The sequence below is a fragment of the Harpia harpyja genome, chromosome Z (genome assembly GCF_026419915.1).
Source record: "Harpia harpyja isolate bHarHar1 chromosome Z, bHarHar1 primary haplotype, whole genome shotgun sequence".
Taxonomy (NCBI): domain Eukaryota; kingdom Metazoa; phylum Chordata; class Aves; order Accipitriformes; family Accipitridae; genus Harpia; species Harpia harpyja.
Window position 1 is genome coordinate 90,667,457 of NC_068969.1, and position 72,089 is coordinate 90,739,545.

At 38.9% G+C, this 72,089-nt stretch overlaps 2 protein-coding genes across 3 annotated transcripts in view; one reads left to right on the forward strand and one right to left on the reverse strand.

Moving 5' to 3' along the window:
- The first annotated feature begins 10,537 nt into the window (after positions 1-10,537).
- Positions 10,538-58,989, forward strand: LOC128137834 (secretory carrier-associated membrane protein 1). Its single transcript, XM_052779044.1, has 9 exons — positions 10,538-10,699; positions 25,653-25,730; positions 39,619-39,717; positions 39,990-40,101; positions 43,756-43,884; positions 50,304-50,463; positions 52,173-52,274; positions 54,086-54,203; positions 56,006-58,989. Exons 1-9 carry the CDS (start codon positions 10,643-10,645, stop codon positions 56,168-56,170), a joined length of 1,020 nt encoding a protein of 339 aa, XP_052635004.1. The 5' UTR covers positions 10,538-10,642; the 3' UTR covers positions 56,171-58,989.
- A 3,397-nt stretch (positions 58,990-62,386) lies between these two features.
- Positions 62,387-72,089, reverse strand: part of LOC128137835 (LHFPL tetraspan subfamily member 2 protein-like) — an 18,578-nt gene continuing 8,875 nt past the window's right edge. The window contains exon 2 of one of the 2 annotated variants that reach the window (XM_052779046.1): positions 62,387-66,704. In XM_052779046.1, coding sequence (XP_052635006.1) covers positions 66,487-66,704 — 218 coding nt within the window. In that variant the 3' untranslated portion in view covers positions 62,387-66,486. Of the gene's footprint in view, positions 66,744-72,089 lie in introns of both variants that reach the window. The other variant, XM_052779045.1, reaches the window with a different exon arrangement.

The following is a 72,089-nucleotide window of genomic DNA, read 5'->3' on the forward strand; positions in this document are numbered from 1 at the left end:
ATTCAGCTCTCACCAGCTATTTTTTTAAGTGTTTCCTCTCAGGCATTTGATGAACCCCAGCAGGGTTTGCTGCTTACATATTTAGCTCTTAATTCCATCATTTTTCCCAGCAGTACTTTCTGACTGATGACTAATATCTCTCTTCTTTCTCGGATCTCTACAGAATTATTGTACCATCAAAACCAGAAAAATGAGAGACTTTTTGAGAGAAAAAAACCCAACACACACCTGCTTGAGGGAACCAAGGAAATTTAATAGAGATTACAATTATTAAACATTGTGAAAAACAGGTGTCAAGGTTGTCTGTCTGCCACCAGGCTTCCTTTCCTAAAACCTCCCTGAGACCGAGATAGCTCAAAACATACTGCTACAACTGAGACTGAGATGTCTCTCCTGGGTCCTGTTTTCTCCTTCTTTGGAAGGTATTTTAACAATTTTAAGCATGCCTCAAATGGCCCAGCAAGATCTAGCTGTGCTGACAGCATGACACCAATAGCTTATGCTTCAAGCAAAGATGCCAGGCCATCCAGGATACTGCTGGCAGCCTGGGCTAGGTGATGGGGTCTCTGGACTGATGAACTGCTGACCTGCCCCCAAGTTTTGTCAGTGGGGCTGGGGACAGGGGTAGCTAGTTGTTCCACTCCAGAGGGGATCCTGGTGCTCAGGCACCATGTAGGGCCCTGGCTGGGGTGGAAAAAGGATGACCCGAAGCAACAGTAATAGGTGCTCCCATTGTCACTTAAGTATCAAAGCCAGAACATCCATCATTAAAATAACAAGCTCATCAATGCTTAGCAAGCACTATGCAGTAATATAACCATCCTGTTTGTTTAACAGGGTGTTACCATGTTTCAGTGTGAGCTGCTTTACACCAATCAGATCATATACCTTCTGGTGACTTTTTTTTTATTAAGCTTACTGTGTCATCTCATCTATCAACCCAGACACACCTATCAAATGCTAACATAAAAAAATGGAAAAGAGGTTAGGGTTTTCAAGGCAAATGTGCTTTGAGAACTAAAATAATAGTTTATTATCCCATCTTTTGCCAGCCACTTAGAATACTAAAACTATGCTGGTAGTCTGCAGATATTGATAGTCTAGGACATCAATAGTACACTACTAGATGAAAAATTAATTCTTTATTTTTGCTAAAAAGGCCCATGAGACTTATTGAAGGGTAATATCTAGCACTTTGTAATACCTGTAATGAACTGTAATACCTCTGTTATGAGCTGCTCTCCAGCACTTTCAGTGGCCGGAGAGGTTTCCATTTATTTCAGGGTTCTATCACAGATTCGTAAATTAGTCTTTACTAAAGGACAGATCAAATTTTCTAAGGCAAAAAACTTGATTTGCATTGATTTGCAGTATTCTAATGATACACACATACCTCTAAATTTTTTTCTTTTGATGAGCACACAATATTTGGCTGGAGCAGAGCACTCTGCATACACTACAGCTCTACCACACAGTAATAATGATACCATACAATATTTGAAACTGTTTGGCAACGCATTTTAATAGATCTGCACTAAGTACATACTCTATCTATCGCTCTTTATTCCACATAAATGTTAACAGTATTCTCTGCTTCACCTGCAATGCTGTTGGAAAGACTGAAACAAGAATACCCTTGGCAAAACATTAACCTTGTTATGGCCTTGTTAGTGGCCTTGTTAGTGGCCAATCTCTTTCAACAAGGACCTGCATGTTTTCTCCCCAACACTTCAGATCTCCGTTTACTGAAATGATGATTTGACATTTACAACCTCTAGGTTATTCTGAGCTTTGAATTTTCAAATACCACATAGAGCTTGCTGCACGACTGTACTCAGGTATTTCAAAGGGAATATTGATTTGACTTTAGCATGCTTACCATTAGCAGTTCAGTGTTGGCATCACTGTCTTTAAAGCCAAGCATTTTTATGAAGTCCTGGATTTCCTTAGCTATTCATTTTCAGATAATGTTAAAGTTTATCAGTATGTAAAACTATTTTGTGATGTAATTTTTAATTATCTTGTCATCCACATAAAAAGGCTACATGGTCAAGAAAGGCAATGGGTTGGAATGGAGATTAATGGACATTCTTGGCTAATTCTGCAATTTAATTTGAAGAGCTACTTTTGAAACTATAGAAAAAGCAGTTACCTTTTTTAAATGGGGGACAAGTGGATGTGACCCTAATAAGAAATTTCTTGCTTATGAATTGCAGACTTTCTTAGCATATAAGCTCCTCAAAAACTTTAAACTTTTGATCTAATAATGCAGTTTTGCTTCCCTTTTATGCAACATTTCAGATATCCAGAATTTTTTTCAAAGGCAGCAAGATAAGTGTATTTTACACCACTTTTGATATGTTTCCAGTAAGGCTTGCTTCAACTATTGAATGAACTAACCTTTGGTAACTGTTAACATTTTAAAGATTATAATTACAACACTTTTGTAAACAACAGATCAGGGTCACAATAAAATAACTAATCAGGTTCCCTTGTTGTATTTCTTTCCAGCAGTTAGATTTAGTGATATGCCTGCTTTCTTTTCTTTTTTTCCCCCTTTTTAAAAACAAATCTACCCTAATAAGGAATCAGTACAAAATGGAATCAGTGTTGAAATCCTCTCTTTCAGACCTCTATAGTTCTTTAAAGAAACAATACTTTTTGTCTTGAAAGTACACACTGAGCTACTGTTATTAGAAAAGAGAGAGCAATTACTGCATTTTTAAGATGAAATATCCTTCTTTTCCAATTGACTTTAAATCTGAAGAGGCACAAGTTTAACAAACATTTCATTTATGCTTCTTATTCTTCAGAGGAAGCCTAATCTGCATGCTAAAATTGTCATTTTTCATATCCATAATCTGCCCCTTCTGAAAATAAGCCTCTCAAAATAATTAGTGGCTGGTTTTTTTTAGTTCTGCCAAGATGTTTTTCCTTTTAAGGATCTGATTAATAACCTGTTAGGAATGTCAAAGGGCATATTCAAAGGAAAGAGTTATTTATTAAAAAAATGAAAAGTATTTTATGTGAACCATTGTGCAATAAATGTCTCTCATCTCAAACTATGCTGTCTCTACAGCTGTGTACAGGAGTAGCTATCAGAAACTTTCAGAGCTCTTTTGTGTGTCCATCCCCACTGATTGTTCAGTTCCCTCCACTTTCCTGCACACATTTTTAAGTATGCAAGATGCAAAAGATTTTTCAAAAGTCAGACCTTAAATGGATGTGCTTTCCTAAACTCTACGTACAGCTCCCATGAGAACATAAACTCCTGAAAAGGTGAACACAAACTCCACATTATATATGCTGTCAGCAACAGACCATCATCTGATTTTTTGTTGTTTTACTCACAAAAGGAAGCTTTGCAGAGATTACTGAAAGCTGTTGTTCCTATGGATTATTTTATAAAGGGATGCCATATAATAGAACATATACCCTCTGCTTTAGGTCATGTGCCTACTACATGGGATAGGCCACTGTTTCTGGTTCTGTTATTCCTAAAAAAATTCTCAGGAATAAAGTTTGAGCAGAGAAAAGCAGGAAAAACGCTGCATGCCATTAAAAAGAGATAGTCCTACCCAAACTGGGATATCTGTTTATCTAACTTACAGTTTACTGTCATCTCTGCTTCTTCCAGTTCCTGGCATTTCTGGGAATCACTCCTTTTTCTTCTTTATATAAAAAGCAGACATCAACACTTAAGAATCACGCCTATACAAATTAAACCAAAGTCTGTCTTACGTTCCTTCAACACTGTATCCTTTCTATTTAATGTTTAAATCATATAGGTATGAATACTTCCATCAGCTTCACTTCATGTCTGCTATTGCAGCCTTCAGAACATCTCCACCACACCATATCTCTGTAGCACTGTGGTAATCTGTGGTAATTTCACCAGATGATCTTTAGATTTAATCTTGGAATTATCTTTTTTTTATATCCAAGACTTAGCTTCAGACTGCAGGTGATTGCCTGAAATTTCCTCGTTGTCTAAAGCTGTGGTTCCATGTTTGTGGTTGTACGTGGTCATATTACCTTGGAGTACAGGTTTGAGTCAGTTCAGACACAAGGGCACTTTTCCAACACTGCTGTTCACTTAGCAAGAGCTAATGGTAGAGGTTTTTGGATGGCAAGAAGCCTGATGCTCTGACTGCTCCATGTGCAGCCATTCACTTGTCCATCCTCTTTTCCTATGGGGCTCCCTATGGACTGGCCTCTTTGGAAGAGCTGGCCTTCTGTTTATAATATCAGACTTCCCCTACGTTGCTGGCCAGAAACAACTGTCCTTAAAGCACTGCTTCGCTGCGAAGACACCATTCAGCAGTGCAAAAGCAATACATAATTTTTGCTGGATTCTTGCCTGATGACAGCTGTATTGAGACCCTCTGTGCCAGGCAGGAGCCTTCCTGTCCACTAACGGTCACATACAGGGAGAATAGGTACACAGAGATGGAATGACACCAGGCCAGGCTGCCCCAAGCCTAAAAATTCTCAATATATTGTTGGGCTTTGTGTGAAGATTAGTAACTACTTGCACCTGTGCAACAGAATCAGGAGAGTTAAACTGTGAAGGATGGCCTCCGAGCGATTTTATGCAAAACTCCACATTTGTTCTGCAAAACTGTGTATAGTTGAATTGAAATCAAGAAACCATTATTACACACACCTTTTGTTCTCAATCTTCTTTCCTTATTTGTTGCAGAACAGAACTCCTGATGTGACAACCACAGTTTTGAATCACTCACTCCTTATATGTATACAGATTACTCCCTGAATTGTTTTTCAGATCCTAGAATTGCAATTCAATTGCTTTCTAATTGGAATTTAGTTTCTTAATAATTACAACTTAATAATCACTCAATGAAGAAAATATGAGTGATTAAAAAGCAATGCAAAACATAAAATAATCAAAATGCAGACAAATATTTATGTTAAACTATTTATGTACAGTTTTAAATTGGAAAGGATGAGAGACGCACTGAAAATTTATTTGCCAGAATCATTTGGCTGGAAGGGTGAACAGCACAAGTCCTGCTACTGTCTAGACAATTCCCACTGAAGTCCACCAGTGCACCTCTTCTTGAGGGATATAGATATGGGAAGAGGTTGGGGAGGTGTAGGAAAAGGGCTGCAGAAGCCAGGCATCTGCAGTATAATACAGCAAGAGATAATACAGTGGGAGGACGAGACGGGTGAGACTGCAGTCTGCTCACTGCCTGAACTAGCTCTTTTATCACCTGCCTTAGCTTCTGCTCTTCCTCCCATTCTTTAGTTGGTATAGGAACATATGCAAGCAGCACAGACTGCTAGTGCTGCCTGGCTTCACTCCACAGCTGCCTGGAATGCTCTCTCCATTCCCAAATAGCATGTGTTCACTTTGCCGTATCTTCCCTCATGACTGTAGCTTACTATTCATTGCTCCCACGCACTGGCTTCCATGGTAGGTTAGCCATCCTCTTAAAGGCAGCGTTTGTGGCAGTGTGTGGCTTCATCCACATGTGTCATGACTCTTTAGACGAGAGGGAAAATTGCTAGTGTTCTGCTGCCAGCTAGATGGATACATAAGTCTTCTTCCAGCAGGAATAACTTTTCTTACATGATTACATCCTGCTGTCTTGGACAATGCTGATGATTGCTGGGCTCTATAAGTGTGTTTATGTTTACCTTTGCTGCCTGTGGGATGGGAAACAGGCAGACAAATTCAGTCTGGGAGAAAAATGAAGACATCTTGCTGGTGATAGCTATGCTGTGCCTGCACATTCCTAAAATACAGGCATCCCCTGCCATGAGAGAAGGGCTCTACTGTTTGGACAAAGACGAGCAACTGGTCCACAGGGAAAAGAAACAGAGGGAAGGATGGTTTGCTGACGATCTACTCTTTGTAGAGTCCCAGAACAGATGGAGCAGAATAGGACTAAGGGGAATATGAAGAGCAGCAGAGACTAATGGCTCCACTGGAGACAGCTTTTACTTTTCATATCTAATGCTCATTTCAAATGACATGACATTGAGCAATGTCATTCCAGGTCAGCAGAAATGATTCTTTGCTCAAGAAGAATGACCCAATTTTGTTATTACCCAGCATGCCCTTAGAGCACCTGGACATTAGTGAAATCAGTTGCTCCAAGTAGCAAATATGAGATGTTGGTTCTCTGCAGTGAACTAAAGTTCAGTTCTGATTCCCCTGAGGGGCATGAGGAACAGTGGCTGGACGCACATGTCCTTACATCAGTGCAGGTCTGGGGTAGAGCATACAGGGCAGGGTCAGTCACAGCAAGAGAGTGGGGTACAGCATGGGCATACAGGGCACGAGATCACTGGCAGTACTACACCATCCTTTGGCAAAATGACCACAACCTGGCTATGCATCAGTTACCCATTCCCTGCTGCAATTCAGCTATTGCCTGGGGAATCCTCCTCCTACCTCTGAAGAGGTGAGCTGTCCACAGAGAAGAATTCCAAATATCCTGCTACAGTTCTGGAACACAACAGGAAAATGGAAGTGTGGGTCTTCAGAAAGTAGTCAGGGTTCTCATAAAAAGGGGAAGATGCTCACTAGCCTGTGCGTATTCATTGTTCCACTTGTCAGGTGACCCCAGAGGTTTGGCTTGGTTACACACCATCTCCTGTAAACTGGCTAAGCTGGTTCTACTCAGAAAAGGGTGCAAGTGTATCTTCTGACAGTAGAACTGGCAAAGCTGCCTCACTCCCAGAAAAAGACCAAAGCTACCTCTTCAGGCTATTTAAAACAAGTTTGTATTAGCTCAACACTTTGCATGATGGAAATGCAGAGATTTTGATTCAGCAATCAGCACACTAAAACTGCATTTATTATCTTGTGGAATCAGGCCTTCATTGAATTGTAAGAAAGAGAAAGAGAAAGAGAGGTTAAATGGGAGTCTGCATGTAGCAGATCTTTGGAGTTCTGAATGCTGCTATGATATCTGCCCTTTCTCCTATTTTCTCCACATGTTTTCCTTTTAAATTGAGGTAGAAGATTTTGGGGAATATTGCAGCTCATGACCTTCAAGTATTATATTGAAATGCCTGTTTATCACACTTCCCTCTCCTCTCTCCTAAGTTAAAATCTTTCCAACATTTTGCAAGTAAATCTCTCTGCTGTAAAACCTAGAAAAATGTTCTTGCTATTTTAAATTGTTCCAAGAGCTGTTATTGAATAACTCTTCAGGTGAAGTTTTACCTAACAGACTAGGTGCCTTCCGTCTAACCTTTCAGCAAGCACTTTAAAATTGGTATCTGCACAAGATCTAATTTGAAGCTGTAACTTGCACTTACACTACCATGGAGTTCTCTTGCTTGTTTCTACTACATGAGTTTCTAGCAGTCGTTCAGTCTTTGTGCCAGTCATTTTGCCCAACTCTTGTAGCAGAGCCTTAGCTATGTGCTCATGTGGCACGTTGACATTCTCCATCCCTGCTTTCTTCTAACATTTATGCTTGCATTTCATGCTGCATTGACTGCTCCATTTTATGAAAGGAAACACTTCTTCACAAGGTTTACTAGGGCTTATTTGTTACAGCTTGGTTTTATTTTTTGAAGATCCATTCTCTGTAAAACTGTGATCTACTTTATTGGTACAGAGAGCTGACCAAGACAGATCACTTGGTTGTGTACTCAGCATTTGAACATTTTGGATTGAAAAAAACCTGATGGATTTTCCTCTCAGCTGATCTGAGCACTTCTCACCACCATCTGAGGTTGGCATAAACATTGGAAATTCCGCAAGTGATAGAAAATTGAGAAAGCCAGGACTTGAAGGAATAATATCAAGTCAGTTCCTTACACAAGATTTCTTAAACACAGTATACAAGTACAGTACTCACACAAGCAGTTCAAATCTGTTCGTTGAAGTTTAAACTACTTCTTTGTGAGAAAATGGCTAATTCAGATTGAGATAATTTTGTTTGCTAAGAAGGCAACTATTTCAGAATTATTGAAAACCACTGAATGAAACCAAATCCGGGAGGCAGGGGAATTTTTAATTGAGAGAGATATTTTTATCTAAATAATGTCACCCATTCTCTATCAGAACTTATTTTTCAATGAACTTACTAGCATATTAAAAATCAGATTGACGTATTTATGAGCTATATCTTGTATCAGAATCATAAACAGCTAATTGCAAGTAGGTAATTCTTACAAAAAAATTCAACTCTACTATTTGGTAAGCACGGTGTAGAGAGGATTTGTTCAGGGGGGACATCCTTGGCTAATCATGTCTCTTTTCTAATTCTGAAACTCCTTTGTTAGATAAGGAAAATAATTGACAATGTCAACTCTCAGCATCAGATGATGACCTTTTATATTGCCCATGTTTTTTATGTATAGTACAAACTACTCAGTTAGTTGGAAGCATAATTTAATTCTCATTTTCTATTAGCTGGCAGTCAGTTGGTATCTTCCAAAGTTAAGACTGCTAGTAGCAGCAAAGACGTTCTATCAAAGTTCTATCATTTAATTGTAAAATGCTTATTATCCTTTCCAAAAACACCCTAATGCAGTTTCATTTCTGCCTTGAAACTCATATGAGATGACAGATTATTCCCCTCTAACTGCGCACAAATTATTGTCAGAGAAACATCACATTGTCCATGATTTGAAGCACCAGCAACCACACAGGAAAAGATGTTCTTTTCAGTCAAACCTTCATTCATTCATGCATGCGTTCATTCATTCATGTTCAGCTTAAAGAGGAGCAAATATACAGTTGCCAATGCACAGAGCTTTTGAATTATCAACACTTATCATTGAGCTATGATATATTGAGCCATGGGCAAATATTGGAAAACAACATGATTTAATTTGCTGTCACCATAAGTGAGCTATATAAATGATTGTGACTAATACTGTAATGTACTTTTGTTGAACGTACAACAGCTGCCTTTGTGTTTTTTAAAGTATGAAGTATTTTACACTTCATAACAAGAAAAAAGTTGAAAGTTTTGTTGTTTAGAAGCTATGCTTTTATGATTTGTCCCATTTGCATACCATCTTATATCTGACAGTCCTTCACAAATAATTGAGAAACTTCTGCATAAATTAGAGCAAGCCTTGAAGCAATTATTGCTTTCTTTACTGATCCATGCAAAATCAATTCTTGTGTACACGTAGGATTTTTCCTGACTTGCTGACAGAACACCACCATTGTAATGACTGCCAGTGTCAGGATCAGAGTACTGATATATGTAGAACCATTAAAATACATAAAAGTGTTAACATTCTGAGTCAGCCTTCAAAAAACCCTGGATCGTGTGCCCCCCAGTTAGTCTATGATTATTACATGGGAAACAACCACATCTGAATAGCAAAAAGTTAAAAGGCCAGTTTTACTCTCAGAGCAATTTATTTCTAACTTGTCCCAAACCTCTCCTTTTTTTGCATTTAAATGGAAGTTTCAATCATTTCTTTAGAAAGCATGTAAAGAAATTCAGGATTCACTGGTTTTAAAAGTGTTGCATCAATGTAGACTGTTTAAGTATATGGGATTTCAGATTTCAACCATGGCTCTGAACCAAAGGTTCTTCAGTGCTTCAAACAGCTGCTCCCATTTATTTACATCATTCAGACCAGGTTCTTCGAACTGCAGTGTCAGTAGTTCTGAGGAAGTATTTGAAGCCTTTCAAACAGTTCGAAATGGTTTAACACTTCCAAGAAGCCCTTTTAACGTGTCCACCCATGGAAGCCAGATTTTGTGACCGTGGTTCAAAGCCATACCCTACCGACAGCCCTGGTCGAACCTCTGTGCAAGACATCTGAGAAGCCATACGCTTGGCAAGCTATTTATCATGCGAACAGGAGAAGGGTACAAGAGAGTAAATTTGTGTTTCACCACATAAGCCCCAAATTTGAAGGCTTTCTTGTTACCTTCGCATCTGCATTTCACTTTCCAGGCGAGACGGGCTGCCCTGACCCCCTCTGAGGGGGGCAAGGGCGGAGGAAAGGACAGGCCACGCACCTCCTCCCGTCGGGCACCGTCCGCACGGTACCGAGAGCCCCGAGGCGCGGTTACCAAATGGCGGCGACCCTTGCCGAGCCGGCGCCTCGGAGCTGCCCGGCCGGTCGCCGCTTTCTGAGAGAAGGCACTCCGCTCCCGCCATGGCCGCCGGCACCGTCCGCACGCCCCTTCCAGCTGCCGCGCGGAGCCTGCCACAGGCGGGAAGCCCCGGGCCTCCCTCTTCCACGGCTCCCGGCTGACGCTGACAAGCGAGGGCGGCGGGACAGAGTCCCCCATCGCCCCCCATCAGCCCAGGTGGAGCGACGAGGCCGACGGGCGCCCAACACACCACACCAACCCCTGGAATGGGCTCTTCTAGCCCCCCCCGCCCTCCCGAAATGGGCGCTCCCAAGCCCTGCTCCCGCCCTGCCTCCTGCCCGTGCCGGGAATAGGCGCTCCCCCTCTCCTCCAAGGCCATCCCGCCCCGTAACCTCACTTCCGGGGCGGCCATTTTGGGAGGTCGGCGCTCCGTGGCTGGTCGGTGAGGAGGGGGCGGGCCCGGGCGCGGGCCGCAGCGGCTGGTGACAGCGGCAGGGGCGGGCGGGGGGCGGGGAGCCGGCGAGTGTCGGGGGCGTCGCGAGGGGAAGAGCCGCCACCCGGTGAGCGCAGGGCCCGGCTGCCCCCGCCATGTCGGACTTCGACAGCAACCCTTTCGCCGACCCGGACCTCAACAACCCCTTCAAGGTGAGGCTGGGGGCGGGGAAGGGGCGGCCGTGAGCCTTCCTCGGTGTGGCGGCGGGGGGGGGGGGGCGGAGAGCGGGCTGTGCCGAGCCGCGGGCATCCCGGGGGCGGGGCCCCGGCCCTTTCTCCCGCTGCGTGCGGAGGGGCCGTTCCCTGCCGCGGGAGGTGGGGACGGGCCGGCACTGCGGGGTAGCGCTGGCCTCGGGGCGGGGGGGCGCTGGCCGGCGGCGAGCCTTGGGGCACGACGGCTCTAGGGGGGCCCGTAGGGTAAGCAGGGGTTTTTTGGAAGCCGTGGGAGCGGGCATAGCCGTTTCACAAGTTCAGGTTTCCCTCTTTCCCTCTCTTGCTAAAATAACACAAATAGCTTTTCGGGTGGATTGTTTGAAGGGGGAAAAAAAAAAAGGTTTCTTGATTTACGTGGTAACTTTGTGTGCGTATAATACTACTACGGTCTGTTTTCTTCCGTTTGACTGACCCAGATAGTTAAGCTCAGTGAATTTACTCCCTTTTTCCTCTCTAGCCTCCTCCCAGCCTCCATCAAGCTTACTTGCTTTTTGACGTTAGTTCTAAAGCATGCAGGGTACTGATGGCTGGGCATAGGGTCTACCCTGCATCCCAAAATGCTGCGTTGTAATGTGTTCTAAAGCTTTTAGTTTTCGCACTATTGACTTGTCATACAGCTGAGAATTGTTTCTTCACCCGCTGTTCTGGCTTCAGCTGTCAAAATGAGCTGACCTCCTTAGATGCTTCCCCTCCTTATCATTTCTTCCTTTGCTATTTGAATCCAGTTCAACTAGTTTATTGAGCTACTTACTTTAATAATCTTACTAAACTTTTTTTTGCTGCATTTTATTTCATGCTGATGCTTGTGGAATGATTGCTGGAGGTGACTTATTGATATGTGTGTCCGTCCGTCGTCCCCCCCCCTTAAGGGAAGGTGAACCTCCAGGGTGGAATGCAGTGGATATGCAAGAAATCTGTTCCATAATAATTCCCTAAGCAACATAACCTGCAACCTTAGATGTTAGCAACACCAGGGGAGCTTTGTGAGCTGACTCTAAGAGAAACAACGCAGAGGGTGGAGTGGAAACACTGGCCACGCTCTCTGATACCACTGCAGGGATGGGGAGCTGGAACTACTGGAACAAGAATGGAAGGTCCCTGCATTGAATCCACTGAAGCAAGGAGGTGAAATAAGGGGAGTTCTGTCAACGCTATTGCCTTACTTCTGAATTGTATCCTAAGTACCCAGTTCTGGTACCGACAGTCCTGTACTGACACGCTAAATCATGTTCCCTGGGTGAACTTTGCTCATTCTAATCTCATTATAATACCAAAACACACCCCCATCCCAAAAACTACCCGCCTCCAAGGTGTGACCGCCCCTCACTGAGCATGCGCTCTGAATGTTTTTGGGCACGTACCTTTAAATGCAAAGCGAGAGAACTTTATACCAATCAAAGTAAAGGTATGTATGACTAGAGTCACTCAAGCTCCACCTAAAAAATAAGAAAATATGAAAGGGCTTAAGAGAGGAAGACTGTTAGGGAAGACACCATGATAGACAAGTTGGGAGGACATCGCTGACTTCTGGGATCAGTCGAAGGGCTGAATCTCTCTTCCCCCCCGCCCCCCCCCCTCCCAAAGGGACACCTATTGGGTGAGATTCAAACCTTCGGTTATACCGAGTGCCTCCCTGGGAAACTTAGAAATCTCTATAGAGGTTTTCCATAATTTATTGTGCTTGTAGTCGACTGTATTATTATTTGTGTGTGCTTTGCAGACAGTGTATTTATCACTGGCAATCCAAAAGGACCTGTACTGTTGCTTTAATAAACTGCTCTGCTCATTAATCTAGTTGTAATAGTTCATTAACGCAACCAAACTCCCTAAGTCTGGTAATTCTAGTGCATTGAACGTGGCTAAGCCGACAGCACAGTAGACTGTTAAGTGCATCTGTCATCATGATAGTTCAACATATTGAACGCAACCAGAATTACAGCACTGAATTGGACATTAGTCAGAAATTAAACCTAGCTGCCCCCAGCCCCTCTGACATCTGAGGATAAGCTGGAACTCAAGGGGGTTTATTTTCTGCCAAACTTCTTTACCCTTTAATGCAACAGATGCTTTAAAGCGCACTCACATAGTATATGGCAGTGAGTTTAGAATGTCAGCTGGAATAATTAAGCCTTTTAAAAATTGAACTGTCACATTTCAAGCATACTTCTGTGCAGGTAGCTACTGGAAGCATAGAGTTACTGACATTTTTTCGTTGGAGTCTGTCCGAATCATTAGTTTCATTTTTACGGTCATAAAATTTAGTTTATAGTATTCCTTAGGCTAGATGCTGTGTTTTTACTTGATGCTGTACACAGTGCAATGACCTTCCAGATGAACAGCAGCCCTGGCATTGAGGGAGTTGCCAAAAATAGTTTGGACTGGCAGCAATGGCAGTGAGCTTTGTTCTTTTAAATACCTTTTGGCACAAAGCACTGAAAAGGTGTCATTTTTCTAGAATGTGTCTTCAGCAACAAAAATATGTTATGCTTTTCCTCACTTTTTGTAATAGTTATGAAAATAACATCCAGCAAAATTTTTTGTGTCTAGATACCAAGAGTGGTCAGGGTATTGGAAGCAGTACTGTTGCCCCTGCATCACTTACCAGCTGAGGTAGCTTGTCCTATGTAGTTTCTGAGACCTAAGCTTGGGACCTACCTCAAACATACTTGCAGTTTGAAGGCGATGCTTAAAGTGCAATAGTTTATTCCAGTTTCTCTTCAGGGAAAGACTTCTGTTGTAGCTGTCAGGGAGAATCCATGCTCTACTCATCTGCAATGCATCACGATAAAAGGACTCTATAACAACTTCTCTGTAACTTGAAGCTCACTGTTAAGCACAGTTCTGCATTTCTTTCATTTCCAGAAGTTGGTTTAGGAAAAACTGTATGCTTTTCCTTTTTCAGAGGCTTTTTTCACTTCCTTCAATCTTTCCATCACATTCCACTGCCCACAAAAGGTAATCTTGCGTACCTTTACTCGTCCACACATTTAACTTGAAGGGGCAGAAGGCCTCATATATAAGCCAAACCTTGTTTGTCATCTCGTTGGCATAACAGCTTTGAAATTAGTGGGTATTCATGCATGTCTGCATTTAAGTTTTTTCTCACCATGTGCTTTAAAATACTTTACCCGTAGAACTAGTATTTCCAGATGGACCCTGAAACCTAAGTCATGTTGTCTAAACACCTTATCCAAATGTACTCATATTTTTATTTTTCTTTGCTTGATAATTTAATGTATGATGTGATTAGTTGTTTTCCTTACTTTTGAAACCACTTCCTGTGCTAATGTAATAGCACAAAGTATTATGGCAGAGAAGGGGGGGGAGAGCGCATCACGTGGAAGAGTTGTTGCCAAGGTCTAAAGATAGATCCTTCTTTTTCTTAAATATTTTGGTTTTACTAATTGTCTGTGATCTACTTGAGGTTTCCTGTGACTGTTCTCATGCCTTTTAATAAAAAGATTTCAGCAGAGATTCTTGCTTGATGTTGAATCAAATAAATATGTTCTCTGGGAAGATAAAGGTAAAGCAGAAACATCTAGTTTGCTCAGTATTTTGGGTAGTTAATTCTTTTGGAAACCTGAAATTAAATTAAATTTCTGCTTTAGTGTCTACTGGAAGTAATTAAATTTAGCTTGTAAAATAGAATTTCTTCTTTCAAGTATTAGCTTACTTGGATGGATCATAAAACGTTGATTTTGAGACAGTGGCTACTTAACCTCTGCTTTTTCTTTTTTTATTCTTTAAAAAAACCAAACCAAACTTGAACTGAACCCAAAGGCTGATAGGCTTTAGAAGTTATAGTATTCCTCTGTAAATAGCCGTCGCCTGGATGCTGTACCAACAAACCAAGACATGTTTTGGTTTGAAAGACAGGAGGTAATGAAACAAACAGATAAGTAACAGCAGAAAATGCATCCGTGTACCATACAAATGAAGACATGATAATCCTGCTGTAATTTGATGTAGCAGCATTGTGAAGAAGTACACATTTGGTGTGACCTCAAGTATCATAAATGAAAGCAGACTAATAATGAAAGCTGTTTCATTTCTTTCACTGAGAAGCACTTGTGATAACTTGTGAGTATGAATTCACATTTGGTAAAGTTCTCACTGACAAATGTTGCAGTCCCACAACACCCAAACAGGGTGAGCAGAGCAGATCCAGCGATGGTAACTGTGTTCAGCCAAGAGTCTAGAGTGCTAGACAAATCCATAGACAGGAGGCAGATCTGAGCCCAAGTTAGAAAGTCAAGTCAGGGGCAGGATCAGGTCCTGTGCAAGTAATCAGGGTCAGCCAACAGTCTGGTGATTACCAAGGAAGTCCTTAGTGATGAAGTGGGTCTGACCACCTGGGAGGTGATATGGATACAAAGGTTCTGAAACAGCAGTCTCTCAAAATCCAGTGTAAGTTTCACTTAATCTGAAGCAATTCAGCAATTCGCATACAATAAAAATGTGTTGTTTCTGTAGTTGTGTTTCTTTTTTTTTTCTTTTATAAGTGAATGATACTACTACAAAGAGAAGAAATTCTTTTTTTTAAGTAGAGCTATGAATTTCACAGGCCATTGTGGCTTGGCTGACAGACTGTAAAAGGTTTGTGGGCTGGCTGTTACAGTCATCCAAACATATGAAACGGTTACTTATGAGTGACTGTGGAATCGGGACTTTAAAAACTGTGTTCTGTGATTAATTGGGTCGGTTCATCTGAGGTATTTAGAGCTCTGAACAGGTGCGGGTATTTGATACTATAGAAATTATGGTAGGACTGAAAACTGAGACGTATTTCTGTTTAAATGTGAATGGTGACCTTTAGGTAAAAGCCAAACCACCATGTGATATGGATGAAGTTTTAAACAGAATGGCCTGTGTCTTGTTCAGTTTTAGTGTGGAAGGACACAATCATGGAAACTCTCAAATGTATGTAATGTTAATTACGCGAGTAGTTTCTTTGGGTGGGATTAGGTATCCAAACTGTGGTTAGGTTTGAGTTGTTGCTCCAAAAAGACACAGATCTTATGTAGTTCTGTCATGACTGCCATTCTTGTGTGGATGTCCGAGATGCTCTGAGATACCTAAAAATGGCATTAGGCACCTGAATTGCTCCCGCTGAGGTCGCAAGATTACTTGAGTCACTAGAGCTAAGTATATGTTAGAGCTTAAATTTACTGCAGAGGTAATTCCAGTTTTAAGTTGGATATTACACTTAATCTGGCTCACATGAGCACAAATTAATCTTCCATCTGGTTAGGCAGGAAGTACAAGCTGGATGTTTGATGCTGAAGCTAATAGTGCAAATGACTGCTACCTTGTGTGGCAGCAGAATCTATAATGTTTACACCTTGATTGCTCAAGTGAAGCTAAAGTGATAGAAACTTACAGGAAGAAAGAGAAGTCTTAATTATTTTTGAGGGATCAGGACCCTGATTTCTTGATGTGTTTCTGCAGTATTTGTGCTTTAGAATTCAAAAGTTGTGTTGTGTGCCTATATGCATAACTGAGTTTTCATTCTTTTATATGACTAAAATATACCCAATTAAGTTGTCTGGCTTTAAATTAGTAAAGGACATAAAATACAAATATTTTTCTGACTTTAATACTTGGTTTCCCTTCATGACCTCAAAACTTACAAATTCCCCTAAATCTTGCATAATTTAATGCTGAACATCATGGTATTGGAAGTGTCCTTTAGCTGCCCTACATGGTAGTTAGCTTTCAAGAGTACACTTCATCAGTGCTGTAACTGTACTCTAATCTATTAAAACTATGAAGTGTTCTAACAGGTATTCAGTAACAGTTATACCTGCATTTTTTCCAGATTTTCAGTAAAGTCTTAGCACATATTGCATTACTATTATTATTGCACTATGTATTGAGATTTAATATTACAAAGAGGAACGTAACACACGTTTCAGAGCTGACGAAAAAGATTTGAGAATAGGTATGAGATGGAGATGACGCTTTGTCAGGCATCTAGTACTCCACTGCAAGATGGGACTGGTGCAAGTTGTAGGACAGATTTGGCCTTGTGAGCCTCTGAAGTTCTTTTGGCTTCAGAGGTGGGGAATTTGCCTTGCTTAGTAGCTCAGAACCCTTTGTAGCTCTGCTTCCATGAGATAATGTGGCATGTAACGGGCACCGCATGAGGACCAAGTATAAGAACCAGTTGGCTACTTCTGTGCTGTCCTATTTAATAATTGTGTTCTGGTAGTGCCAGAGTGAAAATCTTTTGAATATCATTCTGGGGGGGGGAGAATGACTGATCAGTGAATGAGACGTTAAACTTGAAATTGTGAAAGAACTGTTGTAGCAGTTACTCAGTTGTTTTTTGTTTGTTTGGTTGGTTGGTTGGTTTTTTTTATTAGAAGTACAGAAATAGTCTGTATTTTGCCTCTAAGTCATTAATTCCTCCAGGTGTTACATGTGTAACCTTTAAGGACAATTCTTTCTTGTAGTAAGTGGTTTTTAATCATAGGTTAAAATATATTATTGTTGGTGCAATACATAAGGCTTCCTTTATACGGTTAAATGTAAACTGTTTATACAGCTAATGTATTATTAGAATAGTGAAACATGAAATCTCAATTTAGTTGCTGTTTGTGAACACAGTTTCTGTACCTTTACTCATTCTTGGGCCTGGGATGATGAAGAAAGCAAGCATGAAGAACCAGCAATGTTTGACACTGCATCAGAACATCAGTAGCTTCTTGAAACTTAACTTTTCCACGTGCAGCTTGTGGCATGAACAGGGAGGAAGTCTTTGGGGAGTTTAGCTCTTTGATTTATACCAAATGTTTACTGAACATGTACAAATTGCAATTTCAGAGGCTTCATCTGGCTGAATATAGTGTTATGGGACTGAAGAACACATCCTTCATGTGCAGTCTATCTTCTTTTCCACGTGTCAGGTCCTAATGTAAAAGCTGAAATGCAGCAGTTAACACAGGAGTAAGAAAACTTTGATATCCATTGCTGGCCAAATAAATTTTTTTCTCCCAATTTTATCCTCAAAAGCTAAGCTTTGTCAGAAATCTCTCCCCCAAAATGCTCATGAGGACATACTGAAAGCAAAGTATATCATGTGGAGAGTTTAAACTGAAACAGCAATAGCTTTGATTGCTTTCCAGAACTCGTTTATGAAAAGTGGGATGGATAGTTTTCTCTTTGAGAAATCAAAAACTTCAGACCAGCAAACATAGTTTCAGGCATTTTTTCATTGCATTTTTGCTTAATTTTCTGAGCTGGTGGTGTGATTTTGGGAAGTACTCAACAGAAAGCAGGAAGTACAACTGTTACTATAAAAAAAAACAAACCTCAGGATGAATTCTTACTGGAAAGTGTACAATTAGTGTTACTCACATTTAGAAAAGGCTAATATGAAGTGGGTATAGAGAATAAGTTGTGATAATCATTGAAGAGCTTAACTTGAAATGAATAGAGCTTATCCTTTTCACGTAGCAAAACAAAGCCTTTCAGTAGGAGTGGTAGGGAAAAGAAATCCTTGTTGGTCAAGATTGGCTTTGCTAGATTTGTGAATCTAATCTCATGATTTCCCCAGGGTTGATTCACCAGTCTGGATTCGGTCCTGTTAGACCTCTGGCTTCTGCTTCTATTCTGTATACAGTCAGAGTTTTTTTAAGGAGTAACATCTTTGCTGAGCATGTTGGGTAGTTTGGAGGGTAAGATAGGGGTTGTGCCTCTTTTGCTTTCTGGGAACTTTCAAGCACAAAAAGCAACAGGGAAAATGCATAGCTAGGTGAAGCTGGTTCTGGAACAGTAAATGCCAAAGAAGTTGGCAAAGCAAAGGCTGGTTGATACCAGCAACTGGTAAAGCAGTTAGCTTGGATAAACTTATTTGTGGGGATCTTGAAGTAGAAGAGAAAAATTTTATGGTGACAGAGCTTAAGGGTAGCCAGTGACTGATGAGGGAGGTGGTAGGATTGATACAGTGATACTGATTACTGATAACATAAAGAGACTTCATCTTCTAAGGGTCTTTGTGATGCGGAAAACTGTTTTCTCAGCTGACATTGCAACTACTCCAGTCATTAAGAGATCATTCTTAGCCCTTGAACTTAACGTAGAACTAAGGTAAAAAATGTAGATTTCTACAGTTGTTTTCAGTAGCTTATTCTTCCCTTGAATATACTTAAGGAGCTATGTAACTGATAAGGTGTTTTCCATATTTTCTTTTTCTGACTTCATTCACTAAAAGTAATTAATCCTCTTCATTTAAAATCTTCATTTTTTGTGTTCATAGTATATTGTTTCTCCTTAGTCTTTTTTCCCTAGGACTAACCAGGTGTACTTCTGTCAGTTTACTCAGATATTTGGTGCTGTCCTTTGAATTCCATGTAAATTTAAAAAAGAAAGAAAGGAAAAAAAAAAAAAGAATTCTGTCACTTCTAAGTGCAGCATTTCAGTTTTATGCTTTTTCCGAACAACATGATTGTTGTATTCTTTTGATGTACAATACTCCTGGTATCCAAGTCTTGGAAGATACTCAGTTGTCTTGCTTACTTGCCCTTGTCAATCAGTGTTAAAAATTGACCTTATTATCCCATTTCCTTAGCAGTTACAAGTAGCCTCTGTTCTTTTCCTTGTAAAAGTATCTTATGCATTTTTACCTGTACCTCTTACCTACAATTTTTTTTGTTCTACTTAGGTTATGTGATTTTTATATGAAATTCTTGTTTTCGGTTGCTGATGTGTTGCAAAACAATTATAATCTCTATCCAAATCAGGGTTTAGAATGAGTGTTTATAAACCCTGTTTCTTGACCTCTGCAATAAGATGTTGCTTTTACTTCCCTGCTTGTCCTTGGGAGCAAACTGAACATAGTAAAGTAAATTAAATGTTCTGTGCAGAGCACTGATGTTACTTACTGAGTTCCACTTAGGAAAAAAAAAAAAGGCAATGCAAGGTCATATTATCTTTATTTATATTTTTAGCCGGTTTTTTTTCTGCTGTCATTCCATGGTAAATTATTTGTGCACAAGATAAACGCTTTGGTCTTTTTGGTAGAAGAATGGGTGTACCTCAAAAGTGAAAACTTTTTAACAACATGAAGGACAGTTCGGAGGGGATGATTCTGAGTTCACTACTTTCTCTTCACTTAAATCAAAATCACAACTAACAATGTAAACTTAGCTGATGGTGTTTTTCAGAATATGATTGCATTAGGTATGCTATCAAAGCATTTTACTCATGGTGGAACAATGTTGGACCCATTCCCAGTGAACAGTAATACAAAGCATCATTACAAATGCATCTACTTCTTCAGTCTTCAATTTGCTAATCTCCTCTGTATTAATGAAACCTGGTAGCTGATGACTAGTTTTGGTCTAAAGTTATTTGGTCTAAAGTTTGGGGTTTTTTTTAAAGCTGTGAAAACTTGCATAGATTGGATTATTCCGCTCCATTTTAAACATTCTCACTTGTAATTAATTGTGTTTGTACACCCTCCATGATAAATGGGAATTCACTTAATTTTATTTATATCTGAGTGATGTGAACATAATTTGTTAACCTGGCACAGGAGATATTTTTAATAGATCTGTAGGTGCTCTTGTTAATGTGAGATATAAATGTGTGGTGTTTTCAGTTTCTGTTTTGTTTGTTTGTGTTTCATTTTGGCTTTTTTCTGACTGACTTTTCCATTCTTGATGTAAATACTGGGGTGCTTCTTGTACCTGACTCCTAGTGATTCAAAGAGTATGATGCTAATCTTTGCTTTTGAGAATGACGTTATAGGAGAGAAACTACAAGAAGTAGGTAAAATGAAAGATTAGTTGAAAAACAGTTAATTAAGTTGCGCTTGTTTCTTACAACTTCAGTCTCCTGAACTAATTCAGATCTTGAAAATATCATCTGAAATGACTGTGTGTGACTTAAATGCACCAATAGCCACAGTACCGAGGTATGAAAAATGGCCTCTTCTTAAATCCTCTTCCGTGGTTGGTATCACTAATAGTTAAATAAAAAGATCAGAAACACAGGGTGCTGAACTGGCAGGAGTTTGGGTGAGATTAGGCTAGAGAAGGAAGTGTGAATTGGAAGGAGGCAACAAGGAGTTGGACAAGATGAGAATTACAGGGATCAGCACTCAAAGGAGCAGGGACTGGGACTGGCTGGGTCACTGAGGAAAATCAAGTTGTGGCAAGGAGTTAGTGCAAGGGCAGGTCCAATTCAGGCAGACCACCGTGACATAGCTTTCTCAGCCTGAGATTGGACAGGGCATTTTGCAGTTGCTGCATTCAGTGGATGACATCAGATATTTAAAGTCTGTCCCAGAAATTCCCAATCTTCTCTATTTGCAGAGGGTAACCCAATTTTTAATCACTTAAATCATGCAGCAAGTTGAGGTCTCTGGATAATTGATGGTTCCAGCCATGCTGCTGCTTTGTGTTGGTGTCTGTACATTATCAACTGTTAGAACTTGTCTTTATGGCTTTTTTCTGTATCTTAATATTAAAAAACAAAAATAACTAAAAATTAATGCATTTAACTTTATTATCTGGGTGGAATACCAAATATGGAAACACAAGTTATGCCAGCCTAGATTTACTTACTCCTATAGAATATTAAAGTTTTCACTGTTTTAACCACTAGAATATATGTCATGCAACATGGAAATTTGATAGCATTCATTTAAATGTCACTCTTTCTTTGATTACGTGGTCCTGCATGACATTTATTGTTCATATTCATTATTCAAACCCCAATTAACTTCTGAATTCACTGTTTTATTATTCTGCAGCAGTGAGTATGAGTGCATCACAGTTTTTCTCACTATTTAGACAAGTTGGCATTTGCTGCATTTTTAAAATGAGATGCAATGAGTGTAAGGTAAATGATTCAAAGTAATTCTTTGTGTTCTTTGGGATGTCAGGTCTAATCTCTTCAGAAATGCTGTAAGTAGTGTTTTGAAACGTGAAGTGCAGCTCCTGTTGGTGTCAGTTGTTCGATGCACTGTAGGTATGCAGACCGGTTTGAAGTCTAGCAGCCTACACCTGGGCACGCAGACTATGAAGAGCTTGTTTCTTTCCATGCTGAGGACAGTTTAGCATTAGAGAAGATTGCAGTGGATGGGTATAGGAGAGGTACGGATGTCCAGGCTAGTGCTTGCCTCCTTCAACTCTGAGTTTCTCTTCTTTTCCTGTGATCTCTGGTTTACTTCTTGAGTCTTTCTGCTTGTGGAAGAGATGAGGCCATGAACTTCTGTTGAAGTCCAGACTGTATAATTCAGGTTTTCTGAGAGCAGAATTTGAATGCTACTTGTCATGGTGGGGTTCAATTTGTGTATTTCAATACAACTTTTTTTTTTTTTTTTCCTCTGGGTAATGAAAGTTTTATTAAATAGAGCTGATAATGAGTGTCCTCTGAGTCAGTTTTTTTTCAGAGCTGCTGCTGCTACTTTTGCAGACAATAGCAATATTTGGCAGACGTATAGCAATTGCTAATTCAAAATGAGAATGGACTTCTGATGGAGAGCTTCTTGCTCTACTCACTGTATGTATTTAAGCATACAACTTCTTTCTAGTACTAAGACTTCTGATGTAGTAAGCTTGTTTGGCTCAACATACATTCCCTGTCGTTTGTCAGTGTTAGAATGTCACAATAGCTGTGTGAAGAGATCTGAGAAACTTTTTCCCCTTGGTCTTCTCTAAAACACTCAGAGAAAAAAGTCTTTCTTTCATCAGATATTTATTATTGTTTGCATATTGTATTTCTAAATATAGATTGCTCTTCTGAATTTGACTTGACCACTCACTCCTGCTTTTTGGAAATCTGCTGCTGTTCAGTGGCTGTCTCATGAGTCTGATAATGCTAGTTATTCAAATAATTGCATTTATTGTCCTTTGCAGGCACAATCGTGCACTCTTCAGACACAGAAGTTTAGTGTGGAAATACACTTTTTAAGCAGCTGATATAACTTAAAAGTACTAAGTGCTATTCAAGTTTTAGTAATGTAGACATACCGTTTCACTATATGGCTGATGGTTAGCTATCAGTAGTTTCATAGGTGTCTGTACTTGAACATTTTTATGTGTGGAAGAGGGAATGGTATGAGAGGATTTCTGGAAGGGGTACCATACTGAAAGCATGAACAAAGAACAGTGTTTTATGGTCTGCTAATTCACACTAATGTGTAAAGGCTAGAATAAGTGTACTGGGTCTGGCAGAGATGGAGTTAATTTTTTCACAGCAGTCCCTATGGTGCTGTGTTTCCGATTTGTGACCACTGCAGTGGTGGTAAGGCACCAGTGTTTTAGCTGTTGCCAAACAGCGCTTGCACAGCATCAAGCAAGGCCTTCTCTGTTTTGGACTCTGCTTCCCCCTGGGAGTAGGCTAGGGTAGGGCAGGAAGTTGGGAGGGGACACAGGCAGGACAGCGGACCCCAACTGACCAAAGAGGTATTCCATACTGTATAGATAGCATCACGCTCGGCATTAACATTGGTGGTGCTGGTCGAGGTGGTGGGGATGTTCCAAGGTAACCATTGCTCAGAGGCTGGCTGGGCGTCTGTCCGCTGGTGGGAGTGGTGAGTGATTGCCTTTGCATCACTTGTGGGTTTTTGTTGCCTTTTATTCTTTTTTTCCCTCTACCTCTCCTCCCACTTTATTAATCTGCCTTTTTCTCAACACCCACAAGTTTTACTTGCTTTTGCCTTTCTGATTCTCTCCCCTATCCACTGGGGAGGGCAGTGAGCAAGCACCTAGGTGGGGGCCTAGCTACTGGCTAGGGTGGACCCACCACAGTAAGTTAAAAGTTTTCAGCTGTATATACAACTTTCTGCCATCCTGTATATTGAATTATGAAATTGTGTTATTAACTTCATTTTTAACTTCATCTTTTTTGATCTTGTACTGACAAGTCTACTAAACTAATGCCTAATTCAAATGTCAGATTTAATTCTTCCCTTATTTTTTATGATCTTTTTATTCAATGTTTCAAATGATTTGTAGTTGAATTTTGACAACATTCTCCCCACACATATACTTTCCCTTGGTTTTTTTGTTCATCTGCAAAATATTTTGTGCCAGTCATTTGATGAAAGAACATGTTACAGTGAATTAGTCCATCAGTTCATGCAAGACGTGATGAGATTTTAGTTAGAACAGTGTATTCAAGTCTAGGATGGTAACTTAAAAAACATGGGAAATGCGGGGGAGACTGTCACCAGGGTGGCTTTATTGAAATCACTAATTATGGTGTAAGTCAAAGAGGAAAGCTGGTTTTGGATTGCATGTAACATTTATAGAAAGGGTGATTCTTTTTCAGTCACCATTAAAATAGTGCTTTGCAGCTAAATGTATGCTTTAGCCAAAAGTGGTAGCATCTGATGCGACAAGAAAGGTAGTTTTTATGTATGCTTATGCATATGAATTTGATTAAAATATGCAACATACAATTTTTTAATTTCTGAAGCAATGATTTTCTTGTCTTAAACCTTTTTTAGAGTAAAAAATTTTTAATTGCCTCATATTAATAAATCTGTGACTATAGCTAGTGGAAAAACCAGACTTATTTGCTGTATCCATCAGCCTTTTAGAGTTGATTGGTACGCTGCCCTCAGTTTTTGGAGGTTTTTTTTTCCTAGCTGTAAATAAGTTGAGTGCAGCCATTAAGAAAATACTGTTCCTGCATCTGTAGATTAAGTTACTGCTGCCAAGACTAAGCTAATGCTGTAATACAGATGCTAATCCTAAGAATCTAGATTTTTTTTTTCAGTAGCTTAATAGTTTGTATGTTTACTTAAGTGTAGATTAAGTCACTTACTGTATTTTTAAAAAAAAATTAGACAAATATTTAATGTAGAAGTTTTAAATGTAGCTGTCTTTAAAGGAAATATGAATGTAAATGTATATAAATGCAAATACTTACCACCTTCCCAGTCTTTATCAACTCCAGTTGGTTTTCTAATGTTGAACTAGAATGTTGAAATTAAGAAAATAAGTATATCTATACATAAGTTATAAATAAGTAAATAGTATATTTACAGTTATTTTGTATATTTGATGTACATATAAAATATTGTACACTTGTTTTGTGCATTTATGTAAATATAAATGTAACTATCCATATTGAATACATGGATTTATTAATTTTCAAGAAAACCTTCCTTTCATCCATTCTTATGTTCTGAAGATGCAAAACCATTAAATTAAGGCACAGAAACAACATAGTGGAACCAGACATCACATGGAATAAGTGCAGTTTTTCTTCATATGAAGTTAGTGTGGGCTATGGTAGTGGGCACTTCTGTTCTTCTGCAGAGCAAAGCCTCCCTGTCTCTAGCACAGAGAATTCCTGAAGCAGCTTTCTCGAGCTAAACCTCAGGCAGTCTTTCTTACTGTATAGTTCACTGGAGGAAAAAAATTACACTTTTTTCTTAATTCTACCAGTTCAGGTAGAAGGTGAACCAGAGGTGCTTTTGGCATTATGGGACACTGTTTCCTCACCTTCATTTTTGGGAAATGCTTTTCCTGTTCCTGAAGATGTTGGAGGTACTTCTGCATGGGGAAAACCAAGAGTTACAGAAAGCTCTTTTCTTCTGTTGTGCTTTTTGGGTGTAGAGTTGTGGAGTCCAGTGGTCAACATAGCAGGATACAGTTTTCTTCCCTTCTCTATTGAAAGCTTTTTTTTCCTTATAAATCAAATGTATGACAGATGGAGTTCCTTTTAGACTGTGTTAATCTAGGTTTATGAGAAGCTCAGAATGGAATGATGTCATTTTGGAGACAGAGAACGAGGTGTATGTTTACAGGCTTTTTTAGTGAGAACAAACCTTTTTTTAGATTGAAGCAAAAGCTGAGTTTTATATGATATAAATGTTGACTTGTTGCTTATGTACATGTGCATACATTGACAGAACTGTTTTCTCTTCTAGGATCCTTCTGTTACACAAGTGACAAGAAATGTGCCTCCAGGGCTAGATGAGTACAATCCTTTCTCTGATTCAAGAACAGTAAGCACATTTATTTCTTAATCTTGCTGTTAATCTTTTTAGGTAAGGTTTGTGAGTTATTGTCTTCAGAGTTTGGGACTGATATAAAACATGTGACAGGCTAGCTAGAGGTAATGGAAGATGTGTAAGGATAGATAGTCCCATCAAGTATCTGGAGGATTCAGTGGGTGGGTTGACTTAAATGAGCTTTGACCTGTTAAGGATAGTGGCTCTCTGGAAGGGAACCAAAACAGAACTGAGTTTTTCCTGTGTTCAGTAAGACTTCTGGTAGTCCGTCCTTACGCTTTTCTGAATTTTACTTGCTTTAAAGCTTGTGACCATGGCCCTATTCCCCAGTGTCTTGCTTTTGATTTCCATTTCACTTAATAAAAGTGCTGTTCAGAATAAGAAAAACATTGCATTTAAGTAACAGTCTGCAGGCTATGAGTAGTTGTGCTGTAGTGAGTGGAATAATTTATGTCCAAGAAACAGTTGGGTTTTGCCTCTAATTTGTATAGTTTTAATTTACCTTGTGCTTATTTTCACCCATGGAGGGGAAGATACAAGGAATGGGGTAGTAAATTCATATTGTAAGAGCATTTTTCAGTAGTTACTTTTGACAGTGAAGATCTTGTGCAAGATGAGCAAAATGTATGGATGATTAAGATCTGTCAGTATAATTTATAAACATTAAAATACTGTATTTTTCAAATGTAGGCTTATTTCCTGTGGCAAATCTGGTAGTGCTGATAGGGAATGTTGGTATTTGAGTCTTTGCAGTACAACAGTAAGGCTTCATACAATGTTTAAAATGCTAGACTGGAAGAACCTTGGTTCTGAGTATGCCTTGGATCAGCTGTTTAAGGCAGAATATTTACAACTAGCAACAGTATTAAATAAGTCTCCAAAATTTTTTTCTCCTAACTCACAATGTCATGAATTATGTTTGATTTATCTTTCTGAAGCTTGAACAGTTTCAAAATTGCTTTGTGTTGACCATAAATTAGAAAGACAGTCTGACATTTTTTATTAATTTTGTATTTATTTTTACATGCAGCTCTGTGGGAAAAGGAAAACTGAAGTATATGGTTAAGGTTATCTGGCTTTGAACAGTCAGTTGTTCATGTACAAAAAATTCTAATTGCTCATTACAGATGTCACTCATATAGAAAAATTGGGAGGATGGAGGAAATCTTTAAGTCAGTGTTCAGATCTCCTAAGTATGTGCTATATTCATACACTGTGGTTCAATTAATAATCTATGGGATGTTACCATATTCATTAAAACTGTCTGTTGAATGAGCAGTTCTCTTTCTGTAGAGGAAAAGAACTTTGACAGGTTTTCTTGCAGAAAGCAAGACTGAAGGAATAAAGCATATTCAGCTAAGAGTGCAGTAGTAATCAACCTTTAGATGATACTCCCCTTCCTCTCTCTGTCTCTTGTCGATGCTGAATATGTAAGTATTTATTCTGTAATTATATGCTTTTGCAGGAATGTGCTTAGGTACCTGAGGATATGCTCACAATTCCATGTGCTCACCTCTCTTTTTCCTACCAGCTTTGTATGCAAGAGGAGAGCATACTATGCATGTACAAATAAATGTATGCAACAGGAGTGGAAGTGAATGCCTTTAAAGATTGGATGAACAGAGGTAGGAGCAGGGTCTGTGAATTTTGGGCTTGGAGGATTACAATGTCCTTCAGGGTAGGGATAGAAATTACTCTGCATTTTGTGTGCTGTGCAGAGCAAAAACATCCAAATAGTTTCTGGGGGCTTTGATTTGCTGCTGTTCCTCGTTCTACCTTTGTTGAGAAGCTGAGTCATCTTGAACAGTTTTGTGCAGGTAATCCCACTTCTAGCATTTGAAAACCATAATGGTGCTAGTGAGCAGAAAGGATACAAGCTGGTGGTAGCAAAGTATGTCCTGGAGATTTCTGTGCTTTTTAGTTTGAGAATTGCTGGTCTGTAAGACTTAAAATGATGTTGTTTCACTATGAATAACAATGTGTAGTTGTAGTTTTTAAGGAAGCTGAGAATGGTATGCTTCAATTGGAAATCCAGATTTCTAGTGGTAGTGGTAAGATGGTAGGTATTTTGCAGTCCATAGCATTAACCTTCTTTCCCCCTTCCCTCCACACTCAAGTTAATAAAGCATGCTGCAGTGCAGAAACACTTCTCCATTGCAAATCCAGACAGGAATGTTTCTTCTGTGAGAAAGTGACTTCAAACTGTGAATACTGACATTCGTTGTCTTAGCTCAGTTGTGTTCTCCCTTTGCCAAGGGAGATGCTTCCTGTCAGTTCTTTCTTGGTTATCAGGATAGGGCAGAAAAAAACCCAGTAAATTCTACTTTTTCTTGGTATTCCTTATTCTAATTTCTTCTTCTCTTTTTTTTTTTTTTAATTATTTCAGTGCATTCACCTTTTCTCGGTCAACTTTTATCCTTCACATCTGCAGTGGGAAGTTTGGTGGGAAAATAACATGTAAGACATAATGAGGAAAGTGAATGGGCATAGGAGATTTTAGGGCTCAAGTGTCACCAGCTTGATATCTAACATGAGAAATCAGAAGTCATTTTTTTTTTTTTTTCCTCTTCTTACCAAATTTCAAAGCCTGTCTTATTTTTGATTGTTAAACAATGTTTTCAGTGAATGGTATAAATGTCAGATTAAATATCATTGCCTGCATCTTCAGTGATTTTATCTCCAGTTCTAACAGTCACCATGGAGATGACTTTGTGTCTTTTGTCATGTTTCTGAAATCAACAAGGAACAGATGCGATCAGACAATTAGTATTTCTGCTTCATCTTTTAATGAAAATACTGTTGAAGGAGGCCTTTAATCTCTTCCTCTTTCTACAAGTTTTGCTAATGCATGTTGAACTCCTCCGAGCACTGTGTATAGATGTATAACGTGTAGACACAATAATGCATATAGCAATCACTTTCAAATTGCTGTATTAAAAATTTGGAAGAAATCATTGGTAGAGTTGGGGTTTTTTTGTTTTTAAGAGACATATTTCGATGGATTTTTTTTTTTTTTTTTTTTTTCAGTAAATTCCTGGGTAGCTTCCCTCCTGTCTTGCATCCAAATTCAGTGAAGTGTTTATAAGACACCAGATTGACCATCCACACCTGGCTTCTTTTGGAAGTCTTCTCCCTGCCCCCAATAAATGGACTACTTCACCCACATGGGGAAATGTATTCAAGAGAAAACTTCTTTTGAGCATTTATCTCTAGCCAACCTCTTCTCTTTGAGAGGTCATATAATTTGCTGCTTCTCCCAGTGCAGCTGTGAGAGCAAGGCATGAAATAAAAAGATCTATCCCAGAAGTACCATTTGGGGTAGGAACAAAAAGGGGTGTTGCAAAGTGGGGTTGATTGAATTTCAAGATATAAGTACCTTATCGTAATGTGTCAGTGAGGGTCAAAGACCATGGACCTGTGAAATAAAGTCTCTGTAAAAACAGTAGACTTAGTTCCCCTATCCAAATGTGGGTGGTATATCATTATATGATGTGATAAAAACAGAATTGCTGACAGTCTGTCTTCCTGTGAATGTCTCATCAATCCTACCCAGGCTGTCAGTCGGCTATCTCTCTTCCATACCCAAATCCCTAAGCCACCAGTAGCACTTGGACAGGCAACCAACAGCGCATGGACAGACAGGTATGACAAAGTAAGTGCCAAGCCATAGGTTGCAAGGGACCTCTGGAGGTCATCTTTTTCAATCCCCCCTATTCAAACTGAGTCACTAAGTTGCATTGCTGAGCACCTTGTCCTGGGAAGTTTTGGATATATACAAGGATGGAGATCCTGCGACCTCATTGGGCAACCTGTTCCAGTGTTTGGCAGTTCTTACAGTGATTTTTTTTTTCCCCGTAATATCTAATTAGTTTGCTGTGTTACAACAAGTAACATGCTGTGTAATAAAAGCAGCATCATCTTTTCCCAACAGCCCCATGTGTATGCTGATTCATAAGGGAGTCAAAATGGATCTGTTTCATTTCTTATACTTAGTAAATTATGTGTTGATTATGGCAGAATTATACAGCTTTATCCTTGTATGTGAGTAAGCCAGACTTTGGTCCAGTAAGTATGAATTAGGAAATTCACATTCTGCTCAGGTAAGAAACATGCATCCAGTCTTGTTTTGAAATTTTCATTATGCCTGCCATGGGGCCAAGTCTTCCAGGTTCCAGAAGAATGGATAGGACTGTTAAATTTGAGAGGGGAAGAAAGAGGCTTGACTTATACTGCCCTGAACCTGCTGGAGAAGCGTATGTCTACTCATCTACTTCTGAGACAAAAGAAAGCACAGTAGTTTTTGGGTACTCTGGTATGAACTGCATAAGATGTTCGTCAAGGTTAAAGGAGTTACCTGGCAAGTGCCAAGTTCACTGGTTTCCTTCAAAGATGCCTCAGCAATTTTTATTCCTAGGAATCCTATGTCAATAAAAGTCAAAATAACATAGACAAAAGTACACTAACAGATGAGAATTCCTGTTCTGCTTATTTGTTATGGATCTCAGTGTCTTTATGAAATGTCCATTAATTCTCAAAAGTAGTTCTTGCAGTTACCTCATTTGACATCTTCAGGATTTTGATAGTTATTGACCAAGTGTCTCTCTCCCACTTGCATCTTTTGTGCTGATAAAACATTTGAGGTGACCTTAGAAAGTGAGTGTTTGCTTTTGGTTCTAAATAGCAAATCAGTTGCTCCTATAACTAACTTTAATCTGACCACTTGGTAATAGTATTTCCTCAATATGATTTACATTTACCATGTATGGTTTTTGTGTGTATTAAATGCATATCCCTTGCAAACCTTTTAAAAACCTAGATCTGAGCTATTGCTTTCCAGAATGCCTCCAATTTTAGACTTCATGCATCTTGTACAATAGCACTTGGGCCATTTCCATCAGTTTTTCAATACAACAGCTTGCAAATACATTTCCATTTCAGAATGTAAGGAACCTACTGTATGCTAGCTAACATTCCAATAGATATTTTTACTGGAATTGTTTTGCAGCTCTTTTGTGAAGTTAGTTTAATTCTTAATTGAGCTAACGTCAGAAATGGCAATTAGAGCAAACTTGTGCTTAGTCTATATTTGGAAATGGATGTGAGACATTGACTTCTAGAATTGTGTTTTGTATTGCCTTTTTAATAACTGTAGAAAGAACTGTCTGCCTTACTGTTTTGTCTACCAAGCCAATAAATTACTATTTCTTTTACTTTTATGGAGTATGTTTTAATTGCATGTATGAAGCAACACTTGTTTTGAGTACCTTGTTTGCATTAAAGCTTAGTGTGCATAACCTCTATGCTCCCTGGTTCTTGTTTGTTTGCCTTGTATGCATTTTTATTGAACTTCCGTTTTTCCAGTGATTACTGAATACTGGGAAATATATTTATAGGACAAAAGAAGACATTAAGTGGTTTCTGACAAAATGTTATCACAAAACCCATTTTTTTTCCTTCTTTTTTTCTTGTACCCTGTACCCTTTCCTTACTACCTACATCAGTCCAATAACAGATAATCTTGTATGTCAGCTGAACTTTATTTAAGTCCATGCAGTTCTCCAGATCTGCTGTACAGTGCTAGAGCTTGAAGATGTACCTTCTCTGATTTCGCTTCAGTACTTCTTGCTTCTAGAAAAATCCCAAACGGTACAGCTATGTTTTTCATTTTTTTGTTGGGTTTTTTTTTTTGGTAGCCGAATGATTTTCTGAGGCAGCAGGATACTTCTATTTGTTTCATGTTAAGTAGCTGTGGGATTTTTTTTGCTTCTCAGCTTTGATTAGGGTTATAAAAATGAGTACTTCCATTTGATAGGAAGACTTAGTGCAACCTGAATTTAAAATGGTTTCATGCTGGTCACTTTTTAAGAGCCATCTCTTAAGAGCACAGGAGCAGGCAATTCCAAAGTGTTGGAAGTCAAGCAAATGGCGCAGAAGGCCGGCTTGGCTGAGCAGGGATCTTCTTCTGGAACTTAGGTGGAAAGGAAGGTGTATGGACATGGGAAGCAAGGACAGATGACATGGGAGGACTGCAGAGATTCTGTTTGCCACTGTAGGGAGAAAATTTGTGTGGCCAAAGCTCGATTAGAGTTCAAGCTGGCAGGCACTGTGGAGGAGAACAAAAAGGGCTTTTTTAAATATGTTAATAGCAAAAGGAGGATCAGAGATAACATCAGTCCATTACTTGATGAGGTCGGTCACCTCACAAATAGGGATGTAGACAAAGCATAGATGTTTAATGCCTTCTTCTTTGTCTCTTTAACACCAATGATGGGCTCTGGGACCCCCGGAGCCCTGTGACTGGGGGCATGATAAACTCCCGGTGGACTCTGAAGTTGTTTGAGACTTGCTGTTCCAGCTAGATGCACATGAGTCTATGGGGCCTGATGGGATTCATCCCAGGGTACTGAAAGAGCTGGCCAATGTTATTGTGGGACCTCTGTCCATTATTTTTCAATGGTCTTGGCAGTTTGGAAAGGTACCAGTTGACTGGAAGCTGGCAAATGTCCCAGTTTTCAAGAAGGGTAAGAAAGACGACCCTGGTAATTACAGGCCTGTCAGTCTCACTTCAGTGCCTGGTAAAATTATGGAAAAGGTTATTCTGTGAGTTACTGAAAAACATTTGAGAGACAATGCAGTCATTGGTCATAGCCAGCACGGGTTCACCAGGGGAAAGTCCTGCTTAACTAACTTAATTTCCTTTTATGACAAGGTCACCTATCTAGTTGACCAAGAGAAGCCAGTAGATGTGATGGTTTTGGATTTTAGTAAAGCTTTTGATACTGTCTCTTACAACATCCTTCTGGACAGAATTTCCAGCACACAGCTAGGCAAGTCCGTAATACATTGGATGAGCAATTGGGTCATGGGTTGGACTCAAAGAAGTGTGTATATAGTAGATGGGGTTGCATCAGTCACCAGTGGGGTTCCCCAGGGCTCGATTTTAGGGCTGGTGCTCTTTAGTGTTTTTACAAATGATCTGGATGCAGGAGCTGAATGTACATTAAGTAAGTTTGCTGATGTTACTAAGTTAGGAGGAGCTGTGGACTCCCTCAAGGATAGAGAGGCCTTACAGAGAGATCTGGATAGACTAGAGAGTTGGGCAATCACCAACCATATGAAATTTAACAAGAGAAAGTGCCAGATTCTCCACCTGTGGCAGGGAAATCCTGCTTATTTGTACTGACTGGGGGATGAGAGGCTGGAGAGCAGCGCCCTGGAAAGAGATCTGGGGGTTTGGGTTGATGGCAAGTTGAACATGAGTCACCAGTGTGCCCTGGCAGCCAAAAGGGCCAACTGTCTCCTGGGGTGCATTGAGCACAGCACAGCTAGCTGGTCAAGGGAGGTGATTGTCCCACTTGACACTGCGCTGGTGCAGCCCCACCTCGAGTACTGTGTGCAGTTTTGGGCACCTCAGTATAAGAAGGACATCAAACTGTTAGAGCGTGTCTAGAGGAGGGTGACCTAGATGGTGAAAAGTCTCAAGGGCAAGACTTAAGAGGAACAACTGAGGTCACTTGTCTTGTTCATCTTGGAGAATAGAAGGCTGAGGGGTGAACCCATCGCAGCCTACAGCTTCCTCACGGGGGGGCAGTGGAAGGGGAGGTGCTGATCTCCTCTCTCTGGTGACCAGCGATAGGACACAAGGAGATGGAATGAAGCTGTGTCAGGGGCAGTTCAGATTGGGCATTAGGGAAAGTTTCTTCACTGAGAGGGTGGTTGCTCACTGGAACAGGCTTCCCAGGGAAGTGTTCACGGCACCAAGCCTGTCGGAGTTCAAGGAGCATGTGGACAATGCTCTTAGTCATATGCTTTAGTTTTAGGTTATCCTGCAAGGAGCAGGGAGTTGGACTCGATGATCCTTATGGGTCCCTTCCAACTTGAGATATTCTATGATTGGAATGCTTTCTTCATTAGGTTCTTGATCTATAGAAGATGATTTATAATACCTGTGCCTGTTGTGCATTGAATTGTGATCTTTGAATAATAACCTGAAAAAATAAATGCATTAAAGCAGTATTGAACTTCCACCATTTGAGGTAGATTTGAACACTGACACTTTGTTCCCTTGTGTGTGCATTATGAAGCCAAGATAAGTAATTACGAAAACACGGTAGTATACAAAAACATGCATGGCTTTTTCTGTACTTAATGAAGAAATGCTACTATATTTCAGCAACTGGCTATATCCTGTGAATACAGTGGCTGGAATGCAACTTTTGCTGGGCTTGTATTCTTAATACATATAACAAACTAAGAGAAATTCTGGAGTGATAGCCAGCAATAATCAACAGTGGATGTTGAAGCAGATATATGATTTTTCCTTACCTTTCCTAACTACCTCCAATTCTCTTACAAGCTCTTTTTATTTTTCTAACATCATGCACTAATTCCATCAAGTGATATTATATAACTCATAAGTGATATTAAACACACAATAACATTCATGAATGGTGTACACATAGTGTAGCTCAAAAATAGCTGCTTTAAATGCACCATAAGAAGAGACTAACCATGCTGGCTTTTTGCTGCTTTGTCAAGTGTGCTACTGGGGTAAGACAGCCTTTAGAAAAGTGGAAGCTATTTTTGAAGAAAACTTAAGAGCTTAAACTCTGCTAAGCTAAGTGTGAAATTGTAAGGCAAACTCAAAGCTGTGAGGAAAAACTTGTAGAACAACTTGAGAAACTTTCTTTCTGGGAAGCAGGAAGCAAGAGTACTAACAGAAGATAATGATGTAGAAAAAAGCTGAATGAATTGTTTCTTTACAGGGGAAGTGTCTTAAACTTGAATTCTCAACAGAATAGGCTTTAGAGAAGCGGTAACTTGCTGGAAATAAGTAGTCAGCTGAGTGTTAAGTAAACTAAGATGGAAAATTGCTAAAGCATGAATTGGAATGTATCTCAGCTGGCTTCATACCAGCAGAAGGAAAAGTGACAGCTGTCACACTCACTGTAGAAAAAGCTCTTAAAAGGATTCAAGAAATTAAGAGGCCAGAAGGTGCAAGTTCTTTACTGGGCAAGTAGGGGCAGGGGAGGTCACGGAGAAGTCTACTAACTATAAATGCTTTTTTGTTGGTTGGTTGGGTTTCTTGTTTGTTTAGGGTTTATTTTGTTGTTTTTTAGCAGACCTCTACACAGACAGGGGCTTTAACCTTCCAACAGACATGAAGTTGCATTGACTGCTTTGTCATTCCTGTGTTAAGTAATGGACTGTAGCACACAGATCTAACAACATGAGACTCAGGGCAGCTGTTCCCTTGCACTGCAGTGCTTGAAATAATGAGCCTGAAGTATCCTCCTTCATGTAACTACAGTGATACAGCTGTATTGTTTTTGAGGGGCTGAGACCTGAAGGAAGACCATAATCCCATTCATATTATTACAGAGTATCCAAAGGTGTATGTGATTCTTAATCACGTACCAGCCTTGTAAAAGTCATAATAGCCTTTCAGTTGTTGCAAAACTCCATGATGGTCCAAATAATCAGGTCAGTTATACTGGTTACTGTAAGAATATGTAGAATGTGAAAGCATCTGTTCATTAAGGTCACAGACTTTTTTCAGTTTAAAGGGAGTAATAAGTAAAAGGGAAAGCAATAAACAAAAGCAGAAACACAAACCTGATAGGTAAGTGGTAACAGAGACGAAATGGAAGACCAAAACTCGTCAGCCACTAATTTGTGGGCTTTGAAGAGGGTCAACCTGGACTTTTTAACTAATAAGAAGGAAGAAACAAGATAAGCATGAATATTATGGATAGTTGAGGGGAGCCTGTGGGACTATGCAAAATGTATTAAGGAATATTTAGGGGAATAGTCAAAGATGTGGAGCAATGGGAGACTGGGGAGGAGCAAGGAGGAGACTACAGAAGAGGATGGATTAAAAGGGGCTGGTTGCATATAAGTTGCTACCAGTCAGTGCACTTGTCTGACAGCCATATGCCTGATTGCTGCAGTTACTGTTAAATTCTTTCTTAACTATCTATCTGTGACATTTCACTCTCTACTGCATCTGCGAGCACTGCGAAGTCTAGGTGCTAAGAACTGGAGAGACTAGACTGAGAGGCTTAGATACCAGCAATGTGGTCGGACCCCAAGTAGTAGTGGTCAATATGTCTGTGGTGTCAACAACTGGGCATCTGGGTGTCAGCAGCTGGAGGGACCATGGCCCCATAGGGCCCACGTGTTTGAGGTGCCAGCAACTGAAGGGACCAGTGTGTTTTCCTCTGTGTGTATATGTGTAATTCACTAGCAAACTTCAAGCTGGACTAGCTGGCAAATAGGAGGAAAACCTCTCTCTGGGAAGACTCAAAGTCTGAGCCAAAAGTGAGTAAGGGAGTCCAGGATCTGGGCTTGGATATATGGCAAGCTGAGAGCCTGTGCTGGTGTTTGAGGGAGCTGTGAGTGTGGAGGTTGCTTGTGACAGGAGTGTACGAGTGCATGAATCTTCTAGTGAACGTCAAGCTGGGCTAACTGGTAAACAGGAGGAAACCTGTACACCAGGTAAGATAGCTCCAGGTCCAGCCAAGTATATCAGACAGGCTGAGGGCTCACTGCTCACATCTGAGGGATCTGCAACTGTTGGTGTGCTTGTAAATCTAGAGTGAGGCATGTGATTTCAATAGTGAACTTCAGTGCTGATCAGCTGCAGAGGAGGAATGGGGTACGACTCTGTAACTATGTTCTATGTAGTTCTGATAGTGTTACGTGGGTGTGCTGTGGCAACTTGTGTGGCTGGCCATCCTAGTGTCCTTGGTGTGTGCGGGTTTATGTGTGTTTGTGTGCATGCCTGGAATACACACTCAACTTGCTGCTAGCTGAACCTGGAAGCAGGAAAGCAATAGCTTTCTCCATCAGACTGGAATGGAGAGCCCTCGGAGGGTCTCAGTGCGCTGGACTGGGCTCCAGCAGTCGAAAAGGAGGAGTCCCCAGGTCCCAGAGTCTGCTGGAAGTGGTAGCCTTTGTAACATCCCTCAACAGCTTTTGTTATCCAGCCCCTCTTGACTTCTTAGGATTCCAGGATGCACAGCCCCTGCTACAAATCACTGGTGTAGTCTCATTTCTGCCAGGGAGCACAGGCTTTTACCTAGGCACTGGGTCTTTTACACAGTTGTCATTATGTGCACAGTAGAGAGCAATTCTAACACCGTATAGATGGCCAGCTAGCATATAGTGGAACCTAAACAATGTAGAAATCTGAATTGGAAGAATCTTGTACATAATTAGTACCTTATATTAATGTCGTATATCATGTATGCTATTGGCTAACATCTTTGATTATGTAGCTCTAGTGAGCTTTCTGATTGGTTCCTTTATTCATAAGCATATATGCATGTTACAGTCATTAGCAGTACTGCAGGCTGTTGGGACAAAGCATCTTTCAAGGATAAATATTTTGAATTAATTGTTCAAATATTTTCTAATCTGACAATCCACCTTTTTGCACTATTACAGGTAATAGTACTATTACTTTTTGCAGTATTATGGGAGAGCTACTGTAGTCCTTGCTGGAGATTCTGAACAGTCTTGCTCATTAGTCTAGCATGCAGCTGCTTATCAGTTATGCTTTCAAAGCTATTGTTACTTTAGCCACAGAGCTACAATAATCAGGCTTTTTTATTTTGGCTTTTGTAGCATTGTTCTGGCCCACAATGCATAATGCATAAGAGTTTTTGTTCAGTAGCTTTTTGTTACTCTAGTGCAGGTTTTGTATCTTATGTTTGAAGCAGGAGATGATAAGACTCTTGATGATTGTCTGGTTTTTGTAGGAGTTCTCATACAGGCCTTTTTCCTTATCACAGAATGCTCCATCATAAGGAGTAGCAGTATTAACTGTCTTTAACCAGCTTCATAGAATCATAGAATCATTCAGGTTGAAAAGACCCTTAAGATCATTGAGTCCAACCGTTTACCTAACACTGCCAAGTCCACTACTAATCCATGTCCTTAAGCCTACAATGTCTACACCAGGGCTGATGACTCAGCCACATCCCTGGGCAGCCTGTTCCAGTGCTTGACAACCCTTCCGTGAAGAAATTTTCCTAATATCCAATCTAAACCTCCCCTGGCACAGCTTGAGGCTGTTTTCTTTTGTCTTATACTTGGGAGAGGAGACCAACACCTACCTCACTACAGCCTCCTTTCAGGTAGTTAGTTGTAGGGAGCATTAAGGTCTCCCCTCAGCCTCCTTTTCTCCAGGCTATACAACCCCAGTTCCCTCAGCTGCTCCTCATAAGACTTGTTCTCTAGACCCTTCACCAGCTTTGTTGCCCTTCTCTGGACACGCTCCGGCACCTCAATGTCTTTCCTGTAGTGAGGGGCCCAAAACTGAACACAGTACTCGAGGTGCGGCCTCACCAGTGCCCAGTATAGGGGGATGATCACTTCACTAGTCCTGCTGGCCACTATTTCTGATACAGGCCAGGATGCTATTTTTCTTTTTGGCCACCTGGGCCCACTGTTGGCTCACATTCAGCTGGCTGTCGACCAGCATCCCCAGGTCCTTTTCCGCTGCGCAGCTTTCCAGCCACTCTTTCCCAAACCTGTAGCGTTGCGTGGGGTTGTTGTGACCCAAGTGCAGGACCTGGCAATTAGCCTTCGGTTGTCTTCATCCTACAGCACTGAGTATCTTTCTTAGGATGAAAAGCTTGAGTCACCAAGCATTTGTGAGAAATGAGACCTCTCTGATACTTCAGTATTCTGTAAGGAGCTGGTATATATGGTGGAAAGATAATCTTGACATGCTGGAATCAGCTGATGTTGCTGAGATATGCTGCAATATCACACACAGAGGCAGAGTTTACTCAGGCATGATGTTTTCTCCTCAGTGTATTGCGTTTGTGCATTTCAAAAGATGGTTAGAAAAGGCACAGATAATCTGGGCCAAGTCATAATTTGCCAAGTTAGTGGTATTTAGTTGATTCCTGCTTTGTTTTAAGGTACTTTTGTATGGAAAACATCACACTTCTCACCGTATTTTTGTTCTTGATTTCAGTCATATTAGGAACAAGTGGTTCTCTGTCTTACAAGATCACAGAACAGGGTAGTCTTTCATGTTGCAAGCTCTACACAAAGAAAGAATTGTAGTTTCTGCCCAGGCAGAATAAATACTGTGTCAAATAACATCATAATACTGCTATACTGATCTGCTTTGGTAAAGTTCAGTTGGTAAGTTCAATCTAGGTAGTAGTTTTTTCCTTGGTTTGATACCTACTGGTTAACATTGTGTATGATAGAGAGATGTGGAGAAAGACAGAGAAGATGACAAATGGGAATAAGAAGGAGAGGATTAAAAAAAAAAAACGGAGCTACTAAAAGCTTCTTGTAAGCTGTATTCTTATAGATAGTGACCAAGTAAATGAATTGCCAGTGGTACGTGAAACTAGATACTATGGTACCTACTGGTGGAATAGTTAAGGAATAGATTATGGATCTTGAATTGGTGGAAAATTTAATATGGTACATTGCTTTTCTAGTTAGCCAGGTGATATAAGCCTTTGTTACGTAGAAAGCTCTGGAAGACATTACTAATAAATGGCATCGTGTTTTGGAATAGGAATAGATCACTGTTAAATCCTGCAATTCTCTTAAACAGTAAATGTCCTTATTCATGTCTGAACAAAATTAAAATTCTATTTACTTTCCACTGATCCCTAAAATTCCATATGTTTATGGCATGTAGTGTAGTGTAATACCAAATAAGCCGAACAGTGCACCACAGAATATAGTTAACTTCTTTTTCCTAAAGGTTATAAATATTGCAGGCAGCATATCAGATTTTCAGTTTACCAGTAACACTTCCTTTAAAACAACTAGATTGGTTCATACAGAGTTAATGAAAAGATTTTTATTAGAATAGGAAACCTCTAATTGTCTCTTGTTTTTTTAGCCTCCTCCAGGAAATGCGAAAACGCCTAATGTAGCCAGTACCCAGCCAGCAATAATGAAACCAACAGAAGAACCACCTGCTTACACACAGATTGCAAAGGTTTGTCTGTAACTTTCAGGCACTAGGTTCCTTTTAATTATAATTATTTAAATACGCTTCTGGAATAATGTCTTTTATAAATAAGCATCACTTCCCTAATGATTTATGAAAATTAATACTGCCTTTAAGTAATTGGTTAATGCATGAATTTGTGCAATATTAGGTCAGTCTTCATCCATAACTGGAGATGCTTAATTATCGGGAACAGACTTCGAATATTTATTTTGTGTTTGTATTTTTTATCAATATCTAACAATGCTTGTTTTGTTCAGGAGCATGCCTTGGCCCAGGCAGAACTGCTAAAGCGTCAAGAAGAACTGGAAAGAAAAGCAGCTGAACTAGATCGCAGAGAAAGGGAAATGCAGAGTCTCAATCAGCAGGGGGGTATGCATGAAAAAAATACTTCTTTAAATTGCAGAAATTTCACTTTTTCTTAGAAACTGTTTTAGGTTTACAGGGACATTGTGTAACACATCAAAGAGGGGGTTTTGTAATCTCTTCAGGAAAAGAAAGTTTATCTCCCTTGAGACAATGCATACAGTGAATAAAAGTGGCCTGTCCTGTGCAGATTTTCACTCTAAAAAATTTAAATGTGGCCTCTGTTACATGTTACTCTCTGCTATCAGCTATTTTTATTCTAGGTTAATATCTCAGTAATACTATTGAATAGAAATGGAGCGTTCTGAGAAGTAAAAGTAACCTCATAAGTAATACCACTTTGATTTCTCTTCTGTCAGTATTTATAGCTGTAGGAGAACTTTCTTCTTTTGAAACATTTTCTTATCTTTTGCTATGTTACAGACATAACATTCTATGCAAGTAGCAGAAAGATCTATGATTAATCTTTTATTAATTTTTTGTATGACACTTTGGAACCCATAGTCAAGATCAGTATCTTGTTTTGCCACAAACTCTAAGTGTGCTGTGCAAAACCATCAGGTTTTTTATGGCAGTTTCACAAATGGGAAGATTTACATCCTCTTAACTGAAGATACTTTGCTAGAAGTAGATCTATGGGAATATTCCTTTTCAAAAGGAAGAACTTGAGACTGAATTTAGGAAGAAACCCCAAACAAAACACAGAACACTGTGTGCAAGGTTGACTTTGTGTGGTCTTTTCATTTGTATATAGAATTCTGACTGGTCTGTATCCACATGTGCTGGTTTTTTTGAATATGCAGCAGTACAATTCCAGATTGCGTAATTACTTAGTAATTCAAATTCTCAGAGAATTTTATAGAATAGAATATTTTCAGTTGGAAGGGATCTACAATGATCATGTAGTCCAACTGCCTGACCAATTCAGGGCTGACCAAAAGTTATTAAGGGCATCGTCCAAATGTCCCTTGAACACTGACAGGCCTGGGGCATCAACCACCTCTCCAGGAAGCCTGTTCCAGTGTTTGACTAACCTCTCAGTAAAGAAATGCTTCCCAACATCCAGTCTAAACCTCCCCTAGTGCAGCTTTGAACCATTCCCACACGTTAGGGGATCCCAGGGAGAAGAGATCAGCACCTCCCTCTCCACCTCCCCTCCTCAGGAAGTCATAGAGAGCATACTAGTCATTTGCTAGGATCTGGGACTGGAGAATTGCTATTCTTCTTCTAAGGAAAAGCATTGTGGTGATATTGTCCCTTCATTAAACCATTTTTATTTTCTCAGTATTTGTTCCTTTCAATCTCTCTATTAAATCTCTGTACCTCTTCTCCCAGATAATTTTTTTTTTGGCTGTTTTTTCATTTCCTTCTCCATGTATTGCCCTTCATCTAATTTCACTGACTTATATTGATGGTCTGGATTGATTACTTTTCTTTTCCAGGCTTTAGGGACAGTTTTGTTCATCTGTATCGTAGGGAACATAACACAGATACCCCATGCATGTTTCGGGATATTTCTAAAATAGGTACTTGCTATTAGGTTGCAGTTGTTCATATCAAAGTGCTTGAAGAATCCATGAAGAATCTAAAGGATTCTTTAGGAATGGTGAGCAGAGAAAGAAGGAGCTTTTAAAGCCTTAAAGAAGATACTAGGTTTTTACCAAATGACTGTGTAAAAGAAGCTGCAAATCGGCAGTTGTATATTGTGACTGAGTAGAAAAATACTCTTTTGATTTTTTTTCTTCTTTTGCGCACTCATTTGAACTCCTTTGGAAACACTATAGAGTTGTCTTGATCGGAGGACAGGGTCTTTTGCAATACTCTAGCTATTTGCATTCAATTTAAGACACTGGCTGCACATCTAGGACACTGTTGTCATACGCAATTGTCTACAGTGCAAAGATCTTCAAGCTGGTAGGTCAGCTCAGCTTCATGCCTTTGGTCTTTGCTCAGGTCCTGTGCAGCATTGCATTTGAGCTAATTGAGTGTGCTGCTTCCGATTTCAGCTAGTTCATTTGGACATGCCTGAAAATCCCTTTCTGTGCTTGCATGAAGCGAGTTTGGGGGTGTCTGCATTCATAATGTAGGCATGCCATTGAAGTTATGTTAATAGGCCTTGAGGTGGTAACTCGTGTTGAATGAAATAACTCTGAGCTAGCTCTTTGCTTATCAAGATACAATCTTGGAATATGAGTATCCAAAGTGTATTTAGAAAAAGACCACTTGGTTTTTGATCTCAAACTGTCTTACCAAGCTGTCTTTCAGTTCTAGTTGAAAATTTTGAAATCTGTACCACAGCAGCAGGAAAGCACGTGAAGTACAATTCTTAAATAATAACCTGAATTATTATAAGATACCTCAATTTTTCCATAACTCTGTCTTGAAACTGTCAGTCCTGAAAAAATAACCATATACTGCTGCATGAAAATCTGAATTATTATCAGATATTTTTCACATAAGGAATCCCGAAGTAGTTTTTAATATGGATGGGAATATTACTTGGTTGCCTTCGGTATGTTCCCTCTGCCAATCTCCTGCTCTGAAAGGCTTGGTAGAAATTTCAGTAGAAGAGGCAGAAAACTTAACAGATACTCAGTGCTTTGGACCTCTTTGGACAGAACTGACAGCTTCATCTTGTCTGAGTGGGGAAACAAAAAAGAAATAATGCAAGTATGTAAGCTTTGCAAATTTTCTGTTCTTACCAGATGAACTGCTAGTAAAGATAGGGTTGAAGATAGAAATTGCAAGCAAAACCTTGTCAGAATTTCAAATAAAGGTGCCTTTAGGTTAGTCTCTAGTTCAGCTCCACTTTTGGAACATGGTGATTAACATATCTCTTGCATCCAGAACCTGAAATGCTGTGGTAAAGGTTTGTTGCAGTTACTGTCTCAGGTGAATCTCTGAGTCTGTACTTGGTATGCTTTGTGTTTGGCAGAATGTATACTCTAGCCTGTAAGCAGATCAGCATATAGGAAATCCAAGTGCCTGACACTGTGTCCTTTCTGGTGTCCTCACTCTGTTACACAACTGTATCAAAATACAATCATGCTGTAGGGCATCTTCTTGTAACAAAGAAGTAGTTTAGACCATTTCAGTAGCTGCCTTTCTTGAGGCTTAAGGGCTTTTAGGTAAAGCTTTGACTGTAAACTATATTGGGAACTAGTTTAAAGTGTTAGAGATAGCCTGGTGTTAAAAATACCAGGATTTTGAGAATGAAGAATGCTTTTCAGTTCCCAGTCTTTGTGTTCTACGAAGTATGTGAGTATGGTGGGACTATAGGGAAATGTGCATTTAAAAGTCCAGGGACTCTGAGAAATTTTTTGTCTGCCCATATCTGCTTGTTTTGTGAAGAATTCTCTTTTCATATTACTTTATAGGAACTGTCAGATGCCTGCTTAGTCTTTTACATAGATAAAATACTGTGCTTTCCTTGATCTGGCTCCACTTCATTGTATTTTATTTCTGAAGTTTATTTTCAGTATTGTGTGGGGATTGCTGATAAAACTCTTGGGTTTTGGTAGCCCAAGTTATCCATACGCTTGTGAAACTCATGCATAAAACAATTTGAACAAGTCTGAATGCATACCTCTTTCTAGTATACAGAGACTAAAACTGTATTATAAAGCCTGCCCCCCCCCCCTTTTTTTTTCTGTTTTGCAGGTAGAAAAAATAACTGGCCACCTCTTCCTGAGAATTTTCCAGTAGGTCCTTGTTTTTACCAGGACTTTTCTGTAGACATTCCTGTAGAATTCCAGAAGACAGTAAAGATTATGTACTATTTGTGGATGTGTAAGTATTTTTTTTTAGAAGAAAAAACAAAGTGCCTTTTCAAACTTGGTGATACATAGCTGCTACTTTGGCTTTTACAATATCTGTAATGAGAAATTGTTTTAAATCCAGAAGTCAAATGCTGAAGTGAAATCTTTTTGTTAGCTTCAATTTTAAAAGTATTGAGTTACTTCATAGAAGCTTCCACAGAAAAAAAGGAGGAGAATTATCCTAAGGCAATTTGGTTCTAGTATATTGCAGCTTTCTGGTTTAAGTATCTCTGTTGTTATAAAATGAGATTTGACCATATATTAACTTAGAAATAATTTTACTGTTTTTAAAATCAGCTTATATATTAAGAAATAGAATTCACAATCAGTGTTAATAGACTCATGAGTTAAAGAAGTGTAATAATCCATTTGCTTTAATATACAAGTTTTACATAGTTTAATGTAGTTTTTAGTCTATAGTAGACACTTAATATCATTTTAGTCTATTTGAAAAAATAGTGTAAAGTAAATTAGCTGAAGAATCAGTCCATGTTAAAAATATCCTTTATACACCAAGAATGCTCTACATCATCTTTGTGGGGTGAATTTTGCCGTCGTTCAGGTGCTGTGTTTTCACTGGAGAAATGCTGGATGAACCAAATATCCAGATGCCACAACATTTGTTTCTTCTGGCTTGTCCAGTGTGATGAGAGTCTAATAATTACTCTGAGACCGCGGAAATTCCAAAGGTTTAGGTGCTTTGATCCCTTTAATATATTTTTAGCATACTAAGGGAATGTGAATTTCAAAACTTTTCTGTATTTTTTTCAGGGCTTCAGATTTAGTTAGCAAATCTCTGTAATTTTACCTGTTAATCTGGTAATTTTATTACTGTGATTGAACCATGTAATTGAAACACATAAAATGAGCAGTCAGCATTGAATCAAGTGAATTCCACTTCATCATAATCTGCAGCTTTCTATATTCATTGCTGGGTCATTAATCTTCAAATAAGCAACTACACTGTAGAATCACTAGTGACTCTCATAAATCTGACAGACATGTAAGCTTTATATGAAATCTAAGATCAGGAACTCCAAAATTTTAGGATAGTTACTAGTCCTGGGCGTGCTGGTTGACAGCCGGCTGAATATGAGCCAGCAGTGTGCCGAGGTGGCCAAGAAGGCCAACGGCATCCCGGCCTGTATCAGAAACAGTGTGGCCAGCAGGAGCAGGGAGGTGATCGTCCCCCTATACTGGGCATTGGTGAGGCCGCACCTCGAGTACTGTGTTCAGTTTTGGGCCCCTCACTACAGGAAAGACACTGAGGTGCTGGAGCGTGTCCAGAGAAGGGCAACCAAGCTGGTGAGGGGCCTGGAGCACAAGTCTTACGAAGAGTGGCTGAGGGAACTGGGGTTGTATAGCCTGGAGAAAAGGAGGCTGAGGGGAGACCTTAATGCTCCCTACAACTAACTACCTGAAAGGAGGCTGTAGTGAGGTGGGTGCTGGTCTCTTCTGTCAGGTGATAGGACGAGAGGAAATGGCCTCAAGTTGTGGCAGGGGAGGTTTAGACTGGATATTAGGAAAACTTTCTTTACTGAAAGGGTTGTCAGACATTGGAATAGGCTGCCCAGGGAAGTGGTTGAGTCACCATCCCTGGAGGTATTGAAAAAGCGAGTAGATGGGGTACTTCAGGACATGGTTTGACTCGATGATCTTGAAGGTCTTTTCCAACCTAAATGATTCTATGATTCTAATTCTGGCCATTTGCAGGACTGAGTTCTGAAAGTGCTGTATGTTTTGAACACAAGGTGAAGTTGGGCAGTGAGAATTGGAATATTGCTGTTTTCCTTTTTCCTTCTTATGACAATAAATTAAAGAAGCAGCAACGTTATAGTATTCCAAAATAATAGGAATTGTGCTTTTATACTAACATGATGGATTTTCTTCTAGGTAGACTGAGATTTTAACTGAGTCCTCTTGCTCTTTTCCTTCTTTAGCTCTAGTACTCTCTGACTTAGGGATTACTCAGGAAGGAAGGAAAAGGGCATAATAAAGGAAAAGAAAGACAAAATCTATTGCAGGCTAAAAAAAAAAGGAGTACAGAACTCTGTGCCTTAGGGCTGGCTGTTGAATCAGTCCTTGTGACTCTTCTTTCCTAGGATTATATCTACATGGTTTGGCTCATTTTTCATTAGAGTGGCTATGCTTCCTCAGTGGAAGCACTGATTACCATAGCAAACCAGCCTGCTTCTGCTTGCTGCTCTACCCTACATTTTGTTTCTTCTTCCAGAACTTCCTAGGTCTTGTACGGCCTAGGGGTTCTGTGAACAAAATCACATTTGGATAAATCTAGTATGGTGTGCTCAGCACTTCGTAAGGTAGGTTAGTTTTCCTCTTGCTTTTTAGCAGCCCTAGGAACAAACCTTCCTGTTTCAATTTTCTGTGTGTTTCTGTGGTCAGTAGCAATTTTTATATCCTTATTGTATCTGAGGAAACTGTTTTACCTGTTTCAGACCTATAAGCTCTTTATCTCATGAGAAAACAAGTCTGTATCCCTATTGTGTGGATTCGTCCATCTTTTCTCTGTATCAGAAGTCAAGAGTTTTTTGATCTGTGGATGTGGTTTTATCTTGGCACATATTGTTTTTTGTTTGGGTTTTTTTTTCCCCTGGGGAGAGCCTTTTTTTTTTACTGACTGAGTGCTCCCATGTTTTTGTGAATGAGACAGCGATCAGTTAGCAATGGCTTCTGTCAGCTGCTGGTGGAGCTTTCCTGTTCTCTCTTGGTTTTGTGACCATTGCTGTTTTAGTAGCTTGCAGATAGAATGACAGTTTTCCTGGCACTTTAGCACTGAGCGCTACTTTTTAGATCTTTCTATGCTGTTACTAACATTCCATGACTCTTGACCCCTATCTAATACCAAAGAATATTTATTATTTGAAGTTACCAACCAAAGAGCTGCTTAATCTCATGGAAGGCTTTTGAGGCATTTGCATTTGTTACTTTATATAGGTTGTGAATGTTTCCATTTTCTATGATCAAGACTTTTAAAGGTTTTCAAAGACCAAGGATTTAAACTGTAGATTTTGGTAGAAAAATAATGCTCCAAAGTGCCAACTTTTATGGTATTTTTTCTGTTTAGGAGAGTTTCACCTCATCCATCCCTCTGTCTGAGGATATGATCAATAGTACATATATCAGTCTGTGTTGATTGTTCTACCTCTTCCTGAGAACTGTCCCAAGGATGGACACTTCATAAACTCCTCCCAAGCCTGTTCTAGTGTGTTGCTGTCTTTTATCATTAGAAGACGTTTCCCAGTATATATTTTAATTCTCCCTTCCTGTGTTTGATCTTCCCTGTTCTGTCCACTGTTGTTACGCAGAACACATTGACCCCCATTAGTCATCTCCTTTTTAGCATAGTTTACTCAGCCTTTCTTTGTAGCTTATGTTTTCTAGAGGTCTGATTGTTGGTTGCTGTCTTACAGATTCATTGCTTGGTCCACTCCATATTACTATGGGTATTTTTAGTGTGTAGCATCAAGAATTCTACAATGTGGACTGTCCAATATTTTAACTAAAGTCCTAATGTACTGTATAGAGAGAAGAAAACACCTGCACATTTTTGATAGCGTGTGCTTATGTTACGTGCTGATCTAAGTCTGCTTTAGAATGTATTTTTTTCTGTGGAAAATACTTCTGTTGTTTGTAAGGTGTGCTTGCACATGTCTTACCTGCCCCCCCTCCAAAAGGAGCAGAACAGACAAGGAACAAAAGCCTAAACTACATACATTTAAAGCCACTCTGTGCTCCAAGGTTGTGTGCGGCTAAACTTGACCAGCTTTGTCCTGATTTGTCAGTTGCCCTGTGGCTTCAAAACTCTCTGTTTTGTAGGCATCCCATTCTCCATGAGGCAGCCCATCACAGCGTGACAGTCCAGCTGATTCCTGGGAAGAAGCGCACTCTTCTGTCATGTGTGCTAGTGAGGACTTTGGTTTTCCAAGAATGCCATCAATAAAACATTACTGAAATGAAACATATTACAAAAATCTATTTTCATACAGTCCCAAATGGGACGGCAAAATAATCATCTCAATAATGTAGATGCCAGATAGCACTGGTGCAACTTATGGTCTTTATCTACAATTCACTTTCAAACGTTAAGAGATGATAAAGTGTAGTTGATTAAGACGGGGAATGTATATCTAAGTAGGATTCTTCTGTACAAGGAAGTTTACCCTAATAAAAATGAAGTTGAGTCTAAATATTTATTGAACTAATGTAATTTCCCATTTTTCACTCTTATTCTGGCATGAATGCCCTTTTTCTTTTTTTAACCTCAACTGCTTCCACAGCTAAACTAAGAGAAGGCTTTCTTAGATCCCTTCACACTGAGTACTGTATTGGTATAGCTGTGAAGTTACTGTCGTATAGACATTGCATGTTGCAGACTTCTGCCAAAGCCTTAGGTCACTTCAGCCCCTGTGTGGTCATTATAATAACTTGTATTATGGTTTAATTTGAAGTGGCAAGTAGGTGGAAGGTACTTAAAACCATTACCCTGAACATGAAAACATCTGTATGTTCATACAACAGCAAAGCTTATCTAGGTCACTTAGTGAAGGCATTGCCTCAAAGAACAAATGCCTTTCTGTACCTTGCAGCAGGCAGAGAGAAGGGCGAGTGGAGCGAAGGGAGAATTGTCAGTGAAGTCCCGTGTGTTCATCCATAGCTTGCTAACACTTGGCTTTTACAGCTGAGCTTGTCCATGACAGTAGCGAAGTAGACCCTTGTGTTGCCAGCTTTATTGTGCTAAGAAGTATCAGTAGCAGGTGTGACGTTTCAACCCTCTTCTGCATGGATGGTATTCTTTTAAAACTTGTCCTGCTATCATAATTGCACTTACAAAAAAAGTGGTAATTTCTGAAAGTTCAAACTCCACCAGAATGTGGATGTTTCTAGTAATCGAGGGCGTCTCCCTGTTTTCCAGTATTGACTAGAAAAAGAAAGAATACCCCTTAGTAAGCTTTCTCATATTTGTTAAAGGCAGGCAGGAATTTGGATTTGTATCATTTGTTGTGCTTTCTGAGGCATATACATACAAATTCTGAAATGAGTTGCTTTGCTGACCTCTTGGAACAGTGCTAAGATACGTAGATGCATTAAATGCTTTTTATTTGAAAGTAAAAAGTTTTGTGTTTCTGGTGACTCTTAGTGGAAAATATGATTTGTCCATGCAATGATGTGGGCATTTTGCTTTAAGATTTTTTCCCACTAAGTTGATTTAGGGCTTATTTAAGTACTAGTTAAGAGGGCAGCAAAGAGTTTGTGGAGTCTTTTTTTCAGAATCTTCATTATCTTGCCAGTTCTTCTGTTAACCTTACCTTCCAGCAGAATGACTGAAAAGTTTCTCTGAACTTAAATAAAAAATCATTGCTGCAAGAGCAGCTTGTGCACTCTAAATTATAAATACTCTACTTTATCCTGGTCCACAAGGACAGAAACCGTCCTCTGAGATAGCAAAATCACTCCTGAATCACTGGTTATTGCTGAACAAAGACAGAAATTCATGTTCGTCTTTTAAGTCTGGCAGAACTAACTTGTGTGTCAGATAGCATGAAGGTAGTAGTTGTTATGTTTCTTAATACTGCTGTATCTTTTTCTGTTCCAAGAACTAAATATTTTTGAAATAAACTGTGAAGTTGTAATGCCAATGCATTTTCTTGAGTAGAAATTCAATAGCTAACCTTTAACAAGGTCTGCCAAAGAGAAAATACTATTATTGAGCTAAGAACAGAGCACCAAAAAGGCAGGTGTTTAAGACCAATGTTGTAAGAAATAGTTGAATATGCAGTATGTATTAAAGCATCTAGAACAGCTTCTTGCAGATCTTACTTTACTGAGAAACATTTTTACTAAGTGGGGTTTTTTTGCTTTATTAAATCAAAGACAAAGAGCTTTTCACTAAAAGATTCTTTAGAAATTTTTATTTTCAAACTAGAATGTGGACAGTGCTATATTTATGATGCATTTTATGTCATTTATAAGCTTTGTCTCAAAAAATATTCAGTAGTCTGTCAAATATCTGTATCAAGTTATTACTGTAGAAAAAGTATCTATTATTGCAGCTGTGGAAACCTCTTTTTTCGTCATTTTAAGTTTCAAAATGTCTTATTTTTATGACAGGATTTTTTCCTTCACCATATACCTGATAATACTTGAATTTTCATGTTCAGTACTTTCACTTGTGAATACACAGTTTACCTGAAAGTTAGAAGACTGTATAAAAATCAGCTTATTGCTGAGGGTATTGAGAGGGTATTGATTTATTGTCAGCATACTGATGTTTTGTTTAAAAATGCTCAGTTTGGGTATTACTGTAACAGTTGTAATAATTTATTGTATAAACATAACTTAATTAAGACTATTTTGCTTTTGCTTCTACAGTCCATACAGTGACACTGTTTCTTAATATCTTTGGATGTTTGGCCTGGTTTTACGTTGATGCTACACGAGGGGTTGATTTTGGATTGAGTATTCTCTGGTTCTTGCTTTTTACCCCTTGTTCTTTTGTCTGCTGGTACAGACCACTTTATGGAGCTTTCAGGTAAACACTTCGGCTTGACTTAGGATATTTAAAAACTTGTCGAAATGCATTAACATTCCAGAATTTGCTTGATTATCATTATGATAATCCTTTAATATGCTTTCATTAGAAACAAGTAGTATGTTTGCCATTAATTCAGTTGTTGTATTTGAAACATAGATGGCAATAGTTAGGAATATCATGGAATACCCTTTAAAGTATTTATAGCTTCTACTATTGACAAAATATTTGTAGGAAATATTTAACTTTGTATTGGGCTGATAACAATTCTAAGGAAGGTTCTCATTAAATCTCTGTCCCTTCACACCAAGAATTTGAGAGGTTAATAGTTAAGAGTGTCTTACATTTTGGCTTTCTGAATGAACTTCATAAAACTACACTTAAAAATGTTATATTGTTGAGTGACCTACAGTGTCTGTAACTGAAGTAGGCTAAGATTCTTAAGAATGAGTAGAGCAGGTATATAGTAATCACTCTAGTATTTTTCCTAGCTTTTAGCAATCTTTGCAGACTTCACAAGCGTGAGGTGTGGTAGCATTGAGTTTAAGAATAGAATGGTTTGTTTGCATGCAAAATTGAACTTTTTTTTTTTTTTGGTGAAAATCAGCAAGTAGAGATTCTAAATCCAGTACTCTTACAGTATTTCTTGGGATTTTTTTTTACATTGAAGTGATTCAAGATAGTCTCAGTTAAAGTGCAGTATTCTTGTAGAGAAAGATTGATGACCAGAAATTGCAGTTAAGCCTAACCTTTTAGACTAAATGAGATGTTTCTTTTTGCTAACCAAGGAGGTATTACTGTACCCACACATCTTTGAGGAATCATATAGTTTAACTTGCATTTGCTCTCTAGTAAATCCATAGCTTTTCTTAATGAATATTGATTGTTTGGAAAAGGAAAACTACTTCTTGCATATTCAACTGTTGGTCAGTTGCTCAGCTGAAAATGAAATAGTTTCTGAACTGAACTGGTGCAATAAATAGAAATGAACAAACTCCCTTCTGCAGTAAGAGCTGTGAATGGCAAAATCTGATTCTGTGACTTAACTACGCGATTTCTACTTTGTTTAGAACTCTGGTAGCAAGCATATCATATGATCATTAGTTGTGACAGTAATAAGTTGAGGTCTTTGTTGAGATTTTGCCTGTACTTTTTTTTTTTTTTTTTTACTTTCAGTCTATGTCAGGCTGGCATTTTAGTGATTTAAACAGCAAACATATCTTGTATATTTTGCTTTTAAGCAACAGCTGCTTCAGTATTCTGGTCTGCACTATGTTTCATTAATTCCATATTAGATTTTATTTCCTTTTACAAGTAAAATATTTTCTTCCCATCCTGCCAGCACTGTGAACTTCAGTCTGAAAGTGGAGCAGAATTCTGGTTTTTATGCATTGTAGCAAAACTTCTATGTTTTGTCTAAGAGGCCGTGCTGTGTGCTGAACAGAACACGAAGGAATAGTATATTGCTGCTATTCTCACCTGTGTTAGAGGTACAGGTGGCAAAAATACTATATTAAAGAAGGAGGAGCAGCTCTTGTCAATAAACACTCTACAAAATCACAGAATTACTGATACTTCAATTGACTGTCAATAAATGAAAGCACTTTTTCTCTAGTTAATGCAGAAAAAAATTTTAGATTGGTACTACAATATTTGCAAAAAGTCATTAATTTCCTGGCTGCTTTAATCTTTTTCCCCACCTCTTTCAGGAGTGACAGTTCATTCAGGTTCTTTGTGTTCTTCTTTGTATATATCTGTCAGTTTGCTGTACATGTACTTCAAGCTGCAGGATTTCAAAGATGGGGAAACTGGTGAGTATTCTGTTTGATGTAGCATTGTACTGTCTGTGAGACGAACACTCAGATTTGATACAGAACCTGCAATACAGTCTGTTTTTTAAAAATAATATCTTGTGTTCACCAGAATTGTTACATTTAGCACTCAAAAAAAGCATTTTTGGAGTGCTCTTAACTAGGAAAAGTGGGTGAAACATATCCTAAGAGTGTGAGGTACTTCTGTTGCTAGGCTGGTCAAAATTTTGTCCTTCAATGTAAACCACTTTGAACTATCCTTTTATAGATAACCTCCTCTATTTTGGTGGCTTGTGGAGATGTTACTTGCTTATATTTAACATAAAGACATAAGCAAAACTTAGAGAAAATGAAAATTATTAAGACAGTAATAATACACTGTTTTCCTATTATTTTTTATCATTAATTCTAATTTTATTAATATACTTACTACTTATTAAGGAAATTTATGGCTAAAATTTGAAGAATGAGTCAACAATGTATTTGGGTGAATATAGTGGTATATTTTTGATACTATTTGAAAAGCTTATTTGTCCAAGTGAGGTCCTTATTCTATAATAGCTGATTTTTCTTTTTTATGCTTCTAAGTATATAAGCTTTTACATGAAGCTTTTATGTGTATCAGCTATTTGAGGCTTCAAGGTCTAATATCAAAGAAAAGCTATTGGGAATCAGTCACTATCCTTGGAAAAAAACCCAACAAGCTTTAATTAACTAAAAGCATGGTTGTAGTAGCCTGCTGGTAGCATGGAGAGCTATGACTGGCAGTACTGTAGCTGGGTAGTGACACTTCTTTGTATCAGTGCTTTTTGCTGCTACCCTCCAAACATATGTAAGGCAGACAAAACAGCACTGCTTTAGAACAGTAGTGTAAGGAAAGATCCTGTTTTATTATTTTTGCTCTCATATCCACTGTTTTGCTTTTTCATAGATACCTTGATTGACATTAACAAAATTAAAATGTATTTTAGAGGGCCACTCTCCAAGTATGTGGAATGTGCTTTTAAGGATACTTGGGGAAGGGATATGAAAATGCTAATTACAGTTTGGATTTTGGAGTTTTGTGGTGGAGTCTGGTTGGACATTGGGGATATCAAAGCAATTTGAAACAGGTAGAGGACAGTTTTAAGGTTGTTTGGGTTTATGGAAATTTTTTTCTGTGGAAGAATCTTTTCCGTCTGTTTTATTTTTCTTAAGGCAACCTGCTTTTTGTGCTTTCAAGTTTGATATTGTATTTTTCTGTTGGTGTTTCAATTTTGAAGAATGGGGAAATGTTTGAAGTAGATACTGAGAGCACAATCTTTTTATTAATTAATCTGATGATAACCTCAATTAAGAAAGCATCATCATGTGGATACAATTAAATAAGTCTTCTGACATAGAAGCTGTGTGTGTTTGTGGCATGTTTTTGGTTTATATTTAAAGAAGTTAGAAGCTATCTTTTTAGGGATGTTTTCTCTTCAACAAGGTCATGTAGTCTTAAATCAGTCTGACATGACAGTATGACAAAAAAAACCCCAAAGTTGTTGAGCAACTCTCTAATTTCTTCAGAATTCTGCTCAAGGGTAATCATCTTTACTTCAATTTTTCATAATAACTTCACTGCATGCATTGCGAAAAATGGAAACTAAGCTCTAAAAGCTTACAATAGAACTGAAATATGTTTATGTAAAATTCCCATGACTTTTTCTTCAAAAATATTCAAAGTTGATCAGAAACAGGAGGTTTTAAAGCTTCCCTTGATGTGGATACCTGTGGTTGAATGGTTCATGTGCTGTGCTAGTGAAGTTTGTCCTTTCTTTTTCCTTCAGTGGGTGGATTTCATCTCTTACTGGTCTTAATAAGAGTATCCCTGTTGGCATTATGATGATAATCATAGCTGCACTTTTCACAGCATCTGCTGTTATCTCATTAGTTATGTTTAAAAAGGTAAGTTACATATTATTCCCCTCTTCTGTTTCCTATGTTTGATCTCGGTTTTGTTTTCCTGCTTGAGAGAGGTACTCTCTTACAAAGTAACGGGAATTAAATTAAATTCTTGGGGGTGTGCCTTACCTATTAACAACTGTACCTTTGTTGTGGAGTTACAAAATGCTGTTTGTACAATGCATGTATTTTCTGCAAACTAAAATGGGGAAGGATAGCTCTGAGTAAGAGAAATTGGGAGGTAAGCTCACACTGAAATGGTAGGTGAATGCACTGGACACTATGATTGTACCTGTAGATGCCAGGTTGTAATTTTCAAATCTGTGGTGATTCATCAGGCTGAGTGAAGTGTGATTCCAATGATTGCTAGGTTTCAGCTCTTACCAAAATCATTCCCATTAAAATCAATAGAAAAGGGAGATGCCTGGCACCTCAGAAAAGGGGTTTTATTTCTCTGCTTCTATTATTTTAACATTTTGTTGCCAATTAATGATTGCATAACATGAAAGCTCAAAGAAAGATGCTTTTTTCCCTTGGTTACTTTTTGTGAATTTCCATCCAGAAGACCTAAGTTTAGATACGAATGTGCTGGTAAGTTTTTGATGCAGATAAAATGTAACTGAGAATTCTGCTGATGATGTGCTGGAAATTCTAATAATTCAACCTCAGTTACAGTTATGCTTAAAGATTTTCACATACCCAAGGTCTTCTGGCCTATTTACAGTAAGGCAGAAATTTTAAGTGTTCCCTGGAGATGTCCCTTCTCCTTACTTGTTTTCTGTATAAAAATACTCAGGTACAGGAGAAAGAAACAAGCAAGAAAAATGTATGGTGGAGCATTTTTTTTTTTACACTCTTCCAACCATATGCATCTGGATTATTTCAAAAAACCTGCATACTCACATGTGACCTGGTGTATCTTTATGGATGAGAAATAGTCACATTTGTAACAAAGAAAAAAGTTACAACATTAATTTTCTTGCTACCCTTGAATGAAAATGTCTTTGCAGTCTTATTTGACGGCTTTATTGTGACTTGATAGAATATGAATCAGAAACAGCATTTTAATTTTAATACTCAGGTAATTGGAAGTTACTCAGGACTTGTTTTTTTGTTGTACTAGAGGTTATATGCCATATTGTTTAGCATGTTTGTTAAGTGATATTGTTTGATATCTCTGCTTATTATGCAGAGCTATGGGTCATCACACTAGTTTAGCAGATACATATCTGCATTATTAGGATATTTTATGCTTTTTAATATTCAGTCATAGCATAGCTTGTTCTTGTAACCGTATCAATCAGAGAAATTAAGATTCTTTAAAAATTGGTGTAGAAAAAGGTTCACCAATGTTACTGACACAGTGGATTCAAAACTATTTTTTTGTTTTTGTCTCCTGCTGTTTTTTTTAACATGCACACTTTACTAACTCTTTTAATGAACATGACAAGTTGTATACAAATTGAGACGGAAGACATTTTTGTGAGCTACGAGCCCTGTGTTATGCTAAGGATGCAGCCTGTTTGTGTATTTAAATATGTTATTTCAGGCAGTAGATACCACACACATTTTAGTAAAGACCTATGAGACCCCTCTGAACTTGCAAACTACATGCAGCAGGGCAATCAAAAGTTGTAGGATTTGTGGGAAAAAAGTCCATTTACTCATTTCTGGATCCCTCCAAACACATGAGCAAACCAGATTTCCCCACCACACAGCTCTGCTTCATGTTTGAGACTTTGCTATTAGTCTACCAAGAAATGGAAGGCTCAGCACTGTTTTTCACTGCTTTTCCAACTCCCTAGGTGCATGGTCTCTACCGCACGACTGGTGCTAGTTTTGAGAAGGCGCAGCAGGAGTTTGCAACAGGAGTGATGTCCAACAAAACTGTACAAACTGCTGCAGCCAATGCCGCATCAACAGCAGCAACCAGTGCAGCTCAGAATGCATTCAAGGGTAACCGAATGTAGGGAAACATAAAAATTCATCACGGTTCTTGTCAATTGTACTTTATTTTCCATTCACTTATTATATTCCCTAAAAGCCTAGATCAAAATTCACACAGCATGTTTGTCTCTTCTGCAGCTGTGCATGGGTAAAATGGGAAATGTTTGGTTTATTTTATTGTAAATTTATTTATTTTAAGAAGATAACCGTTCTTTGCCCTTTTTTAAGATGTTGCATTCTCGAATATAAAGCCTTCTGTATTTTATGGAGGATAAATAATTTCAACAATTGGCCTGAGAATGAATTGTGGTATATAATGATCAAATAAATGTATTAAGAATTCGGAAGGTTTTTTTAGTGGGTTCACTCTGGTATTTTTTTAAACTTCAAGAAAGTACTTTGGATCAATTATTTTTCTTCATAAGAACTGTTTTCCTTATTTCTACTATAAGAAGTGGGGTAGACTGAGAGATGTAGAAAGTTAAGTTTGGCTACTGCTTTTGCAATTTCAGCAGCAGCTGGAGGACAAATGCAAGTAGGGTAGATGCTATAAATTCTTTTCTTGGGTTTTTTTTAGGATAAGTCTTTTGATATAAACCTGTAAGTTTGCATGAATACTGTTGAGTTATCTGATCTTGTTTAATAGTGTTTTTGCCACTTTATAATAATAGCATTTGTTTGTATCTATTTTCATGGAGTATTCTCTACCTGTGAGAAATGACTATGGTGCATAAACATTCTCTGTAATAGAATGTGTAATGCAGTGTACAGTTTAAGGAAGTTAACTGATGGTTTCAATCACAGAGCTAAATGATTATATATTTGCTATTTTTAATTTCAATATTCATGTCTTGGGGTAATAATTTTGCTGGAAAAGAAACCAATATTGACTTCTAGAACACTAGTTTCTTGCCTATCTTCCCTATTCTATGTGCAGTGGTATTTTTGTTGTATTGGTGATTTTTGGGGTTGGTTTTTTTTTTTTTTAGGTGTAGATTTGTGTTTAACAGTGGTACTAAATCTCTAGCCTAGTCAGGCACTCCGTTTACTGCTTGTCCAAAAACCTAAATATACAATATTTAATTTTCTAACAGGTCTAAGCCCAAGCTTTTTAAGCAATGGCTTTTAACAGATACTTGAATTCATTTTAATGTTAACTCAGCCATCTCTGTGATGTGATCTAAGCTGGGGCAAAAAAGCTTTTAAACTATTTTGAGTTGGAAAAGTGAGAAATCTTCCATCTTTAACAAAGTTAATTTTTAACTCATTGAACTGGAGGCCTAAAAGGTTAAATTAGTGCTGTGGAACTGAACAATCCATAATGGTATATACCATCATTATATTCTAGAATATAATCAGAACTTAGTATAACGTCATGTTTCTCTCATTTGAAGACTATAAATAGTCTTGGATTGCCTCATGAGTCTTATGCACAATACTTGGGCTGTTTTTTCGAACTCTGTTTTAGGAGGTGAAAACAGGAATGACCGCATCCCACAACCTGTATAAGTATACACCGTGGCTGAAATGAATTTGGCTCTTAAGGTGAATCCCCTTTAGTAAGACAGCGTAAAATTCTGAGGCCCCTCCATGTTCTGAATGTGGGCTGACTTTCATAAATTCTTTTTCACTACACTGTATTCATAATAACAGAGGAGCATTACAAAAAATAAAACCCCTAGCTTAATCCCTGGATCAGTATTACACTGTTAGCATGAAGTCCCTATTAGTCTCCTTTCTTTTGCTAATTTCTTTAAATCCAACTTGAATTTGGACAAATGTAGTTTCACCTACGCTGAAGTTCATATTAATGAATATACTTGCTTCTAAATGTTCTCTGCATCATGAAGTTAAAAGCAATTTAAATATTCTGTGTACAGGGGCTCTACAATTTCATACTAGTGGACATGCTAGCATTGAACTTAAATTTGTGTGGAATGTTGTTAAAAGCTTTCCAGATAAAAGCCACAATTTTCTGTTGAGATCAGGCACCATTCTTCTAGCAGCTGTGTATCAAGGTTGTTCTTTTCATAATCTTTTAAACTTAACTTGAGGGTTGTATCTAGGAACTCTACTATGGATTACTTTTAAATCTAAAATTAAGCAATTCTTTTGGTATCTCTTGGATAGGAATCCCAGGGACATCATCCTTGCAATTTAACTTAAGCTGAAGATTGCATAATAACATACATTACCGGAATATATTATGGAGAAACACGTTAGGAATAAAACCTGAATTTGGCAGGTAGATTTTTTTCTCAAATGTTTAAAGGCTCTTTGAGAAAACATATTTAATGTTCTGTGTATAGGGAGCTTTGATCTGTAATGTCATGGGTTGAATGTATGGATTTAATCCTCCTTAGTGAAATTCAAGGTTCAGTTACACATGAATTGTTTAAACCAGAAATCTCTGACCCTTTGCAGCCCAAAAGGGAGGGAGAAGTTTGAGTTTAGCTTTGACAACGGAAGACTGGTATTTGTTAAAATATTTTGTACCTAACGAAAACTAGATTTTACAGTCTTTTATTAATTACTCAGAGTATGGCACCCACTTAAGTTGTCATTTTGTAGTATAGTGGCAAACTGAGTACAAAGTATGAAGTTTAAACACTGGAATGTCAGTAGTCATTGATCTGTAATTTAGGAGTTGGTTTTATTTATCTGAGGGATGTTTGTATATTTTGTAAATTACTAACAATGCTCTGTCATCCTGGTGAATGTCATGGTTCTGTACAAATGCACTTCTTCTGTCCCTCCGTTGCATGTCTGAGTAGTTCAGAACTTTTGTATATTTATTGTATTAACACAGTGTCATAGAATAAAAAAGGACTTTTTTCCTGGGTGTTTGCTCTGTATAGTTTTCACCAATATAAGGATTTTTCTTCTAATGGTCAGGATAATGTGCAGGGTGGATGATCTGTGTAAAAGTCTCACTTGGTTTTTATAATTCTGTATATAAGTGCTGTAATTCTGCTGAAATGGGGAAGCAAAATGTCCACTATCAAAATAATACATTAGGGTATTGAGAATTAGTCTACTCAACTGTTACGAAGAAAATTCTGAAAACACTTGCAGCCCACTTTCTTGTGCTGTAAACTCACGAGGGTTAAAATCTAAACATGTTTTGTTGTTACTGAATGAAATTCTGCAGGTATTAAGTGAATCCTAAAACACTATTGAAAGTAAAATGAAGTTGCTGGAAACAGTGTTGCTTTACTAGTGTTTATTTTCCTAATTTCTGCCTGTGGATTGACATTTCTGTATCACTGCAGTGTCTTGCTTTTTTTTTTAGGCACTATCACAGTCTGTTAATTTTTTCATTTAATATTGACTGTAACACCTGCTCTTTAGTACTGAATTTATCAGTGGGTTTTCTTCAAAGGGCAAAACAACTTCATCTAGACCACTGTGACGTAGTTACGTTTGCAAATGCACAATACAGGGAACAGTGCTCTGAGGTACAGTCAGTATTATTTTGGGAGATAGCAGAGTTGAGTTTTTGAAGACACTTGTGCATGCATGCATCATTTAGTAGTGAAATTCTTCATCAACTTCATCTGTTTCTTTGTAATTTACAGATCTAGGATGGCAGTGGCAGCAGACCAAAGGAACAGTTTTTCTACTTTCTTGTAAATGGTCAGCACAATTGTGCAGCATGATCCCGTCTTGTTTTATGGTTAGAATTATTACACAATTTAAGTGCTGTTGTGGGGAGATGATTCCTCTGGTTTGCTGAGGCTAGTTTTCCTCAAGAAGTTGTAAGCATGAAGTTGGGAAGGCATGCACACACAGAGAAAACAGTACCGGGAAGAGAACTGTGATTAAAAATACTCAGTGATAACTTCTGGAAAGGTATTTCCGTCAAGGAAAAGGCATGCACCAAGAGCATTCTGGTTATGAATCAGTAGTACGGCACAGTGGATCAGATAATTAAAACAAATGTGTGTTAGGTTTCACTGAGTTACATTAAAATGTGTAAGAATTAGTTTATACTTTTTTTCCTGCAAATCAGTTTTATGTCTGCAAGTAGCTTTTCTTCTCAGTAGAAAAATTAGGAAGACTTAGAAAAGAAGTGATGCAAATTTCTTACCTCAGCAGTAGAATACTAGTTCAACTTTATGCTAGGATTAAACTACATACCATGTCACACACTACTGAGGGAAGAAAAAAATGTGTTGATGGGACATATGACTTGTTGATCACACTGACGTGCATTTTGTTCTGGAAAAAAAGAAACGAATTCTCCAGCTGTTTAATGGAAGCATATACAGCTCATCTGAAATGTGCTTTTTGTTGGATGAATGGATAGTGATTACACCAAACAACCGTGCTTTTAATTCGTTTGTTTTACTGTTTCTCAATACGCTTGGTGCTGTGAAGTGACTAAGTAATGTGTGTTTATATATGAAACGTACTGTCTTGCTTCAGTGGGTGTTCCTACACGTTGCTGTTAACACCAGCCAGAGGTGAAGGAGGATGCTTCAACACAGAAGAGCTGCCGTGCAAAGCATTGAGATGACTAGGTTTTACTTCTTTGTACCTACGATTCAGGAAGGGAAACTTTCAGCTAGGGAGATGGGAAATTTCTGACTGATTTTTGGTGATAAAAAGTTGGAGGTTGTATTAGTAATGGGCAGCGTGCTTGCAACATGGCTAACGTAGGCCTGGAAAACCCAGCCCACTTTAGAGTCCAGTTACCTGTGGCCACTCACTCAGCTTTTCTGCTTTGCGAATGTATACAACCAGAGCTGGGTGGGATATGCTGGCTGGAGCCCAGGCCATTTTTAAAAACGGCTGCCTCTGACCACTGATGGCTCTGCGGCATCAGCTGCTCTGCCACTGCTTCAGCTGACAGTGCTGCAAGTAGATTTTTACAGTGTTTATAGCCTAATTAAACAGTCTATATCATCTGAGCTGTAGTCAACTGCATGCATGCCAAAGCATGCTTTGCTGTTTTGCAGTGGAGGGCTGTTGTCTTCTTTGCTATGCATGTATTTTTAATGTTTTAGAGAAAAAAGTGGGTATCCTGGATTGGGCAGTGGAGTGATACTTTTTGTCCAAGGTAAGAGAGCCATTGGAAGCGGTCAGAATAATGTGATTAAATTTGGAATTATTTTTTCTTTACTGATGCCACTGCATCTGAATGATACCTGAAGCTGGTTAGGGACACCGATTCCTACACTCTCAGAATTTCACTGATAGGAAGATACCAAAATTAAATAAAAGGCATCTGTTTGAAAACAAACTTTCAGTGAATGACAGGAGCAAGACAACATCTTTATATTCCTGTCCCTCTGATATTAATACTACATATTCACTTTATCATTGCATCACCATTCTAAACCTAGCTGGAGCTTGGGGAGGAAGTTCCTAGAACACAGAAATCTGCAATAATTCACACATTAGAGAATTGAACTCTACGTTCCTACTGCCAACTCCATTAACCTTACTGAAAAAGGGAGGTAATAACTTTAGCTGTACAAATCAGTACTTTGTCATTTCTTTCAGCAGTATTTTGTATTTGCAGAATAACTGCTGTATCTATATCTGCTTTGAAATCCATAAAGGTGACTAACGTGGTGGTGCATTGAGTGGCACCTATCCCCTAACGTCTTCTGGACTGTAGGTTTCTAAATGTTCCAGGTTTTAATCAAGAGCTACTTCTTGGGAGTTCAGAAACTGTTGGAAGTGTACTTAAACTAAGTGCAATTAGTTATATGTAAATTTAATAGAAATGGACCATAGCAACTATGAGACAAAAGTGACATCATAACTTTTCTTTAAAGTACTGAAAGCCTTACTCCTAGTTCTGCTGTAAATTTGCTTAGAGAGCAATACCTAACCTCTCTCTAGTGTTTGTCAAGTCACAGGTGAAAGGTAAGACACATTGTGGCAAACACCATTTTAAAAGTCCATGTGATTAAGCACTGTTTTACAACATTTGGTACCCCTTTCCATGAGAAAGGAACTGCAGTGCTTGCAAAATGAGGAACATTTGTCAGACATCTATTCAATTAGAAAGTTTCTTTCATGCAACTGTATTGTATAACACACAGCTACGATTTCAGATCACATATGTACTTTTTGATCAGTAAGTGGTAATAATTGTTAGTCAGATGGAAATCTGAAACACAACATCAGTGGGCTGTGATCTTAAATGCTATTAAAGCTACAATTAAAGCTACCTTGCTGTTGCTCAGCTTGTCCACTACGTTTGAATTAAGGTAGTCAGACTCCTGTTAAAGTTTGAAAACGCACATTTTAATTGAAATTTAGATTAAAAATAACACATTAGGTACATCATTCATGCTAACAAATATACATAGTGGTGACTCAAGAACAGAAAAACAGTACCACAAATAAACCATGGCTCAAAATCTACTCTAGCTGGATTGCCACAGCTGCTCTTCCTATACAAAGCAGCTGTGGTCTATACCTTGCTGCCATGCTCTGCTTTTGTTGGGCTCTGTCCTTTCCTTGAGGTAGGCACCAGCGCCCACTGATTTCAAGGAAGACTTGAACTTCTCTCCGTTTAGCACTAGGACGTGAGATACTCTGATGTGGGTTAACAATGCAAAATAGAAATGATTTGGCTGAAAAAAAATCTCAGAATCCAGAGAACTTTATTGAGTAAAATAGACACAATGGTGATATAGACAAACCAGAAATAGCTCAGTAGCAATGTTTTTTGCGGTGCCACATTATAAATAAAGCACATGAAGAAACCTTGCTGAGCCTTTTTGGCTTTTAGATTGTATGTTACCAGAGATGGACACAGCTTCATATTTGAATTGCCTGTATTACATAGCTCTGAGTACTTCAAATCAATCTGGAAAAGATTTTTGTTAAATCTTTCAGCTGCTGTTGCTGCTGTTACTGCTGTTGTGTTAATCATCTTCAAAAATCAGTGATTCTATTGCATTACTCTATGCTTTAGTTTGTCCACACCACCAAAACTCCAGCCACTTCTTCCCTGGGACGTCCCTCTTCAAATATCTTGTTTAAAAGCAAAACGAAGGAAAAAAAAAACCACAACAAACCCCATTCCTGGTATTGCACATCTCACACAAGTTTGTGTATATATATATATTTTTTTTTAAATATGCTACAATTTTAAGAAAAAAAAGGCCTATGGCACTTTACAGAATACAAGTTTACGAAGTTGATAAAACCACAGATGTTTGAAGAATTCTTCAATACCACAAAAACAAACTGAACTAATTGGCACACAGGTTTTTTAAAGAATCCACAGCAAATTCTTCTAGATCCTATGCAGTACATGTACATTAAGAAGCAGTTATACTCTGCAGCCCCCTCATGAAATTAATTAAATTAGCTTTAGGCTGATTTCTCTTTTTTATTTTTTTGCAAAATATCCTTGAAAGCTTCTGCTGAGGTGAACTTCAGGAACAACTTTAAACAGCTGTCCAATTTAATGAGTGCACCCTACACCTGAAAACCTCATTCAGAAAAAAAAAAAAAAAAAACTGCAATACATACCATCTTATCACTTGCTAGAAAAACAGAACCCTGAGAAAAGAAATTCTGATTTTTTTTTTTTCTGTATTTCTTCCCAGCCTGTCTTCTGTCTGTGCTATGTGATGAACATGGATATTCTTGCAAGTTACATTGATTATATTGTTGCAGAGCAAGTTGATAGTATACCAGCAACAAGCAGAAAAGCTGGTTCTTCTTGGTTACAAATGCAAACAAAAGCAAAACATGGCACTGAAAATACCTCCTTTGTAATTAAAAACTGCACTACTAAAATTTTTTGTGTTCTGTACATCACAGCAGAGGTCAGCTAGTAAAGTAAATGAAGCTTGGTCATTGTTTACTTCTAAGCCAAAGTAGCATATGCCCTCTACACCTTTTGGAAGAACTGACCTTATTCTCACTAATCAAGTGCCCAAGCCAAAGCAGCATTTGTCACCCTAATACAGTGTCAAGATTTGTTGGCAGTGGTGACGTGGACATTGGATTGCTACCCACCTAAGAAAAGCTAAAACTAAATCTATTTAATCATTCATTTTTAGCTGATTTATAGTCTACTCTTATTCTTCCTAGCCCTGCCCTCCCCTCCGCTTCCAGTTGCACTGGTGAGGTGGTGGGCCAGCCTCTGTGGCACACGCTGCAGCAGGGGGGCTTGGGAGGAAGGTCGGCAGGATTGTTGCAGCTGCCTCGCCACTGCACTGGACCCGAGGTGCAAGCCGAGGGCATGCCTGTCAGATGGTATGTTTGTGCGTACAGAAAAAAAACAGGAGGAAAATGCAGGTGTGGACAGGACATGCTGGCTGTGATTTTTGTCCTCAGACACCACGTTGTGCTAGTAGTTTTGATTTGCTAAAGTCTTGCTTTGTGCAGGCAGTTGGCAGAAATGTTTCTAGACCATAGCTTTTGGGTTTTTTTTAAATTAAATACTTAAAAGTGAATTACCCGTTTTAAACTAGAATATGGTGGACGTGGGTTGCAGGAGCAGCCAAACATAAGAAGATTAAACCAATCCCTTTTTAATATTGGCAGAAGTTGACCTTGTTTGTTGCACAGCAGCTCAGCAATCACCTCTGTATCTATCTGGCACGTGGCTTGAAGGTGCCCTGCACACGGGCAGGCGCAGGCTGGGAGCTGGGCCTGGCCCACTCCACAGATGGGCTGGGCCGAGACAGTGTCCGAGCTGCACGGCAGGCACCGGAGGGGTGCTCCAACACCGCGACTGCTAGTGTTCATCTGTGCTGGAGGCTAGCCCTGGGCTTGCAGTCGTGACTGCTGAACAGCTCTTGTATTGCAAATGACTTGAGCAGTGTATTGAAATTGCTATCTACCTGTACAGTAATGATGATTTTTTAATACCTACAAATAAAAAATGGCACACTTCAAGGGACTGACCAGGCATAAACAAGAATCTCTGCTCCATATTATACAGTGAAGTGATGGAGAGCAACACCGTCATTGGACGATGTTGAACTACCAAGAAGGAAGAAAAGGAGTCTAAAATTCACTTAGTATTTCATTAGAACTGCTTCTCAGATTAATTATCCCCAATGCTCCTATGGCACAGTTGCATCATTCCTTTGTTTTTTAAAATACCTCCTAAATTTGTTCTCAGAAGTAGTTCTAGTAAGTGACGCAACACCACAAGCAGTACAACAAACTGCCTTTGAGAAAGGAATGTCATTTGTGACAAGGTCTGTTTTATTTCTGCTGATTTAATGGGAAAAGGGCCCATACTACGTTCAGTTTAAAAAAAAAAGGAAAAGGTCTTCCCAGCCATGTAGAATTTGGCAAGACTTCCCGAAAAATTTAAATTTCTTAAGGACTCATGTGACTGTGGGTCATGAGACTGACTGATCTGTAGACTACGAATGAGGTTTCACTGGCAAGAGAAAGATTAATACTGGTGAAGTCCAACATGTGATCTACATTTGTAGGAGAGGCTACAGCCCAGGCCAGGCTGTTGGCATTCACAAGATAATGCCCAGCTGTGCTGTGGGGAGTTGTCATCTGCTTAGGATTTCAGGAGTTTATTTAATAAAGTCTGTAGAAATACTTCTAACAATGGTTTCTTCAAACAATTTTATCCGAATCAGGTGAAAGCCAGTGTAACAACAGCTTCTCTATCTAGTCAATGGAAATAAAATCATTTGTCTGCTAATAACAAGTGGCACACCCCTTGCACTATAGGTTTCAAGTCAAGAAACCTGGCAAGGACTCAACTTTTTAAATGCTTAAAGTTTGGTGTAAACTGCGTCACATCAGCTTTGCTATCTCCGACATATACTTACTATCCGAGAAGGCACTGTACTTTAAGGAAGTTCAGTATCAAAAAGCACCTCAATGAAAATTATGGTACCAAACCAGGTGGTGGTGAAATACTCACAGGTGAGGGGAGCCCTTGGAAACAAAGCCTAATTAAAATAGGCTTCTCTTGTGTAAGAAAAAAGAATAATAATGTGCTGGCTTTTATTATTTTAAATCCAAATTCTTCAAAGTGACCAAGGTGGGTAAGGCAATCTGATCAATCAGAATTTGTCAGTTATAACAACAACATTCCTGCTATATACACAAGATTCCTCACCTCCCCAGTCAGATTAATATATTCCACTGTGTCCTGATCATAGAGTGAAACTAAAAAAATCCCCAAGTATTTACATTCTGCTTTCTTGGGATCCTTTCTGTGATCCTCATTTTCCAGCAAAGAAGAAAGACCATTTCAGTAGTTCGGGGCTGGAACGCATGGGGCTCAATCACACAAATGGTAGAAACAGGTAAGCAGATCTGCTTGTCCAGACAATGGAAAGCAGATTAAGACCCAGGCACTGGTATTTTTTCCCCACTGGAGTTAAAGGAGACAGATAAGGTTTTTTCCTTCTTCTATTTCTTCTTGCACTTTGTCACTGGATGTGGCTATTTCAGCTTGCGCCGAGAAGACTGCACAGATGAACGTCAGAATAGTGCCACCAATAGCTGTGTAGAAAGCCCAGCCCAAGGAGCAGTCTCCAAGTTTGTAAGCAGAAGCATAAGGTCCACAATAGCTTATTGCTTTCTGGCATCCCCAACCTGCAGGGTAAAGTATCAAGCCTAAGATAAGGAAGAGGCCTAGAAATAAAAACAGAAAGAAGTTAACAAATTATCAGTTTAACACCAAACACAACACATAGTAATGGTTATCATGGTCACTACTCACTCCTGAGAACCAGGATTAGGAGAAGACGACTCTTCCTCATCCGTCCAATCTCCTTTACTGATTTTTCCCTAGTATATACGGTGCAGTGTTTTATCTAAACTTGCAGCTATCCTGTGGTTTTTCTTGTCACAGGCTTGTTTCATATGGTAATGGCCTAGTTCCTAATTTTAATCTCTCTATTCCTTCTACATCCTGTGTTTTCACACATTACTGCCGGGTATACAGAGCTTGCAAAACATTCGAGCATCTCTACCTACTGTTTATACTTGCACTTTTCAAATACTTTGGAAAGTTTGCATCCACTTTTGAATTTGGGTTTAGGTAGCCCTCATTAAGCTTTTATTTAGTCATTCATCATAAACATTTTTGCCTTTTTTCTTCTGGGTTTTTCATATATTGATTTTCTTGCCTGGGAAAAAAAAATAAATCTCACACTGCATCTGCTTATTTGGCCACATTAGGACATAGCAGAAAAATAATACTGCCAGTTCAGTAAGCTGCTTTCGTAATTAAGGGATTCTGGAGTTGGCCACAAACAGATTTAAGTGCCCACAGCCAGTGCATAGGTAACGCAGCGATCCTCCAAAGAGGCAATTGGCTGCTGCAGAAGAAAAGCACATCTCTAGTGATGCTGGAGCAAAAGCCTCAACTCCCCATCTTGCTAAACTGCCCGAACACCCTGCTGTGCCTCAGGCTGGAAGTAAAAAGCTCAAGACTAGATGTTTTGCCCATCTGATCATCTCTCTTATTCATCGTTTTCTCTCCTATGAGGACCAGTCTTTATCTAAGCAGTGAAGGGCTTTATTAAGGAAATTAAGAGTCACATCCCAGCACACATGATGTATCTTTGCACAAAGATGAGAGATTTAATCAAAATGCCTCATAGGTTAGTGGCTACGGTGCTCTTTTACAGGCCCTGCTAAAAAAATCAGAGTGAGTTAAAAACAGATGTCCCTCCTACAACATATGTAGGAAGGAGCTGAACATCAGGACAGCTCATAGGTATCAAAATTTGCTTTCTGTTTTCTTTAAAATTTTACTCAGAAGAACAGGAAGAGTTACAAAAAACAGTTTTTGCTTAAACACAACCAGTTTATCCAGAAAATGAATACAGCCTTCCAGATCCCATAAATAGTACCGATTTATTTGTTCTGCACTGTAAAGCCCTTTATTCAACCTGGCATCTTGACAAAAATAGCTAGTAAAGGTGCTGTCACCTTCTAGAAGTGGGCTCAAAGTTGTACTTTTTACGTGTGGTGCTGGTTCATCCATTAGATTTCATCTAATCCCAAAATTTCTACCAAGTAATAAAATGCAGAACAGTCCTCTTTTCTTTCCTATACTAAGAGATTACCAAGAACAGCTGTGAAGACTTGTTCACATCTTCTTCAATTCCATTAGACTAGCCTATTCTGCAGTACATTAGGTTTCCTTAATTGTTTGTTTAAAGAAATTCAGCCAGATGCAAGAAAACTTTCTCACTGAGAAAAAAAAGCTGGATCCTAGCTAGTAAGCAGTTAATATATACAAAATGCAAAAAACATCATCCAACTGTCTAAAATTAATGTCTATGAATGCCAGATATTTCACAAAAGAAAGTCCTTCCTCCAGCATTTTTCTAACGATGATGCAACACCATGGGCATGAATGAACTAAATGTCATTATTCTTTGGGGCGGCAAAATCCATTAACAAGTGATATCTGTTCTCTGTGAAGGGATTTCATCATTGCTTACATTTAAGAACCAATGACAAATTTTATGCAGTGTTTCCTGGCTGATTAGCCAAATGACATTAAGTATAAAGTATTGCTTTATCTTGGACAGACCTGGATAAGCTGTGCTTTCATCCTGCTGAGCCCTGCAGCCATTTCAGACTAAACACCGGCAGTTCCTTCTCCTCTATTCATCACTAGTTTCCTGTTCTGCATAACCGGCATGACCACACTATGTATTTTTCTGACTGTACATTGGTATGGGCCAGTTGCCATTTTCTCTAATGATCACAAGCCCCTTTGCTAGTTAAAAATCACCATCACCAAATTAAGAAGCCAAATCTGAAATGCCAATGTAACTGCTGCCAACAAGGAAGTTTTTAAAGTTTACCACTCCATCACTCACAAACCTAGAGAACCTGTGTTTATCAGCAAACCTGGCTTATGGCTGAGTCACAAGCAGGACTAAGAAGCTACATCCATCTATTTTTACCAAAACTAGAGCACTGAACAACTCCTGAAAGCTACTGGTTCATGGTATGTATGCCCCAAGCTGAAAAGCCGTTATCCAAAACTCAGCCCCCAAAAAGGCTGCAGCACTGCTGTCAAGTGTAGTCATGAGGACTTTAAAACTTTTTTTTTTGAGGACAGAAAATTCCTGGAGAAATACTGACTACAGCCCATAATTTGATAAACTACAGCTGTTTTTTCACAGATGAAAACAACATTTGGAGAAAAGTCTTAACTATGGACTTGAATACGGTCAGACTCTCACCTGATTTTTCCTTCAGATAGCTAACTTGGTGAATCCTATACAAGCCTAGCATAACAAAAGAAAAAAAAGTAATGTTTTCACTACACCAAACCTACCTTCTACTACTCCATTTCAGTGCAGAACAGAAAGCTTCTCAGGACATTTGTTAGTTTTTGTAGCTTGTAGTTTTGTACTTAGCCATAAGTACAAAGCTCAGTTTTGTGTTGTATCATTTTATGTCAGCATCATCTGATAAAGCAACAATTATCTCCTATAGCTAGTTTGCCTGGAGACTTATCTGGCAGGAAGACAGTAAATATTAATGATAGAGATTTCTTTTTCTTAATAAATCAGTTTTTGCTCTTGTCCCAGTGTCTTTTAAGAGAAGCCAATCTTCAAGAGAACAGAGAACAAAAATCAAGTGCTCTGTCTGAAGAAAAGTTTTCTGCAATGAATTGTTTCAGTTCTTTGTGCTGACGTACAGTGAATGAGAGTTTTAATTCACAGCCAATCTACCTGTGGAATTACTGCTGTTTGTTCCCCCTGCTGGGATGAACAAATTCTTTTTGAAAACATTACAAGCTGTTTTCCACTGTGCTCCTCTACAGGCTCACAAAGCTCAGGCTTGCTCTGTTCTAGCTTTAGCCCCCTCTCTGAGCACAGCTGCACTGCTGGGAGTGCAGTTTCCTGTACACATACTCTTGTTCCTGCTTCTTAATTAGCTCTATCCCTCTTCTTTAAATCAGTATGATAATTTTTCATAATTACATTTTCCTTTTTGTTAGTTGTTGCCAGCTCTCAGTTACCCTTCCTCTTAGGATTCCTTGAAACAGAGGTCTGAAAGAATGCTAGACAATGTTGCCAGATGCCTAGGAATGACAACAGAAAACTATTTATGTGACTTTTTTATCCACAGACCTCATCTAAAAGTCTTTGGTATAAGTCTGTCAGCAGAGAACATTTTCCCATCTTTCACTGAAGGCCATTTGCCCACATAACATTTTATTATCAGTCCCTAATTACCTGCTTTCAAAAAGAAGCCTTAAGAAATACAGATTTTCAATGAGATTTAGATTTTATTGGGATTATTAGACTAAAATATATTTCCTGATTACAACACAGACAACCTACTAAACATCAGCTCTTCTATATTCAAATGATGTAAAAGCAACTCCTTTCTCCTAAAGCACCAAAGCAAAACATTACAGAATGCTGTGAAGTATCAATATAAATATAGCAGACTGCACTGCTGTGCAACAATGTTTCTGAAGACAGTTCAGAATGCTTTGTCTATAGGAGAAGCCCTTTTGTATTTGTGCACCAAGAACTTTTCCCCTTTTAAGGGCCTGGAACTGCAGCAAGCAATTGCTCCTCCTGGTTTTTATACACTGCAGGAGTGCTGCCGGGCTAACATCTTGGAAAACCAGCAGACCAGTGTATTGTTATGGGCATTTGTATGTCACATTATGGGCTGGGGTCAGATCTGAGTAAAAGCTTTTTCATTCTATCCTTGGAAACAACCCTTGAGACAGGGGTTAGGCAGATGCTTGTTTAGCTACGTAAAGGCATGCTATTTAGTTTTGACAGTCTCCTGTGCAGCTGCTGTTGTGCCATATTAAACAACAGTATATACTAACAAAGCCAATTTCCATTGCAAAGCCTGAAACTATCTTCTCATTTCCTAGCAAAATAGCAAAAAAAGCTTTTAAATGCTGTTGAAGAAACAGGAAATTAAGCAGCTGTGATCAATGAGGTGGCACTGCAACAGGCTCCCGTGGAGCAGCACAACCGAGTGATATTTTAGCAGAGGAAGAGAAGAAGTGTAAAGGCGGGGAGGGATTAGCCTTGCACACCACCACACAGGCAGTGCAGGCAGGTCGCTTCCTCAGTGGCAGTGATCCTGATCGTTCTCTTCTGCACAAATACAGGAGATTAACGCTCAGCCCAAGGGCACCGCATCAGCCAGGCAAAATAACCCTGCCTTTATTGCTCGTATTTCCAAATGTGTCAATATACTACCCGAATACCTGAACAATTTCATGTGTGAAATAGTTATACAAATTTACTATGCTAGCTTAACCCAAGGAGGCTTTCATATATGCAAACTTTCCCTGACAAACCCCTATCCAGCAGGAATACTACCAGGTCACCATTTGCGTACTTTTGACTGCTTCATCCACCAACAGACAACCAAAACGATGACCTCCTACTCAGCAGCTGTATAACAGACACCTTCAGCCCTGTGAAATGATTCAGTAATTCCATTTTAATCAGATGAGAGCTAACGAGGTCGGCTCAGGCCAGCTGACACAGTGGTCTCAGCACTCCACACTGGCTATAGGAAAAGGGTGAGGGTAGAGATGCTGAAGGGAGCGCAGGTTACGGTACCTGCAGCACAGGGCCCCAGACCTGCCTCTGCAGCTGCTCTCCATCCCCCTGCATGACTGCCAGACCCACCCAACACAAGCAGCTGACCAAAGGCAAGAAGGTCTTTGCCCCAAAAGAAGAGGGAGACTCTGCAAGCATCTGTATACAGATTTCAGGATACCTGGGATACCCTAAGTTGAGGCAGGAGAATGAACTGTTTAAAACTATAACCAGGTGATGGCTCAAATCCTGCACAGATATTTTTTTCCCTTTAAACTTGTCTCAGGATCATATAAGGTTAAGCAGTTACTAGAAGAAAAAGGCAGTTCCCTAACCACTGCCTTCCCCAAGCTGAGAAAGAGGATAGGATCCCTACTCTTTTCAACAGTAATTTAACTATACCATTTGCTCGTGCGTCTTTTCC

What these genes read in the sequence shown, in the direction of transcription:
- LOC128137834 (XM_052779044.1), top strand. Translation starts at nt 10,643, where the DNA reads ATGTCGGACTTCGACAGCAACCCTTTCGCCGACCCGGACCTCAACAAC. An exon ending in TTTCAAAGATGGGGAAACTG is followed by an intron (nt 52,275 to 54,085) that starts GTGAGTATTCTG and finishes TTTTTCCTTCAG; the next exon opens with TGGGTGGATTTCATCTCTTA. An exon ending in CATTAGTTATGTTTAAAAAG is followed by an intron (nt 54,204 to 56,005) that starts GTAAGTTACATA and finishes CCAACTCCCTAG; the next exon opens with GTGCATGGTCTCTACCGCAC.